This window comes from Ambystoma mexicanum, chromosome 2p, assembly GCF_040938575.1.
Source record: "Ambystoma mexicanum isolate Mex_15411 chromosome 2p, UKY_AmexF1_1, whole genome shotgun sequence".
In the NCBI taxonomy this organism is placed as follows: domain Eukaryota; kingdom Metazoa; phylum Chordata; class Amphibia; order Caudata; family Ambystomatidae; genus Ambystoma; species Ambystoma mexicanum.
Window position 1 is genome coordinate 935,381,769 of NC_090923.1, and position 72,089 is coordinate 935,453,857.

The 72,089-nt window shown below is 46.1% G+C and overlaps 1 protein-coding gene across 4 annotated transcripts; it reads right to left on the bottom strand.

The window, feature by feature from the left end:
* Positions 1–2,533: 2,533 nt before the first annotated feature.
* Positions 2,534–31,929, bottom strand: LOC138566933 (CLOCK-interacting pacemaker-like). Of its 4 annotated transcripts, none has more exons than XM_069644687.1 (6): positions 31,705–31,929; positions 28,230–28,331; positions 28,027–28,128; positions 14,194–14,418; positions 8,954–9,129; positions 2,534–7,495 (listed from the first exon to the last, which is right to left on the bottom strand). In XM_069644687.1, the coding sequence occupies exons 4-6, from the start codon at positions 14,399–14,401 to the stop codon at positions 6,497–6,499; spliced, it is 1,383 nt and encodes a 460-aa protein (XP_069500788.1). In that variant the 5' UTR covers positions 14,402–14,418; positions 28,027–28,128; positions 28,230–28,331; positions 31,705–31,929; the 3' UTR covers positions 2,534–6,496. The 4 variants fall into 4 exon arrangements, with proteins under 4 accessions (XP_069500788.1, XP_069500789.1, XP_069500790.1 ...); XM_069644688.1 differs by lacking the exon at positions 31,705–31,929 and adding an exon at positions 31,550–31,622; XM_069644689.1 differs by lacking the exons at positions 28,027–28,128; positions 28,230–28,331; positions 31,705–31,929 and adding an exon at positions 16,974–17,107.
* Between the last annotated feature and the right edge of the window lie 40,160 nt (positions 31,930–72,089).

The following is a 72,089-nucleotide window of genomic DNA, read 5'->3' on the forward strand; positions in this document are numbered from 1 at the left end:
TAGAGGTTTCTGATAAAGCGTGGGATGGGGCAAAAACAGCCACTGCAGTATGGAGTGTGCATAGTGGCTGGTCTCTCTGGTGGCACTGGGGCCCTCTCGAACAAGCAACAGGGCTCATTAGTGGGGTACAATTCTCAAACACAGATGCTACCGTGGATTAATTTTGCATCATAGCCACCCTGAGCTCAGCTACCTGTAAGTTCTGGAACAATGCAGAACATCAGATTCTGGAACTGGAAATAGACTTCGCCTGTGCAGAGTTGCAAGATTTTCTGCACAGTCCGCTAGTGCAGATGCGAGACATCCAAGCTGGCCACGGAAACATGGTGAAAACTCTATCCCAGAAGATCTTTGGCCATGGAGGTGGATGTGAAGTATAGCAGCTGGAAATGTAGAGGACTGCGGTGCATCTTCCAGGTTAAAGAACCAGCAGATACTGTGGGGGCCCTGATGAGCCAGGTTGTACCAGGACTGTGGGCAACCTGTAACTAGGACTGGGCAGCTCACCATTAAGAATGGGAGCTGAAACCTCCCGCAAATTAGCTTAGCATTCGGACTACATCTGCCATTGGAATTAAGCTATCCCCCACCATAAAATCCGGCATAGCTGCACACTTATCACACTCTCCAGACCACTTCTGTGCACCCATCCACTTGCCAGCTCAACATGGGTGACTTGCAGGGACTTGTCCATCCCTACCTATTTTCACATTGGATAAAATGCACAAACGCATTCTAGAACTCTGACAAATTTCCTACACCTGGACTTCGGTCCCCAAGGCCGTTCCAACCTACAGCGCGCTGAACCCATATCAATGCACATTTCATTACTACTATCCCAGGAGCAACCTCCGGCCTGTGAACGGGATTAGGCATAAATTGGTCAGCTGCAATGTTTTAATAAGCTAGCAAAAAGTCAGGTTTTATTAGCGGGAAATCATATATCCTAGGAGTGTTCCGTGCAAGGTATAGTTTTGTTTCAGAAAAATCTCAAATGGTGTTATTGTCTTCTGACAAGATTCATTTTGGGACTAGTACCAGAAGGCAGAATATATTCTGGCCAGCAGAAAGGAAAGGACACCAAGCCTAGAACCACAGCTTGAGCAGAATTGGACCGCTTAAATCCTTCATAGGTTTGATAAGACAGAATTATTGCATCATGCAGAGAAAATAGAAAGGAGCCAAGAAAGAATACCATGTATTAGAGGTACACCTGTATGCCGCCTTGTAGCACCATCCGATATAGGTTGTTTTCACATTGGGAATGCTAAAGAAACATTTTCAATAACCACCACCTTGATTGTGATACTGTCTTCAGTTCTTTTGGCTGGTTTGCCGATATGTTGCTATAGGAGTTGGAAAAACAGTAAAACTTTAAATATTGTCGCCAGCCCCCATGAAGTTAAGGATAATCATGTTTTATATTCTGCTGTGATGTCTGGTGATATCTTCTATAAAGCTGAGGATTTAGATGAAGAAATGAAAGGCTTGATTGATACGGAATCTTAGATTGTAATGTAGGGGACAATAACAAGGGTCTGTCTGCGTAGACCCGGTTCCCATGAAACCCTTATTATTTTAACAGGGCAAGTTGCCAGTTCTCAATGATAACATTGAGGTGAAATTTTCATTTTTTTGTTTTTGCAAGTTGCATTAAACTGCAAAAGTGGGAGAAAAAAAGCGAAACAAATAAAGATTAATAAAGTAGTTAAAATAAAAAACAAGTACAAATGGTTGATATCACACCCCTTACCGACATGATGTCAACAAAGCCCTTGCATCATTTTTACTTCCAGCAGACTTTATGGGATTCCTATACACCATTAGAATTTGTTTTTACATGTCTTGTTTCACAGAGGACTTTCCAGCACACGCAAAGGGTAAGACTGGGAAGAGTGCTATTCAGCACCAATTCCAGCCAAGGCCTTTCATGCTCATGTGGTTGCCTCAACTGGACAAATCTTTTAAGAACAATGGACGGCTCATAGAGCAAGAATGTCATCACGGTAAAATGGGTGCTTTGACGGGACTCACAAGACCAGAAGTCATATTGCAAGAGGTGCCATGTTTCTGCTAGAAGGCCAAATTATATTTTCCAGAACGTTTCAAGGTTTCGATTCAGTCAAGTGACCCTTGACTTATGCAGGTGAGGGGTATGGCGGGCGGGTTAGGTTAGAGTAGTCAGTGCTCCAGATAGAAGTAGGTTGCTGTGTTTGTCTTAACCCAAAAATGCATGTGTGAGCCTGGCTTTTCTGAGACCAGCCAGAAACAAAGATGAGGATTTTGTTGGAGAGGAACCAGGCAATGGGAGGGAGGTCCAACGTTACTCTAGTGCACTAACTGAATGCGTCGTTACACCAGAGCGGCCTCACCATATCAGGATTCCTCATACGACTACACAAGAGAGGACTACAATAACATCATTAACATGAGACACAATTGCAGTGAATAAGCGCAATGGCATTAAGCAACTTGTGGCATACCAATAGAAAGGATTTCTATTAATTGTAATAGAAAAAGGAGCCACACTAAATTGATTTTTATAGTTTACTGAAGCCATATATATGGTTTTGAAGGCACTAGAAGGCAAGACCACCACCAAATACAGGTAAATTTCAAGGCCAGGTTAATTTTGTGACATGCTAAAATACAATATGCACGGAAATAATTTCAATGCTATTCCACCTGTATCCTACAAAATGCTTTGTAACTGTATGAAAGAGTACACAATAAGTTAATAGAGTAAAGAGCAAATTATAAAGAGTTGAGCATGTAACACAATACTACAACCATAACAAACTGTAAAGTAAAAACTCTTTTCTAGCTAATCAAAATATCATGAAAACAGGAAGCATTTCTAAAACCATAATGAAAAGCACATTGACTGTTGCCCAGACAAACGTTACAAAGCAGGACGCTAAAGCATGTTAATAAACTTAACCATGGAGCAGCTCAGCAATAAATGTACATGTTGTGCAGCTTCTCAGACTCTTGCTGGGGAAGCACTGGAATGCAATCAGGAGGTGGGAAAGCGGATTGGGATATGACATATCAAGGTTGGCGAGGCACCTTGGGCGTTTCAGATCCAGAAGACCTTAAGTTATCATTTGTACTGCATTTCCATCATGGCACTCATAACTTTGCCTAGGTTTTTTGGTGGAGAAACCTCTCAGAGAAGTAATGAGTTCCATATTGGAAGTACTCAAGCCAAAGTTAAAAGTACTTAAACCATAAATATCAACTATGTATGCAAGAAGGAAATTCTGCAGAAACTAAAATATGATCTCTTAATGCACTTTAAAAAAAAAAGAATTATACAGCAAATGACAATTACTTCGATGAGCTGCATTCCCTGAATCTGCATGTCGGCAGCGAGGCAAGCACATTACTTCTTGGAGCAGGTGTGCCATTCGTGCATCAAAGTATGATGGGGCAGGTGGGAGTGTGGAAGGAGGGCCATTTATTTTTCCCGTCCAGGAAAATGACCCTCCATTCTCTGATTATCTTCGTGTTCATGTATTTTTTAGAAAGCCTACAAGAAAGAATAAGGGCCTTCCGACTGATGCGTCATTAAACATGATGCAAAGCCTCCCTTCAGAAGGGAACATGTACTTTGCCTTCAACCAGGGGAAGGTTTGCTACTACAAAGTCAGCGGCCTACATACAACATCAGGGGTCTGCAACATGTGGCTAGGTCACCCCATTATTAGGTGGCCAAAGCCTTCTTTGCTCGGAGTTGACACATTTTCATGTGGTAATTCAAAGGATCAGGGAAGCCCAGTCACTCCCCTGAGGTCTTAATCTTTGTAGTTTAGAGCAGTACAATAAGCACGATTAGAGGCCAAAGGTCCAGACACTGCAGTGCCCGGGGAAGAGCGTTTGGCACCCAAGAGGTGCAAATGGTCGGTGATGAAATGGGAGGGGCGCATAAGGCTGCATAATGTGTGACAAAATGACTCATGCAGATGAAGTTTCAATGTGTTGTATTTTCTTTCAACGTGAAAACACAAACGAGATCTGTTTAGGTTCAGATATGTTTGTTTACAGGATGCTACTGTAATTTTCTATTTCGTAGGGGGTAAATAAATCTAAGATAATTATTTTGCTCGAAATGTAGCTGCAACAATTAATATTTTATCCAATTAGTTGCTAATGCAATGTGTGTACTTCAAGGCATTGCTTTAATACAAATAATTATTTAAGCTTGTTAAACCCAAACCTTAACAAAACCTCATATGAACATCAGCTGGGAAGGTATATGGTAAAGTGCTAAAATCGCAGACTAGGCCCAAATCCTGGTTATCACCACTTAACCAAAGTGTTCTGATTCTGGGGAAATCAGCTGATGTTACGGAGTCTTATCTGCCAAATATGGGAGTTTCTAAAGTGATGCAGATTGCAGCTTTTGCCATTTAAAAAAAGAATCCTCTCTGTTTGCTTGACTTTAGGGTGTCTACATATCTATTAATAACCATTTACTACAGCGTGCTAACGCAATCTTAACTCCTCTGATGATTTTACCATACCTTGGACTTCGGTCCCCAGATGCTGTTCTTCCACTGCGCTTTGAGGCCATAACAATGTGAATAGGCGCTATACAAATGTCAATTACATTACACTACTGCCCAGCACGAATTTAGTTGACTTTCACATAGAAACTTCTTTTGATGTCATAACCAATTATGCTCTAGAGATTATATCAAAGACTGAAGACGCTCATTGCAGTGTTATTGTCTGTGATGTTCTCCTGATGTCAATACGTATGCAAATTACTGGGTCTGCATCCTTTGCCACAAAGGGCGTTGGATTTTCCTGGACAAGAGAAATCGAACAGGTCAGTCCCATCTATGTATAAAAATCCTAAAGTTTTTATTTTCTTGTGCTACGTGTCTGTTAAACTGCCTATTCCACTCATGTTACCATAAAAGTGGATATTGGAGAAAGAGGAGTGCAAATGCTGCTATATGGTAGTTGGCGACCCTATACTTGCTACGGGAGTTGTCATAGATAACATCTGAAAAGCAAAAGGCATCTGACCCCTGTCCTATACAATCCAAAATCACTAGCACTGTAGACACTGGTCAACAAACTGACTGAAATTATGCCAAATTCAATACTTTTATGTTTTGATTTTATATGCAGCGATAAACCTGTAGGGACAGCTGAGCACTAGCTGGGCAAATTTTGTAGAGAAACAATGATTGTACATTTGCAAAGAGGTTTGAAGGAAACCCCTATACGTTTACATCTTTTGGGCCTACATTTTGTTGCATTCTTATTTTGTGAAGTAACTTGTTCCTATTTATAGAGCCTAAAAACCAAGATTGGCCTTCCATCCATATTTTCAACATTTTTTAAATGGGTGGTAATTTTATAAAGGCATTTTAGACCTGAGCAAACAGAAACTGAAAACTGCACGAGTTTTCTAACCCACACACGTCCATTTGTCAGACGGGACCCCATGTAAAGGGACCATGTCCTGTCCAACAACGTAATGTATTGATTTGCAACTATACTTTTTGGGAAAAGCATGAACGTGTATTAAGGATTTTGGGCTCTGAAGTCCTGTCAATCACTGCAAGATATTCCAGTAGGAAAAAGGGCTGAATTTGTTTAAACAAGTGGCAATAAACCATATCCACTGTGATGGCATAGACAATGCTCTATAATTAGGGTCCAGTTGACTATAATTCTCACGGTTTGTACCAGGCTTACGATTGATTTGCTGTCCCAGATGAAGCGTGACCTGTCCTCATTCGTTCTCACCAACAAAGGATTCATACCAAGCGCAGTGTACCTTTAAAAAGACTGCAGCCATGTTGAGCGGTACAAGCGCTCTTCTGTAGAACTGCAATGCTCATTGGTGAATGAGATTGAAGGGGTTTCCAAGAAAACTCCAGCAACATCCTGGAGGATACCAACACTAACAGACATGCAGATTCTGTCAACTCAGATTAAAGAGTAACTGGGTGGACACAAGGTTATAGTCCCCTGTGGCAGAGTCATTTTTTTGGGCTACGGTTCTCGCCAACCTTCCTTCCAGAATGGAGGTTAAGGGGAGTTGAGGGGGTTCTTCCACAGCTGAAGAAAGTCTGTCAATGCCCATGGACCACATGTTGGGGCCAGAAGCTGCACATACCCGTCATCTCGTCATGGAAGATACTGCACACAAATCGCCAGCCAGGTGGGAGGGCAAAGAACATCTCGTGCCTAGTTATCTTAAACTAAAGAAAGTCTTCACATTTCAGCAGCATCGAGAGTAAAGTTTGGTCACGTCTGCGTTATTCCTACCCCCCACAGCAGACCCCCCCAGAGCCAGGGAAGTGTTACCTGGTAATTCTGCAACGGTACCTCCTAAAATGTTACCATATAATATAGCTCTACATAATAAACGATTTTTATTTTCATATGAAGAGAAAAAGCACCCAAGTAAACACAACCGTCATTGTACCATTTATGCCAGAGCTACACAGTAGCAAGTTAACATAAAGGCTTTCTAAATTTTGACGGACGTGTCTGGCGGAAGTCCTTGAGAAAAATCCGGGTCAAGAGCCAAGTCTACTGAAGACCCTGGACTGGATTTGGGGCTGGCATCTGGTGACGACATAGGTGAATTGTCAGTAGATCCAGCACTGTCAATGTTGGTAGCACTGCTACCGCTCATATCACAGTAGCAGCTGGACAGGTTCATGGCTTCCTGGAGTTTTGCCCACACATTAGAGTCATTGCTTTTCACAGCCTCGCAGAAGAGCCGCGTGTGCTCTTTCAACTCGCTAATGTCCCGTTGGGTGGCTTTGTTTCGCCCTATCAGTTCCTTGGTCTTCAGGGTAATCCCCAGAAGCCCAGACTTTTTCAAGACATCCACAGTATTATGGAACCTCCGCTGCTTCTTCAGGTTGGATGCCAGCTTTCTGGAGACCCTGGCTAATGTTTCCGCCTCAGAACGGTTGGACGGGGAGTAACTATTGATGGAGCGGAATGAGTGCGCATGATGAGAGGACGGTTCAGCTGAAGGGGTTGCGGAGCTTCCACAATCAGACGTAGGTGAGGTAGCCATTTGGGAGTACCTCTTGGACTGTGGCAAAGGACTTGGGCTTCTGGGCCCAGGCGACGGTGGCAGCTCAGCAAGTTTCTCCCTTGATTCATGTTGCTTATTTGTTGGTGCGACTATGTGCTTTGTTGCTGACTCCTTGTAAGTGGCCATGCGCATTCGCTTGCTCTTGCTAGGCCCTGAAACGTTATCACGTGGTGTAGCAGGCAATGGACTTTCCGTTTTCACATCTTTGCTTGGGTGTGGGGCAATCTTGGGCAATGCCTTCAGAATAGGGAGGTAAGCCCTTTTCCCAGATTTCTTTTTCACGGGCCAAAGGTTTGGGGCAGCAGAAGCCATGGGCGGCTGAATAATAATGACTCTGGTTTGGCTCGCGTTGGCATCCATAGTGTGCGGTCCCCTCCACGCCATCTGTGACTGAAGGAACTGGGCTCCATTCATAGGCTGCAAGAGAAATTAGTAAAAGAAGGGGTTTAGACTCAAGCTCCTCCATCCTCAATTACCAAAGAAGACGAGCACAGCAACCATAAACATTTTATAACTTGGAGAACCATTATCCTCCATTACGTACACACTGGGCACCAATGGCCCTCCCCTGGCACATATTCCCCAACAGGCTTGGTGGCTCCTTCCAACTTCCATCTGCCAACCTATTCTACTTTGGCGGTCCCTTCTCTTTCGACTACCCTCTTGGAGGGGCACAAAACCTCTGGCAAAACGATTATATTCTAAAAAGCCCAAATGACAGCCAATGGGCAGTTAAAAAATCATTATGATACTGGCTGCACAAGGACAGCACAGAATCACACCCTCTCAAACAAGGAGGTAAACCCGCTTCGATGCAATCCTTCCAATAAAGAGAGCGGGCTCTAAATCCCAGTGTTCAGTACCTGGATTTAGTAACACTCGAGGGTGCGGGCCGCAATTCTCTTTTAGGGAAAGGACAGAGAACCACTAAACTGCAGGCTTCATAGCTCAGCTGAATAGTTCTCCAAAGAGAAACATGGAGAGCTGGCCAAAATTAAATGGACGGGGGGCGGAGGGAACCAAAGCAGGATTGAGCAGTTAAATCTTGCATCTCATGTTTTGTGTGATTTTAAGCTGTGCGTGTGTTCTCACGAACACGTGTGGGAAGTTAAGCGAGAAAGAGGAACAATTAGTAAGTACGTTGTTTACAATTATACTCGCGGATTTAAGGACACATTTACGGTTATACTACAAAAAGAGAAAATCACTTAAAATCTTGAAAGAAATGCAAACAAAGGCAAGAGGGTCTAGCTGTTTGCAACAAGATACAAGGGCGGCCCATAAAAATCAACGCCAACATTTTTGTTGGTGATGCACGAAATACTACTATACAGTAACTTTGGTTTAAATAAGCCTATTCATGTGCAATGGACGAGATAAAATTATAGTAACATCAGTGCAGAAGAGACAACAGGCTCATGGTTGACACTATACAATTATGAACTGTTCAAAGGACATCTGCGGCTTCGATTAGAAACTAGCGGGAGCAAGTGCAGTGCAGATTAGCAGCAGCGTGTTGCTCTGCCTGATAGAGAAGCTGGATGCCCTTTTCAGGGTGCCACTGCCACGTCTGTTTACCAAGCCATTGTTCACATGGCCCAAAAGTTTATTTTTTATTTTTTTAAAGATAAAGTGCCCTCCAATTCCAGGAGCTTTTAACTTCGATTCCTGCTTCGGTAGCTTAGTAATCCTACTCGCTCTACCCCCCCTAGGTGCACATTGGCTGCCCGCACTCCCATCCCTTGATGCCCCAGTCCCCTATTGCCCGGTCTGGATCCCAGTTAAGCCAACTCCCTGAAAGCTTGCAGCCACTCTCAGACCACCACCACCACCACCAACGCAGACGAAATTCGAGGGTAAGGAGGTTACTGCTACCTGTTGCACGATTACATTTTTGAGAATGTACACTGGGGTCAGGCTGGTGAAGGCGCTGCTAGTGCCCTCTGGTGGCTTGGCTTGCCACGCCAGCTCGACAGACCTGCCAGACCTGTTGGTGGAACCGTCCTCGCTGTCCGTCTGCTCCAAATTGCTCAAGTCATCAGAACCGGTGTCTGCGCAAAAAGAAACAGGAGAGCAAACCATAAGCCATGGCCATTCCACAGAGAAAAAGGTCGCACCACACCCCATAACCCCATCCCAGGCAAACTGCATCAAATTCAGATAAAAATACACAGAAGAAAAGAATTTGTCAATAAAACATTTGGCTAGATAGGAGACAATTGAATTTACATAAGCAATAATCCTCCTCTTGCTGATGGGCTTCACAGGATGGCAACGGGGCAGATATTACAGTTAAAGGCCCGAACGAAGTGAGGGCATTCAAGAGGTCCCTGGCACAATTGCCAACCTGTCAAGCCACCTGTCTCGGGGGTTGTAGCTATTAGTCCACAGACTTAAGTGCTGGGTACAAACATTTTGTTGCAAGGTGAGGTGTGGACGAGACTGGCACACAGGCCATCGGAAACGGAGGTAGGGAGCAGAATGCACTGCGGCCAGGCTAGCAGCTTAAGCGGACAGGGGGTGCAGGGCAGTGGCACGCACAGCCGATCAGAGGGCTTGACTCTGATCCCTCCGAGCGATTGCCTGTGCCACATTGGGAACCAATATAAACAGCAGCTTGATGCAGTGGGTTGACAACGCAGGGGTAACTGAGCACAGGATGGGCAAACAGCAGAAAGGCGGAGCAGGGACACATTGAAAAGCTATGCTCGCAGTCAGATAGGTGCATGCTTACAGCTGACAGGGTCATAACTGCACCTTTCAATTCACTAGCAGGTGCGCGGTCAGCCTGAAGAACTGGCCAGAGCATTTCTCGGGTCTATGCAGTACAATATATACACTCAGCACGAGTGCCAACACACCTTGCACTACCATACACCTTTGGATTACTATAATTTTCCTACCCACGAGATGTGTTTGTGCCTGGAGAAAGGAATACAATTACTCAGCATAAATGCTCCGGAACGCTCGTTCTAGGCAGTCCTTACTTCACAATATGTGGGAAGCCCTTCTCCTAGATGAACTGACCACTGCAAGTGCCAAAGAATCAAAACATGGCGCCAGACTACAGACCTGGCCTAAACCTAGTTATCTCTTTCCCAGCCCTTTTGGGAAGCTTGTGGAAACGGCAACAACCACTGTTAGCTGAGCCCAAGACGTACCTCAACATCGCTAAGTCCAACATTGGCTTCTGAGTGCACGTTCAGAGGCCTGCAGTTAAAGGATGTTTGAGAAGTAGGCCGAGTTGTTGACTTGCAAACAAGTGGGCAAGTTATACCACCACAGCTTCTTTTCCTGGTTTTGGTAGATCAAAATATCACTGAACCTGAAAAGGTTATTCTTGTGCGGCATTTAACTAGAGCACATCACAGACTGAACTCTTTTGGTTGTTAAACAATGGCTATATTTTCCAAACGATGGCGCTTGTTTAATCAACATAGGAAGGATGAAGGGCTAAATCTGCCCTGAACAATTGTAGCTGCTTCCCACCACAACCCAACCCAACCCACATAGCTATTTTAGCTCATGTGATCCAGTCACAGCATTGGGTCCCTACAAATGCCAAATTGCAGAGGGTCCTGCTCCATCCACCTTCAAGAGTGCTTCTCTCAAAAAACAAAAAATAATAATTCTAAAAAGATGCATCCCCTAGTTTACAGAAAAATAGCTTAGGAGCCAAGCTGGACAACGCGCTTAAATCTCAATTCAGGTGGTATTTTCAGAGTCACTCAAAATACCCTTTTGAATTAAATAAAAAAGTATGCATATAGGTTCCTTTGTATCAGAGTGGACTAGAGGAAATAAATAAAAAAAACAAGCTAATTTGCAAGGACAAGTCATTAGACTGGCCACTCCAATGCTCAAATGGTAAAATCTGAGTTATTTGTCCCAGGTTTGGTTTTCACACAAATGTTCCTGGCTGCTAACTAAAAGGTTATATTCACAAATGAGAGATCTACATAGACTGCTTAAAAGGAGTGGGGAAAAGGTCCTTTCTGAGAATACAACAGTCCTCGCTATCCTAAATTCAGGCGGCCATGAACCTGAAACGAATAGCAGCCATACAATAATTTTGCATCGTTAAGGCCGCTGGTAATTGTGAAGAACTAGGGGTTTTAACAGTGTGTCAGGGTATGCAGACAGAAATGTCCCAAACCAGGGAAAGATTTCATGCCTCATTGTATCTTCACCTTTACACAGAGGTCGAATGAAGTTAGCTTCAATGGCAAATAGTTTCTGTCAGTTGTGAGAGTACATTTTACAGCACCTCCTAGCTCTGTGCCCCACTAAGTACATTATCAATAGAAAGATATCATGAGCAAGAAACACATCTCTTTACATCGGCTACAAGATAGCAGGCAGAAGAAGGGTTCAACGGCTTGCTCGTGTAAAGCAGAACTGTGATAGTTTGCATAGGACTGAGGAACGAACGCATTCAGGGCAGGAAATGGTCTTCACCTTCAAGACCCCTATGTGAAAGAGGTCATCAGCTCGGGACTATGGTGGTGATCTCCCAAGTGGCTGAACTATAACGTCTTCCACTACGTAAATCTTTGATTGTATTGTTTATATGCTTAATAAATATGCAAATACCACCAAAAAAAATAAATAAAGAAAAGACATAGGTGGTCAGGGTTATGCAGAAGTAGATATTCCCCATTTCTAAGAAAGGCTTCCAAAATTGTTTAAATGGTCTCCCAAAAAAGATATATCAAGTTGGGGTTTTATGGAACACAGCCGCGGGAACTTCATGGGCAAACGAAGCCCCAATAAACAGAACGCTTGGGAACCATTACGCTAGGTGAAGCGGTGTGTACGGAAATTACCAACGCCAAGGGATTGCTCGCTTTCTATAAGAAGCAGAATCACCTGATAGGACACAGCATGAAGGACTCCTTCAGAACTACCCAGTTAAGTGTTCATTTGAGAGATATAAGTGCAACCTGCAATCCCGGGCAACCATCAAGGTTGGGCAGACTTGGCCCGTTTTACCCCTTCAACTTTAAGTTAATTAATTCTGTTGGACTGGAAGACAACAACCATGATTACAACACAGATGCAAAGAGGTCTGACATGAAACTCTACACGCTCAGAGACATACCAAGAAAGTGGATTATTTATTCAGGGTTTTGTAAAATGACTAAAAGGCTACTAATTCCATCGCTGCAAAACAAGCTCACAGGAGGGCGTACCTGGAAGTTTTTACAGGGTCCGCCATACAGTGGCATGCAAGACAGAAGAACATGGAAACAAACAATATACAATGTTTGTGGATTAATGCAGGTTCACACAAACACAGCCTACAGTAGTCTGTATGTGCAGAGGAGACCTTCAGGAGGGAGAGAGAGTAAAGCAAAGTCCTAGATTTTTTTTTCAACGTAACCTCACATAAACGGAGACCCTTTTACCTACGGCCAACTAGTGCTTCTTGAGGATTGCAGGTACGAGGGACACGTAGGAAGGGATTCGCTTTGCTTATTCCATCAGTCCAAGCAGAGGAAAGAAGCCCAGACGATGCAAGTTATGGAACTTTATCAGAGGCCTACTGAAAGAATAATCTGGCTTGCATTTGAGGCTAGGAAACACTCGTGTACAGGCACGTTATAAATGCCATACATCACTATGAGTGCATACTGTGGATTTGGGGACCAAGGAATTATTTTACAAATAGTCTCTTGGAGAGGATGAAGATCGCCTTTCGCTGCCATCCATGGGCTTAAATGTGTGTTTTATATAGACCTAGGTAGCACAGCTTGAGAGCAACAGAGCATTGAACAAGAGGCCAAGGAAGAGAAGGGTAATTTACAATAGGCCCAACGCTGTGGTAGATCTGGGGATGGTTACAAGTTACATCTTAAAACGGTGCCCAAAAACCTTTAGCAGTACCTGCAAGTCAAATTGGAAACCCAATTCCCTATGATAAATCCCATGTGTGAGGGGTGAAAATAGCAGTTAAGCTTCTGAGCTTCTAAATTACTGGGCCATGTGTAACATTTCATGCAGAAGGAAGAAACCATCAGCAGGTCCGTCCATTTACAAGATAATACCAAAATGTGTAAACTGCTTATAGCTAGCTCAGCATTAAAATCGCAGATACAAAGCAATTTGTTTTGGGTGCTCCTTTAGGAGCCTTCTGATTACACTTGCCCTGAGTTCGGAGGACAGCTGGGAGCAGGATAGCAACAAACAAGCTGCTGGACCATTGAGCCCCATCAACAATGCAAAGCCCATACAGATGTGACTTGCTGAAGACCGATTTAACCCTCTCCTGAATGTCACTGCATGTATCTGTGGAACTTGGCCGAGTTTGTTGAGTGAAATGCAAGTAGACCCCTAGTGTTGCCCGGGATGATGTGCGAGTATCGATACTCTTGCACCTTGAATGCCTCCCAAATTCCCCCTTGAAGCCTAGCTTCCACATCATGCATGGGAGCCGAGAACTATCCAGGCTTTTTGACAAAGAAGAAGCGCAGAGGCCCGGCTAAAGGGTCCGGGGCTGTGTGCTGCGTGCAATGCGGTACACATTTCCTACGGAATGTAATAGTAGATAGCTCCATTGCATCAATGTTTGGGTTCTTTATATTCCAACCGTTTTATCACTGCAGCCTTCTACTGCTGAAACGACTTCCAGAATTTAGTGTCGCCCGTCCCACAAAGATGAATTCAAGGATGAGCATATACAAGTTTGCAAATCAATGGCATAATCCCCCAATAAAAACACGAACGCCAAAATGCAAAGATAACCCTTTAAATGCAAGCGAGGATACAGAAACCCCACCCGGCCCCCCCAGCCGGAATGCAGCCGTTTCATTTGGACCTTGAGCATCCAGCATCTTTTCAGGGAAGTTACGATCGACCACCAATCAGGCAGCTGCAAAAAGCATGTATGCCCCCGCGTAGCAGGAAGCATGGGGAGTGAAGCTTTCTAGAACTGTATGAAGCAGCAATGGTTGTTTGTTTGGGAGCCAAAACCCGAATATTTGAGCAAATGAATCACAATCCCTAATTATAAAGTCAACCCGAGGTGGCAGACACCACGGTGAAATGTCACGATAGGGTAAAGCACGCTTCTACGATATAATTGGTGGAGAGAAGAAACCAAGACTTGTACTCACCAGAGAATCCAGAATCCTTTTCATTGTCAACAGTAGCCTTGCCCGGGCGCTTCTTCATCTCGTCAGGGCTAGTATCCATCGTTTCTGCTGTCCCCGGAGAACCCTTCTTGCTGGTGGGATCCTTTACGTGAGATATAGGGACCGGCGCTTCAATGCTCTCGCTGGTGGGCTGTGAAACAACTCCCGGTGAGGGCGCTTCTGGCGCCATTGAGAAGGCTTTTTAACCTATGAATTAAGAGAGGGGAAAAAAGGTCCAGTTAGCGTGAACAACAAAAGGAAGGAGAAATCAAGTACAGACTCACAGTAACGGGGCCACGCAACTCCCCCATATCCCGGGAAATCCGGAGAGGAAGCCTGGCTTTTCAGAACACGGTCAGGGAGGCAGGGCCTGCAGGGGGTGTTCCTGGGTGTGGCTCAGCAAGCAGACTGGGTACTACTAGACTTTCCATTAATGGATTACCACGCAACCAAATTCCCTTAATCTATGTAGGGCTGTCGTCACTGGACTATTCCCTTTTCTCAACGCTTGGAAGAGCTATGGGTGTGAGCACCTTTCCCTCTTGACCACCATCTCTGCGTGCGGATAGGTTAAAATGCACTGCGCTGCACTCCATTGCTTCCCTGGCCTGCTCCATTTTTACCAAACACTTCACTGAATTAAGTCAGCGGGTTAGAGGTAAAAAGCTTGGTGCCACTTTCTACCAAAGCAGGAACTCTTCTGGCCAAAAGCAGATTGTGCGGAAGCTGAAATGGCGATAAAGAGGGCCCGCCTCCCCCTGTATATTTTCTCTTACTATGATGTATTTGACCTAGGTCAATCAGGTGGGCAGGAGGGGCAGACCGCTTGCGGTCTTTTCATGCATTTGGCTGCCTCTGCCCAATCTCTCTCACCTTGGCTGGCTAAAACTAGACAATACATATTCTATGGCCTAAACCCCAGTGTCCTCTGCCATGTTATCCCATGATGCCTTGTGCCACCTACTGTGGTCGGCCATTCCCTTTTCTGAGGTACAGAAGGAGGATGGAATCCTTTTACCTTGCCCAGTATTGCTCGCACAGTTTTCAGAAGCCTGCGTGGAGTTGCCTTTTACAATATGAAGAGTTACGCCCTGTACTGCTGCCAAATCCAGTTCTTACAGGAAGTTGACTCACAATTCCTTAGACAGGTTGCTCCTTACATAATAAACCACTATGACTGGCGCAAACAATTGCATCTTACATAACAGAAAACAGCCTTGGGGAAGGACAGGACGTGCTCATGTGCTTGTACCAAGCAGTACACTCCCTGGCTCTCCCACAGTAGGCGTCTTATGCAAGCAAAATCTACCGCCAAGGCATGCCAATGTGGCAACTTTCCAGCATTGTGCTTCACGGCAAGCCCAGTTGCACGCTCGAACATCAAGCAGAGGGAAACCTCCTCGTCTGTTCCCATCAGTCAGTCAGCCTCCATGAACCCTGCCATGCATCTGGCTGAACAGGTGGAGCACAACCGCCAACCTCCTCTCCTTCCACAGGCAGACGTATAGGCCCACTCACTTCACCTCCGACATTTACAAATGTTGCGAGGGAATGTGAGTAGTTCATTTTTTGTAACTAATCCGTCCCTTGCGTATGGACATCCAAGAACGTTCCTTTCGCCCAGACACACACATACGCCAAGCCTATCAAATTCCACATGGTTCTGGGATTTGTAGTAAGGCATTTAAATGAAAGATAAAACCAAATCCCAGAATTCCAAGCACAAAAATAAAAATGGGACGGGGAGGCCCTCTATTGCAAGTAACTGTGACACGTTATGCACGGATGGACACACCCTTGGGTTCTGCCTCACAGGCACTGCTGAACTCCTCCATGAAGCACGTGCTCTCCTGCATGTATGAAACACTTGTCTTCACTTAGGATGCTTCAGACAGTAACCCAAGCTGTCATTACCCCTATATTGAACAGTCGTAACTGCATAATAGAGGGAGTATACTGCACTTTATTAAACAGTAAATTCTTCACCCTCACACGAGACATCGAATGCCTCATGCCGACTAGAAGAGTAAATCAAAGCGGTCCTCTTAACTTTCTGCTCACCTCCCCCTCGGGCCCCGCCGCGACAGCTGCCAACCCCTATCCCACTCTTCGAAAGGCATCTTTCCCCCGGCTCCAGCTGAGCGCCGGTTGCCAGCGCGAAGGGGCGATGCATTTCTAAATGAACGGAAGCATAGCTTAGCTGTGCCAAGCAGGCTCTAGATGGCGTGTTAAGATGCTCGCTTTTAGCGTTGGGGTCCTTCTAACGTCTGCTGTTTATCGGGCTACTACATCTGCAGCCAGCCACCAAGCCTGCAGAAGGCGAAAAAAAGAACCACACAAAAAGAGGAAAACATAAAATGCGCAGTACTCAAGGCCCCGGCTCCGTCGAGAAGGCACTGCGTACTTGCATGTGCGCTCATGGCCGCGTACCATTGCCCCACTGGCTACACTCCTGGCGAGCTCTCCTTAAGCCACGCTTCGCTTATCGCTAATCCCCGCCGCCGCCGCACAGGAATACGTGCGCAGTCAGCAGCAGCTGCAGGTGACGCGGGAATGCTGAACCCACACTGCACGCGGCCATGTGCTCGAGCCGCAGCACACTCACAGCCATGTGCGGGCGAAGGAAGGCGCAACGGCCGCCTCCGGCTCTCCCGCCTCCCTCCCGCGCGCAGGCGAGCTGCCGCTGCGCGCCCCGAGCACGGCCCGCGCAGGAGACCGCGGCAGCCAAGGCCCACATCCCCATTGCCCCCGGGACCACTTACTTCCGGTCCGCTCACACAATAGGCGTTTTATGCGGGCTCGATACAGAAGGTTCCGGGAAGAGATGATTTAGGCGGACGGACTGGCTCTCCTGCACAAATACCCATGCACAAGCCACATGGAGGGGGGGAAGGGAAAGGGAGGGGGGGAGGGGGGACGGGAAAGGGAGGGGGGGAGGGGGGGTAGGGAAAGGGAGGGGGGGAGGGAGGGGGAAGGGAAAGGGAGGGGGGGAGGGGAAGGGAAAGGGAGGGGGGGAGGGAAAGGGAAGGGGGGGAAAGGGAAGGGGGAAGGGAAAGGGAGGGGGGAAGGGGGGACTAGCAAGCCTGCTCATTTACAGCAGTCGACGTGAATGAAACCGCCTAGATGCATGCATGCTCTTTGCAGAATCAACAGGCCATTGAGTACTTAACTATTTCTGAAGCAGACTGAAACAAAGCACTCTTGATTAAGTGACCATGCTGCTAGTTCTTTTTTTTATTATTATTATTTTCTTTTGACACGAGCCGGACCACAGTCAAACCAAACAATTTTGTAGTAACGCACACTGATGAAAGAAAAAACAGTAAGATACTTGGAGGAATTATTTACACAATAGGTTACGTATTTTCCTGCCTTTTTGGGCCTGCATTAGCCATAGATTTCCTACATAGAAAATAAGTGCCACCTGTGTTCGAAATCCACACACGCTCCTTTCATCTGATGTTTGTTTCCTCCCGATATAATAGAATAGAGTACAACTCTTAAGGCAATATTTTTGTGGAAAAACGTCTTGGTCATATTCAGCGCCCCCTTTTGCTATACAGAGCAAAAGCAAACGATGCCTGGTAGAACTTTAATATCTGAATACAAATATTTGAACTTGCGCGTCCTGCCCTTCGTTGCGGCAAGCTGTTACAATCCCTCTATCTGGGTCCACTGAACAAAGTGCGAACACATACACACCCGGCCCATCCGATCATTGCCTTTCTATGTCCCTCTATGCAACACCTGTGCCAACAGACATGTCCGATCTTGGTGCATAGACCTCTCATGGCACTACATGGAAGAATTAATACCCCGGGCAGCCCACTGCAGGGCATCCAGAAGGAAGCCCAGAGGCAACTTACTATGCCACACAAGCTCGATAGTTACTGCACATCTGGCGAGAGGCCCATCTCACTCGCGCATGAGGAAATGACATAAGAACAATTTACTGGGAGCGCAGAGGACCAGCCCTTCCTTCCACGTGGGAGCAACAAGCCTGGGAGGGATCCTGGACAAAAAAAAACGCAAGCACTTTTGCAAGAGGACACTAGGCGGTTAGGGCATTAACTGAAGTTTGTCAAATGAAGCCGTGCACACAAGAAGACTTAAAACCGCCACAAACAGAACAAGCAACACGTTGGTGGCTGAAGCTTGATTTCCAGGTGGCGGCAGCTGCCTACTTTGACACAGATAGATCGTCAACTCATAAAACCAACACCACCTAACACATACTGATATTTTTTAGCAGGTGAAAATCTCCTACAACGTCAAACCTCCAGTTTACTGATATCTGCAAAAACTGCGCACTATCCGGGAGTTCAGGGGCAACGTGCTTCCCTTAGTAAAAAAAGACGATGCCGAGCAGCATGTGTTCGATACCCTGTCCTGGAGTACGGCATGAAGTGCATTCTAAAAAAAGATTTAATTTATGATCAGGGATAACAGACGAAAAGAGTTTGTGTCGAAACATCTCAATGTGGTTATGGGTGAAGCCCTCTAGAAAAGGGTTTCAAATGTTGCTGTCCAACACGGTCTCAGGCAATGACGCACACGCCAGCATCATAGCCAGAAATAAAAAGAGACTGTTGGCTGTATCTGTACAATCATCCATGAGAGGAATACTCAAGATGGACTAGACAAGTGGCAGCATTTGTCCCCACAGCAACCCTAGCGTGCACCAATCCCTCTATTCTGTCAGATGGGGTTGAGGAGGTCCAGAAAAGCCACCAGCCCTGCAGCTTGCGAATGGATGGATAAAGCTCCCGCCAAAAGGTTCTGGACTTGATCTTAACCACAAACAGCAGAATTACCTCTTTCAAAAAATCTATATACCTATGACTCGTAAGCAGAGAAAGGTGTTCTCAACATTGTGATGCCTGCATGTCTAGGAAAAGCAGGTCTCTGCATCGGACGCCGGTTGGAAATCGAAAGCTCCAGCCTACGGTAAGCCGAGGCAACACCTCAATATTTATGGCAGGCGCTTAGAGCCAGACAGTACCATTAGGGCATGAGGCTGGGTGGGCTTAATCAAGGTCTTGTAAGGTTTACCACATCTATTTAATGCCTGGGTTACTCCTCGTTTGGAATCCTTAATAGCAAAAATCATTTTAAATCAATAGCGACCGGGAGAACAAGCGTCTCAAAGTTCAATTAATTCAAGGTTTGGCATAAATTCATGGATCGTAGAAGGGAGTTACACGATAGTCTAGATTCCAAGAAAGTCTTCACTTAAATATAATGATCATGGCTGCAATGGGCTCAACGCCGACCACCTAAATCGGTTTGTAAGCAAGAGGAGTGTTTTTTTGCATTTAAGGGCCAGCAGTTTAATGTCTTTAATCAACATGCATGGTGGCAGGAATCATATTGGTTCAAAATTGAGCTTTCGGTGCCCATTTAGTGTTTGTTACTGCAAGAAGTGATTTTATGCATTCTATTTTTCTGTCCGATTTTTAACTATCAAAGGTTGAGGTTTTTAATTCCAATTTTAAGGAAATTAAACTGCAGATCAGTTAAGGAAGCAATTAAATACGTATATATACTCACTGCCAACAAGAAAGGTTGCAGTGGCTGTATATAGGCTTTTTGAAGCAACAATGCAGCTGATCGATGAAAATTTGTTATAACATGCCAGGCTACAATAGGCCAAATGTTCTTGGCTTGTGAATTCGTATATTGTTTCAAATAAAAAAAATAAAAAACGGATGGAAATTTATTCGAAAATCGGCTGGACGAAAATGACTACCGTCGAAAATGTGGAATACATCCCCCATTCAGTGTCATTATAGTGAACAAAGGCCCCAGGGGTGTTGCCTGCACCCTTGTTCACTATAATGCCATCGGTGGTGTCCCCCGCTCCCTATTGAATAAAGTTTGAAATGAAAAAAGAAAAAAAAAAAGAAGAACCCTGCAGCGCCGGCTTCGCCGGTGTCACAGAGGGATGCAGGAGACGGCGGCACACAAGGAGGTGTGTTGCCAAGAGGTAAAGTAAGGGGGTGTGGGCAGTGGGTTGTCACAAATGTTCAGGGGAGTGAAAACCTAGTCATTTTCGGTCAAATGACCTTCCGTTTTTTCTCACACGGACCTTGCTAATTCCGTAAATTCAGGGTAATCCTTTAAAAATCTAATGTATTTATACAGCCTTTACTATTGCATTTCTGTATATCTTGTTGCTGTGTGTTCTCAATGTTTTTATGTCTTTCATGGAGTGTTTATATGCTTCGAAATAAAGATTGTTTATGCATGGAGAGCTTAGCTGGGGTGAGATTCGGACACTGTGCAGGAGCCTAGACGATGCCACGCTCTTACTCAGACGGTGCATTGACAGGAACGTGGCCCTTGACACGCCACCTACCTCCACTGGAAGGCCTTGGGCTTGAAGGAATAGCAAATTGGTTACCGACCAGATGGCATGCAGCAAAGACACAAACGTGCAGCCATCGCTATGACAACAGGTTGATGAAAAGGAAATAAAAACGTTTCTGGGTCTGCCATCAATATTTGAGGACAGGCACGTGATAGTTTTAGAAGGACCGTTGTAGAGTGGCCTTTCTGCATTAAACCAGTGGGGGGAGAGGGCAGAAAGAGGGGTGCATAAATGGGAACATACACCTGTATCTATGCAAGTCTCCATGCTGCAAAATTGTGCTTACAAAATGTGCTTGAGGGACGGATGCCAACTAACGCCTTCAGGCAGCAGGCTGGATGAATTACAGCGTGCAATGCGCACTCCCCCCACCCATCCACCTGCTCCAGAATTAGCACACATCCACTGGTGGTCACGTGGCTGTCCATTTCCCAGTCTACACAAGACACATCCTCCAAGGTTGTCAGCTTTACTCTCGCAGTCTTTGTACTACTGAGCCCAAGGTCTCATTTCAAATCATTTTCTGTCACCCGGCCACCCCATCTCCTCGTAGTCTATAAAGAGCATCCACCACCAACCAAATAAATAATCTAAACGCACTCTGTGGCCTCGGAACGAACCGGGATTCCCAAACTCAAGATGCATTGGTCTACTTGAGAAAGAACAAGGGTCCAGTCAAGCCAGGCCCCCTTTACAAGATACACTAGAGAATTCAGAAATGCAGAAAAAGCATCCAGAAACGCTGTGGTGGGAGATACAGTCACGCTGTTTTAGGGGTCTGACCGGGTGCTGTGCTCAGTATACACGAGCGTGGTGGGGTTCAACCCTAAAAGAATGCAAGTTTGTCAGGTGACGGTGTACATACAATATTCCAGGATCACAATAACTTCGAGCAATTTGGCTGCTACTTCTTGCTTAACAGGGCTCTACCGTAGCTGGATGAAGTGCAAATGAAGGCATGGGACGTTAAATCTGCTAGCCACTTGTGACGCGCACCCATCGCCATCTTAGATATCGCATTTATAACCGTGATTTTAACTATCTGAAACTGTACAGTGTCATTAACAAGTCACCAATACATGCCTTGGGAATTTGCCACACCTGGGCATTCATCGAGGGCAGGCTGGTGAATCATTCATTTACCTTTTACTGTGCATTCATTTGGAGCTTTTGTCCTGTTACATAACTATATTTGGAACCCTCTAGAACGCAGACAAAGATATAACATGTCAATAACTGTACTGAACTTGATGGGAAGATATTCAGGACAACTAACCCAGGGGTCATCAACATGCAAGGGCAGCAACTGCAGCCCTGTTTGATCCTGCTCTGAGGCGGCAAGATGCTTTTATAAAACTTGGATAAAGTGTATCTTAACAAGTTTTGCTTAAAGAGGATAATTATGTATCTCCCTTTACAATATGGCACATTGGCCAACTCGTCCTGTCTTAGTAGTGTGCCTTTATCTGCTATCCCTGCTAATACAAAGTAAGGTTCAGAATCGCAGAACGAAACATCCATTTTTGTAGTGAGAAAATGTAACAGCTCTATATAGTGTGACAGACCCGCATTGTAGATCATGACTTGGACCTTTTAGCAGAGACTGCGTGGCTTTCTCAAGAAAGACCAGCAGTTCTGAAGGAGATCGACCTCTTGGTGTTTCTGCTTTTTGCAGAAACAGATCCCGCAAGGCAGGAGGCGGTGTTGGCATATTGCTTTCTAAGGTTGTAATCAAATCCGCTGCTTTCCAAAATGTAATCTAGTCACTGCAGAATTTAATTGTTCTCCTATCATTTCTCTTGTACGTCATCCCCAAAATATAATTTTCACTTATCAGATATTTACTCTCTGCAGGATATTTTAGGGTTTAAGCAGCGTTCAGTTGACCCCACTGGTGGAGCAGGGCATCTCCTAGATTTTTATATGGTCGGAAAGGACGTGTTTTATTACTGGTGTCATGGTCCTACCATGCAGTACTGATCATGAATTTCAGTTCAAGGCCAAAATTACATCTTGAAGGAAAACCTCAAAATTGTCGGTAACTCAAATCTTTTGTCCCTCACATTTTTGAAGAGCAGTATAATTGGATTCTCCCTTCAAGGTAACAAACATATCAGATTCCTGGCAGTCTTCTGCTGTCACAATATGATGGTTACTGCCCTTGACAAGATTATGGGTGAAGTCTTTCTAACAGGTTAAAGAGCCCTAGTTAGCATTTTTTAAATAATTGTTTTCTTCTTTAAAAACAGTCAGATGTCTGGAGAGGTGATGGAGGACGACAAAGACCGAAGCTGATAAACTAACTGCTCTGTGAATAGCATCAGATCTGCTTTTATATGGCAATGATAGAAGCAAAGACACGTGAATTCTCTGAGGTTTTCAGAAGCTTCCTTATATGCATACACTTTTAAAATATATCAAAAATTAGGTAGTGACGCTCAAAGAAAACTATTTTCCTATAGCTCATTCCCAAATATTTGTGTAACCCCTCAAAAGATTTTTGAAATAAGAAAAAAAGACAGAGCCAAGGTTTCAGGACCTTCTTTTATAAGTAACTAGCATTGCTACTAGACGATTTTATGGGTTCATATTGCTTTTGGTCCCCTTAACTGCTGAGCTTTAATCAAGTCTATGCAAAAAGGATGAGCATACTCGTCCCTATTGTCACAAGTGTTGTTAGATGCCAGAGAACATTATTTTCCTCTGTGGTCCAGTAGTCTGGTAGCTTTTTATTTGATTGTAATTTAACCTCAGCAGAAGCCCTATCCACTGTTGGAAAGGACTCAGGGATTATGCCCACCTGTCTGCAAGAAGGCATAGTGTCTCCGTCACTAAAACAAGGGAACACTGGATCCTCCAATGCCTGAAAACTAAACACCCATTTCGAACCTCCTTTCCATTGGAAAACTGGAGATGGGTAGGTTACCACCAGCTGTCAAATTATCTAGAAAGAAAAGGCTTCCATCCAACAGAGTCAGGTTTGTCACCGCTCAAGAAGTACAGTAACTGGTAACTTTGTGTGGGAAAAGTAGCCCGTAGGCCGGCATCTTTAATTCTGTTGGCTTTATCTGCTGTTATGGACAGCAGAGACGAGGTCCTTACCCACTTAGGGATGTAACGGTATAACGTTAAAGATACCGTGAACCACTTAATTGAACAATAATAACCGTCACATTGTTTATACCGTTATACCGTTCATACCGTAAAGTGTGCTTTTCAATCTGATTTGGAAAGGCTGCAGTAAGCAAGTTCTGCGCAGTCTTGGTCTTGCACTGTTGGATGTGCCATCTTGCAAGCAGTATCAGTTGGAGCAGTTTTTAATGCCATTCCATAAACCACACGTGCCTGACACAAAAATCAATATTTAGCAATAGGAAGAATAGATATAGTGCCAAGAAGGAAAAGGGTTTACTTTGGGTTGGCGGCTTTGGGTTTTATATATTTATAATGGATAATGTTCTCTAAACATATGGCAATGGGGGGTTTCCCTGGTTCTATCATTGAATTTACATATAATAAGTCATACTGCGAAATTCACTCATCTCTGTGGGTATTCCCTGCTGCCATACCAAAGGGTAACATGTCCGTGATTACTGAACACCTTTTGGCCTGCAAGTAAACTAAAGGCTGTAACGTAAAGAGAGTGCGTCTGTGTGTGTGTGTGTGTGTATATGCGCACAAGCGTATACTACCATCAGCCTCCATTGATCGGTGGCATGTAGGTTATCAAGATGGCAACATGTTCATCTTCACCAGTAGCCAGTGGGGGAGCATAAAGCCTAAATGACCACTTAAGAAAAGCTATTCAGTTTGCTTTGCCAGTTGCAGCAGGGCTCCCCCCCCTCCTCCTCCTCTCCACACGTGTTTGTGTTTGGTGGAAGCAAGGCATTTCAGTGGAAAGTATGTTGAAAAGCCCAATTCTGGCCCTGGGTGCCTGGTTTTGTTTGTGATGCTAAATCTGTCAATTTATGACCTTTTAGAAAATATTTGTTAAGATTATTTAACTCCACCTGCTATACCGCGATAACCATGATATACCGTCATTTGGCAAGAAGGTTATCGTACCGTCATAAAACCAATACCGTGACACTGAAACATACTAAGATAATACAAGGTTGTGCAGTAACATGCATTGGCCCTTTCCGAGGGCGAAGTGTCAAAGGGCCTGCTACGTAACTTCCTCTCATTCGCACATGCAATGTCTTGCGGAGTGCCACAGGTCGCGTCTCTCCCTATTGTTCAGGTGTTGGGGGGGGTTCAGTCTACGGTGTCTCTTGCTTGCTCTGCATGACTCCAGTAAAGCAAGGCTGTGGGAGTGCCTTGGGGAAGTGCATCACTGGATGCAGGTCAAGTGGCTCGACCTTAATACTGATAAGACTGTGGTCCTGCTCCTGGGCTGCCAGCTCAGCGGGAGGAGGAGACTCTTCCCTTATATATTGACCTACAGTTCTTGGCCTGCCTCAGATCCAAGTCCCATCGATCAGAAATTATTCTGACAGCCAATTATCTGCTGCTCACATTACATTTGTCACCCAATCAGTACAATACCATCAGTGAACATTAGAAGGGTGTGTGTGCCTCTGTTAAGATTTAGTCACTTTTCTGTCCAGGTTGTGGCAATGTCCAGGCTTATTTGTTTTATTATGTAATGTTTTTCACAAAGCGCAGACAAGACACGGATGCATAAGAGTGCTGTGCAGGAGATATATATCATACAATGCAAAGAGTTCAAGCACATCTAATCATAAAAACAATTACAAAAGCAGATTTCCACTGTCAAGTTTTTACCACTTTCCTAACTTCAAGTATTCTGGAATCTTGCGTAAATTATGTGGCAAGGAGTTCCAGAGATACACTGCTGCACCTGCACCTGAAAGAGATCTTTTCAAGGTGGAAGTGCGTTCAAATCTCGAAACTTGTAAACAAAAATGAGTGCCAGCTGGGAATGCCTCAAAGCAATCTAGAAATGTCAATTTCTCAGCCAAATATACGGGATCTCAAGAGGATCGCGCTGTAAACAATGCATAGCAATGTTAAGTTAATCCTGGCTTCCAATGGCAGCCAGTGCAGGGACGGCACAATGGGGGTAATATGATCACATTGTTGTGCCCCAAAAAGCAATGGTGCAGGCACATGAAAAACTGCTTTCAGTGGGACCATGGTATATTCAAAACCAGGAATTGAACTAAGATGGAAATGTTTGGGTGAAACAAATGGTTTCATCGATCTCTAAGCATATAGGTGGAAGTTAGCAGATTTGACCAACAGATTAATGTGGATGTATAAAGGTCACCCGAGTCAAGAAAAGAGTAAACTCCAACAATTTTGCTATTTGAGCAAACTCAGAAGGTGACCTGGGATTTTAGCATTCAAAAACTTGATAAGTTAGAGGAATTAGAAAGTAAAAGCAACTCTGTTTTTGACTGGTTTCATTTCAAGACACGCAAGGACATCCCCCCCAAGTCTCAATATCCGGCAAACAATCACAGAGCTGTAAAAAACCTCTCTTAGTGGAAATTCTGGGATAAAGTTGAGTGCTATCCGCATATTAATGCATATCAACTCCGACCTTTTCACTTAGACTACTCTGGGGTTCCGTATATAGGCTAAAAAGCAAATGGTGGAAGGATTGACCCTTGCAGGACTCCAAATGGCACTGGGAATGGATCAGACTGGGAGCTCTCCATAACAGCCCTCTGTTTCATCTTCAAGGATGACCGAAATCAACCAGTCCAAAACCAGGCAGCCGATTCCCACATGGCACTATAGAATTTCTAAAAGAATCTTGTGCTCCGTTTTGGCAAATGCCGTTGGAATAATACCAGCAGGCACACGCCACCGTCGTTCAGGATTCTATAAACATCATCATGTATATGTAGCTCAGTGCTACAGCTGCATCGAAATCCTAACTGGAAAGAGGCTAAGAGGTGTTGGTCAATAATCGAATCCAATGTCGTGTAATTTATGCTATGTGTTTTTTTCATGTTATTTTTATTTTTGTTTTCTTCTCTGTGTTAGCCCCTTGCTTTTTCTTTTGTACTGGTACAAGCCTAAGCTTGATAAAATGTTTCTACTATGAAAAGAAAAAGGTTGCCTGGATCTCACAGAAAAGGCACTTTTAATGCACTCTCTGCATAATGGTAACTATTCTCCAGCTATTGCTCACACGGCGAGATCCTAGACTCGAGAGCTACTTTCAGCCCATGCTTACCTAGTCTTCATTTCAAATCCTTTCCTTAAATACAGCAACAGCATGGGCTGGAGAGTGCGACGACCGGCTAGGCCGAGGTCCATGTGACATTCATTGTATTGGGCCTGAGCCAGGACATGAGAACTCCAGGGCTGGGCAAGGCACAGTACAATGCACACATGGGCTGCGGATGGAGCCATAGACCTGGAGTGGGAATTCTGACCGGTGACCATGGCACAAGAGGACAAAGAGCTGTGCTTCCATGGAGGCAGTTGGGCCACTTCAGCACAACTGCGTACAGGTAGACCAAAAACTCTGCCAGCTACTCCTAAATAAGCAGCAGTAGTCAACCGTTACAACAGGAAGCCAGAAACATGTGTGCATGATGGGCGGGATGGATGCCCATGCATTTTGACTTACAACTTAACTGGTGTGTTTGGCAGGCAATTAACTTTCATCTGCAAGTGACAACTCTCTTTTCCCCAGTTCCTATGTCTCATCAAGAGAGATAGCAAGGTTCTGTGCTTTTGAGGATGTAAGATGTGGGTTACAAGCATGCATGGGATGCTTATGAGCAGCAGTGCCATTCAAGTCTTTCTTGCACCGAAGAATCCAATTACATTTTAGGAAATGCTGCACATGTTCTCCATGGCATGGGAACAGCTAGAGATTGTACCGGCACGTTACTCAGATCTTAAACCTGAAAACAGGATTGCACTTCATCCGTGTGCGATTACAGTGGGACATCAGGAGCGGCAATGAGTGCCGGCCATTTTATACAAACCGAACAGAAGATCGAGGATCTCTCTGCCACTCTTTCAGGACACAGGGAAACATCCAGCAGCTATTGCCAAAGCTTTAATAGCTGCTCTTGATGTGTAAATATCCAGAGAAAAAACAAAGAGGGTCTGGGTTACAGGCAGGGCCTGGCCAGGAAAATTGATGGGTTACAGCACTAAACAAACATACTGACATCATTATTATGCAAACACCAAGTTGCACAACAAGCACAAAGAATTCCACTCGGTTAGGACAATTGCATTAGAGGTCATTTTTGGAATTATGACATTTCCGGTAGTGGAGACACCTCATATGTCCATGGCACCCAAATCACCAGCATAGAGTGGGCACCGCAGTCGCCTGAACTCATAATAAAAGGTATGCCCTTAGACTGCAGTCTGTGGGAATAAACCGCTAGCCCATCAAGGGCATGGCCCTTGTTACATCGGACACAGGCCCATTTCATGTGGCTCACCTGTATGTTGTAGATGCTGAGATCCAGGCTGTAGCTCTCCACCTTCCTAGTGTCTCTAGGACTTTCTGGCACTCTGCCACTGGGGAGAAACAGAGTAGCAATCTGAAGAAAAAACAACAAGACTTAATGGACGTTCTCCGAGAAAGCACATCCTATCACAGACAACCTAGTAAGGACATTAAAACGACAGCTCACAAACTCACGTGTAGGGTCAATGTGGTGAAGGTTGAAGCACTGATCCTCCGCTGGATCGCGTCTCTATTGCGCTTGATCCGTCTCCCGCCAAAGGGAAACGATGCAACTACCTGGAACGACAAGACCGAGCATTGAAGAAGGACAACCAAACAGGTGTGCCTAACCCCATGGCAATTACAAACCAAGCACCAGCACATAGGCGCTCATCCATTTACCATTACTGCCCAGAGTTACTCCTCAAGGTGTGATGCATTGGCATGAGATCAGCAGTCACATCTGAGAAGACTATGCATTCACCATCCGGATTATTCAAGCAATCTGCGTGAAGGGCGCACCACACAAAGCCCATCGACATAGAAACATGCCAGACCAACAAGTGTCCTGGCCCTACATCCCACTGGTTATTTCTGCTAAAGTCTCCTGGTAAAAAGCAAATTGGGCCTCTGGGTGTTCCACACACCTCGGTGCTTCCCTTCCGCCACAGAGGAAACTGGCATGCCTGGGGCAGCAATGCAAGCACACGAGAAGAAAGCATAGAGACACACCCCTGAGGATGGTCGGACAGACAAACCGAGATCTGGAAATTCACACACTGGAATGAATGACAGGAACAGAACTCCACTTACACACATGCAACCCAAGGGGACCCCAAGCCCTCAGCACACTGACTTCTGGACGCTTCAGAGCCAGAGATGCCCATTATGTAACCCCATTATGTAACGGATGCACAGGGATTATAAGCAGTCCAATGGTCAAAACCACCAGATTCACTGTGCAGTAACTCAAAGTGGCCCCATTTTGGCCCCAAAAATGGAACCAGTCTAATAAGTGGGGCAACACTTCAACCATTGCCCTATGGGCCAACCCAGATTTTCTCAAGCTGGACATTTTGCTCCCGCCCCGTTCCCCAAGGCCCTGTGTCGCAGCCATTAGTGTTTTGGTGGGTTAGGCCACGTGGGGAAGCATGAGGAAGGTGCACTGTATATGCATATACACATACACATTTTTGGATGCCCCTTCCTCATATGTAGGTTTTAAAAAATGTGGGATTAGAAGGGCAAAAACGGGGGTCACATGGGTATGCCTGTGTAAGTGAGATATGGGGAGAAGGGGTTGTGGGGGGATAGGGGGTTGCGGCTGATATGATCTCCCTGTGACGTGGGGAAAAGTGATTCTCTCTGGTATTTGTACAAAAGTTTGGCCGAGTCGAGCCAGGAAGGAAATCAGGGATATAGTAGACTGTGGGTTGGGGGGGGTCGGGAGGGGATAAGGGAGCACAAAGTGTGAGGGAAGGCTAGACCCAAAGACGGGCCGTGTGGGGCAACACTACCAGCTATATGACCCCCCAAATCGGATTTCCCCCAAGGCACGCTACAAATCAGCAAACAGATTGTGAGTGTCAATACACATGGTGCACAATAGAGGTCCCTATCACCCCAGCATTTTGATACATGTGCAATTGCATTTGTTGTGTCACACTCTCTGTGGTGAAAACAGAGTAGATTATCAATTTGAAGACGTCTTCTCATAAGAATGACTGAATAATATGCCTTAAGTCCTCAATAAAGCATGGATTTCCTTTAAAAGAGTGAAGGGACTGCTATCGGCATTGACCCTTTTTTGGGTGTTCAACGTTTTTATACATTAATAGGTTTACTCCATTTTTCAACTGCTAGTGAATTATATACTATTTAACACCTTCTTAAATAACCAGATTGTGTCCCCTTCCATGCAGGGTACAACGACTTGACCACGCCCGTTAGGCCATCCCTTCCACTGCACATCTTTTCCAGGACCCTTAGCTACTTGCCATAATTAGGCCGGCACTTTGGTCCCATCAACACATATTATATTGGGGTCTCAATAGGGGTCTCACTTGAGCCTTTCTTCCACTTAATAGCCCCACATATTATTGACGTTCAAATAAACACACCCACCAGCCACCGTCACCCCAGAAGCCGTGCCATGCAAGGGTCCTGGCGGCCGCTCTAAGTGACAAAGCAGCAGCTCGTATAGAGCACGTCCTCCAAGAGACCATTATATGATGCCGAAATCCTGGGATGAAAACTTCTTTCACATGATTGGACCATTCTTGGAACCAACTAGTCTTCCAAAAGCTCCATGTGCAACTCTCAAGGGGGCAACAGCAAGGCGAGGAAGAGGGGTCTCAATGCTACAGCGCGAGCGGCCGCAGGTAGTGTATTTAGGTCAGCAGTAGGCCTGCCGGGGAAAACTACTGATAAGTCTCTCAGAAACTATAATACAGCCGAGTACAACTAACCAGTCTCCCTGCAAACGGCCTGTCCCTCACTAGCCAGGCTGAAGAGAGCCGAGTCCTTCCACGGTGTTCCAAGGTATGTCCCACCTGGCGCCACTGCCGCCTGTAGGGTGTTACTGGTGATGCTTCAGGGATAACTATAGGGGCATTTACATTAATATACTATGAATGTGGCGTGCGTTCGATTTTGCAAAGTACCTGTATTAGATAATGTTTAATGAAGGAATACAACTAGTTTGCCCAAGATGATTAAGGCTGGGTGGAGGGGACCAATGTCTTCAAGCATTCACGAACAACAAACAGCAGCAACACAAGAAGAAAACAACAATCTGCAGAAACACAATAAGAAAACAATCAAGAGGCTACAATGCAGAATTATGAAAACGGACCTCTTCGTCAGTGCACACAGTACATAGATTGCTGATAATGGCTCCAATATACACTGTAATAAGAGGGCCCTTCACACTCAAGTTCATCATTTAGGGTTGGTACTCCTGTTGGAAAGATGCCATGGGGGTAGGATGCAGGATCATACAAACTTCAGCATCTAAGCGAACACCAAACAGTTCTCCCAAATGACACGTGTGGACATTTCCACAAGCCCCACAGCGGCTCTGGAGCACCAAGACCATTCGAGAGCAGTCCACTCCTAACACGTGTGATGTCGTTTCGTGCACTGAACCCGACACGGCCCTTTGCATTTCTGCAAAGCAGTGCATGCAGTTCATGTTACCGCCCTCCCCCCCCAGCAGCAGACACTGTCTCCCCACAGTGCATACACAGGTACGCGCATAGTTCTTGCTTGGAGCCCGGCCCATTCGCCCCCAAACACAGAGTAGCCCATTATTGCACTGCGCCTTGTAATATCATGCCCTCTCTGCACAGCACCGAGCACAGTTTTAATGGCTCAGGCTGTATGTAGTAAACATCCATGCCCACCTCGTCCCTGGTACAATAATGAGACCAGGGTACCGTCCTCTCCAGCACAGCAGCCGAGACAATCCTTATCCAACATACACAGCACCAAGTAACCGGCCGTCCTTTACTTACCGCACACCGCCTGGTAGAATCTTCCCCCGCCCTCCTCACCACCAGATAACACATACTCCGTTGCCACTGCCTACAGAACAGGCTCGAGCCCCAAATACATACAGCATGTCCACAATGCACACATACGTGCATAGCAGGAGGTATACGCCTCTCACCCAGTTTTCCGTCTTCGCTTGGAGGTTCTCCAGCTCCGCATCTATGTCTCCCTAGGGGTGCTGAGTGTGGGCGTACTGGCAGGGCGTTCTTTTGTTCTCGCGATGCGCTCCACTTCGTACATCTGCTACTGTAGGCGCCTACTTAGTCTCTGGTCCTTTTTTGCTCGAACGCTCAATCGTGCATCTGCAAGCTGCCCTGATTGACAGCTGCCCCAAGGTAACCGCCTCCAACCAGCACTGACAGCAGCAGCAACACGGAGGAGGCGGGTGCACAGCGAACCCACTGGCATCTGCACAAGACCCTCCCAGAGCCAATGGCTAGCCACGTGCCTCCAACAGGGGCCGTGGTCTGCCGCGTGAAAGGGCGCGGCATCATCAAGGGCCTCGTGATGAAGCAGGTTGGGCCTCCGATGCTAGTTGGTCGCAGGGGCGGAGAAAGGGGTGTGGAGTTGTCTGCTGTCCGCTTTGATATTCTCACGCAGAGGGCGTGGCTTTCTCCTCGTGCCTGGGCTGGACCGTATGCCAGGCTGTGTTCAATCGGAGAGGGCGTGGTTTAGTCCTCGTGTGTGGGCGGTATTAGTCTCCTGGTGCACGCAGGAGGCGCGGCTTGGGAGTGTGGAGTGGCCACGTGCGGTGGAATGTGAACACGGGGCGGCGCGAGCTAGAGCGTGATCCTTGCCAGCAGCGTGACTGCGGAACTGGGGGAAGGAAATGTACTGCAGGAAAATAGTGTCTGTGAAATAATGGACCTCGGTGAAGACTGAATTTTGCTGCAGTTAGCACAAGTATATGGAAACAAGGAGGTAATACATTAAAGAAATGTCTATCAGATTGGTGCCAATGCAGTTAAAATCAAGACAAAACGCCTTAAACTGGAAATACCCTTCTTTGGCACGCGGGCCTCATCATTAGTGACAGTCTCGATCGGCAGGGCAGTTTTTTCTGCACATTTCTTATGAGCGCAGACTTTAAACATTCTCCACAGATTTTAGAAATTGCTTGCAGATTTTGAAGTGTTTGGCCCAGTGATTTAAATAATGGGCTGGGCCTTTGTACCTGCACTTCTTATTTTTGTGCATTTGAGTACCTGCACTTCTCAACGCCTGGATCAGAGTACCAGTACTTATTTTTGTGCATTTGAGTACCTGCACTTCTCAACGCCTGGATCAGAGTACCAGTACTTATTTTTGTGCATTTGATTACCTGCACTTGTCAACGCCTGAAAGAGAGTACTGGCACTCAACTATGTGACGAGGTGAAAATGAAATCTTTTCATTTCGCTTTATCACGACTTAAAGGACTAAGCTTCTGCACCCTTTGCTGGAGAAACAGGTGCCCTCTCCTATCTACATCAGTGGCGTCACTGGGATGGGGCGATGGGGGGGCAGGCCACTCCTCTAAAATCCTGTGCCCCCCCTTAGGCCCTATCTACAGTGGTGTACCGAGCGGGGGTCCAGGACGGGCACGTTGCCCCCCACAGGCTCCTTTGAGAGCCAGACCAGGATATTTGTTAGTGGGACGCCTCTCCCATAGGCAACCCAATGAGGGTGCCCAACGTGAAAGGTGTCCCGCTATCAGGATAATGTGTGCCGAGCAATTCCTGCTCAGCACGCTCATTGTCCTGGCAGCAGAACACCTTACCCTTTCCAAACGGTAGAGGTGCCCTCCTGCCAGGACAATGTCCCGATATCAGAGGGGCTCTCCCTTTGCTCTGTGCCAACAGCATTGCAATCTGAGCCATTAGGCACTGATGGGAGTGGGACGTGGGAGGGGAGACTATTAGCAGTGATCAGAAGTGAGGCTGCATAATGCTGCATGCTTTATGAAATTACTATGGCTTTAAAATCCAAGGGGGATTTGTTAGGCTCACATTAATCTACATGATACTATTTGCATGCAGGATGGGGAGAATAAAACTAAAGCCATATGCTTATTGCTCAACATATTTCTATGACAATGTATATAGTATATAGTTAGTCTACTATGAAACGATAGTTTATTATGTAATGTGGTTTGCTTCCAAGATATTGCTATAAATAAAGTATTATTTAAGCCCATGAAATGCAAAGCAAAACCTTAATAAATATCTACATCAACTAAACCTGGGAAGATGTGCTCAGTTGCTTAAACTGTCCACATCCCAGTTTCACCATTTAACCAAAGTGTTTGATCCTGGGCAAATCATTTAATCGCACTGTGTCTTATCTGCAGCTCTGTAATTGATTCACTCTATAGCTTATGTTAATATATCATGCTGCTATAAAGAAAAGCTTTATGACTATAGAGTTGCTCCATATTTAATAATGCAATTTAGGTTTTTTGCACCACAAAGATATATTCTGCATGGATTACTTATGGCAACGAATTCTAAAGTCACTTCCGTTGTGCCTCCAAGTATCAAAGACTGATGATGCTCCTTGCGATGCCTTTTTCTGTGAAGTCATTTCTGTTGGTGCAATCCATGTGCAAATTAGGAGGTTTGCATGTATTTTGCTGTAGAGCGCCAGTACAGAGCTCTAATAGATGAGTTTCCTGCATTGATTCTAGAGTTTTTATGTTTGTTGTTTTAAAATGCCATCTGACACTAATGTTACCAGAAAAGTAGATTTGGGCTGGGGAGGGGGGTTTGGGGGCACGAATGAGACTGTATGGAATTGCGTGCACTGTATTTGTGGGGGGAAAAGTAGTAGGACTTTTTTTCGAGTCTCGCGAGGCGCCCCTCTTGTAATGCTGAATACTTCCCTGCTCCCTACCTGGGCTACTCTCTGCAGTGCTGCCTCCTACCTGGGCTACTCTCTGGTGTCTGCCCGCATGGCACACCCAGACAGGGCCGCAATGCTGCTGCCTGGGCCGGCTACGGGCTAGGCAAATGCAGTGAAGAACGCACCATAGAGGTGCACACAGGACAGCGGCACAGGGGTGAGGGTCAGCAGTCGGGTTCCAGGGATTGCCATTGCTACTGCAGGTGTGCACAAGCATGCACAGCTAGGCGAAAAGGCAAGCCCTGTCCTGCCTGAGGGAGAGAGGACACAGTGAAAAAATACCCAATTTGAATGTCAACAATCGGGACGGCCCGGCCTCCGATTGTTAAAATTCAAATTGAGGTCTTGGCAGGTAGCTCGCTCATGACAAGGGTTTTCCGGCCGAGCCCCCAGCTACGCTGAGGGAAGAAGGGGGCTCTGTGATCTAATCTGCTGTCCTACTTTCCCCAGCCGTCACTTGCGCTTTTGCACGTCTTTCGCTGAGCCTGTTTTCTTTCTTCGGGCCTGAAAGGGGGATACACTGTCCTCGAGACATCAGAGTGGCTCCATCTCTGCAGAAAATGGAGAAAAGGTGGGCACCACTGTAGGTTGTATTAGCCTTAAATGAAAAATAGTTCCTTTTGTGGTTTTGTTGGATACTTGCTTTTATATGGAGCTTACCGCGTTGAGAAAAAGCCCAATGACACTCGGGCTTTATAACAAATACAATTGTTAGAAAAACAGAGTGGAAACCACCCCGTAGTACCCAGCGATCTCTATTGCTTCCAGCCAGGAAGCTAAATTCATTCCTTCAAATTGGGTAAAATTCTATTAATGTTGTTGATAAGTATCTTTGGCTTGATACTGTGACACAGTATGGTTATTTATGATATCCAGTTCAAAAAAGCAATTTTAGCCACTTCTTTTCTTAAATCTTTACTATTGTGGTTGTGTTTGAGTCACGCAATTGTTTGGCAGATTCACAATTCCTCTCCATACAAACACAGCTATTGCCAATCCATTTTTGTGCCTAGCACCATCTTCAGGGCTACATTTAAACATAATTAATATCGCACACACAAATGTATAAATTATAGATGTACATACCCATAGGCAGATTAGTCCCATCGTGTGATTAGGAAAAAGAAAAGTTACAATGTATTCATTAGTGAGCCTAGCAACATAAAAAACGCTTCATTTCAATGTGCTTATTGTCCTTGTGTGATCGTACATGCACATCTTTACCTTAGCTTTCCTTGCACAATAGTGAACGTCTCATGAATATTAAAATGTCAGTGGAGTGTCCCTGTCAGGAGAGAGGGAAAATGAGCTTTCTTACAACTCACTTGTAACGTAACTCGATTCAATCAAGTTGCCGTGTCACGGCAGAGCGTTTTACCTTCACTGTGCTCTGACTCCTCGCAAACCGGGTCGCTTCTGCGCGTACCCGTGCAAGGCTTCGTTGCGGCCATGGGGCTCACGGCACCGCCTGCCGTCCAGGATTGGACAGGTCGGACGTGCCTCCGGTCCCACCCCTCTGCGTGAGCGGAGGGGCGGGACACTAGAACTCCATGGCAACCATCGTGTTAGCGTAATGCTAATTGTGTGTTTCTGTTTCATGTGCGTTTACTGCTCAATGCTGCCTTCATTCCATCTTTGTGCGCAGGTAAATAGTATGTGCTGGAATATCCGGACACTATGTGAAGGAGCTTCCACGGAGAATGCGCCGTCCACGTCTGGACGAACAGGGCGTGCCTCCATTTCCCCATTCCACAGGAGTGGTGGGGAAACCATGGAAACCCTCTATGTGTTTGCTATAAGTTGCTGACAGTCATCTCCATGCTGGCTTGCATGTGCCACCCATCCATAACAAGAGGTCAAAGTAGAATACATACCAGTCGCAGCTGGAACTCTCTGTCCTCCCTTATAGTGATCATTATAGAGTCAAGTTAAATCTTTAAGTAACCATATTACAGTGATCGCACCTGTCAGAATTGCTCACTGATATTCAACCAAATGGTGCACAAAACCCATCACCACTAGAAGGCAAAGAAATCACATCCATCAAAAACTTTTTTTTCAATGACTGCATCCACTGTGTAAATTGCATTAAAGAAAACAAGCAAAGTTAATCTCTTTGTTCAACCCCCTGGGGGTCAGAGTTCCCAATTTGTCAATCCAAAACGATTCCCTCTGATCAAGTCTTTGTTGGAGATTCATGTGTGGCTCTCTTTTTTGCACTACTTCCAGAATTTTGAATTTTATCGAGGCCAGATTATGCTTCTTAGAGTCCCAGTGCCGTGCCACTGCTGAAGTTTTGTTGTGTGTTCGTATGCATGAGCGATGCTCATTCGATCTCGTTTTGTCAGCTTGTGTCGATTGTCCCACATAGTATAGCCCACATGGACATTTTATAGAATATATTATATTCATTGAGTTGCATGTTCCAAAGTTTCTTAGTTTTATCTTTTCTCCAGTGTGTGGGTGATTCACTATGTTCCCTTTCAGAATATATCCACAATTAGAACAGTTCAGACACAGGAATGTTCTGGTTTTGTTGGTGTCCTTTTACTTCTTCAAGTTCCTTGTTTTAACCAACTTGTCTTTCAAATTCTGACTCCTTTTGTAAGCAAAGGTCGGGAGTTCTTTAAACAAAGGCTCTACTCTTTTGTCCAAAGCTAGTATGTTCCAGTTTTTTTTTTTTAATATCTTTAATCCGTTTACTCTGTTTTGAATATTTGGACACAAACACAATTGAGGGTGCTTCCTTACCCTTCTGTTTCGGTTCACAGAGTTCTTCCCTTCTTTTGTTCTTGAGTCTTCCTTCTGCTTCAGCAATTTCTGATCTACCATATCCTCGATTGAGGAATTTAGTTCCCATCATGTTGATGGCTTCTTCATAGTCCTCTGGGTCGCTGACTATTCTTTTCACTCTCAGCATTTGACTATAGGGGAGATTTTTTATTAAACTTGGCTGGTGAAAACTCAGCTTGTGTAAGATGTTGTTCCTGTCTTTCGGTTTTTGGTACATATTAGTTCTGTAGCCTGTAAGCTCTTTAGTAACCTTGACATCCAGGAAATGTATTGTTTCCGTGGAGAATTCAAATGTAAACTGTATGCGTTGGTCAATGTTGTTGAGATATTCCAAAAATGTCTTTAATTCATCTTCTGTATCATGCCAGATCCCAAAGATGTCGTCTATATATCGGATCCATAGGCCGATCTTTCTTTTCCATCCTTCATCTTTCAACACATGGTCTACTACAAATGTATGCATAAATGCATTGGCGTTTGACGGTGCCATAGTGGCACCCATGGACGTACCTGCTATCTGTAAGAAAAAATGTTCCTTGTATTGAAAGTATGAGTTTTCACTGATAAATTCCATTAGGGTCATGACAAATTCTTTCTGAGCTGGGATATCTGCTTCTTGTGATAACAGCCATTCCACTGCAGCTCTTCCCTGGTCATGTGGAATTGAAGTGTAAAGGCTTTTAACGTCTATTGTGAACAATATATCAGATTCAGTATGAGTTGTCTCCTTCAAATATTTAAAAAAATGGGTGGTATCCTTAACATACGTGCTGGTTTTCTGTATTAATGGTTGTAAAAAGTGATCTATGTAAACTCATAAGGGCTGTAAGATGCTGTTCGTGCCTGCGACACTGGGTCTGCCAGGCGGATTCGTGAGGACTGACAGGGACACTCCACTGACGTTTTAAATCTTCACGAGGCGTTCACGATTGTGCAAGGAAAGCCAAGGTAAAGATGTGCATGTACGATTACACAAGGACAATAAGCACATTGAAATGAAGCGTTTTTGATGTTGCTAGGGTCACTAATGAATACATTGTAACTTTTCATTTTCCTAATCACACGATGGGGCTAATCTGCCTATGGGTATGTACATCTATAATTTATACATTTGTGCGTGCGATATTAATTATGTTTAAATGTAGCCCAGAAGATGGTGCTAGGCACCGAAATGCAGTGTCCATCTCTGCAGAAGACACTGCTTTAAAGGATCATATCTTGTTGCTGGTTGACCATTGCAATAGCGCGCACACTGGCAAACACTGTGCTCTTCTAATTCACATGCCTGCTCGGATATTCTCATTGCTCTTTCTACATTGGCACTGTAAAATATCCACACAAAGACACTGCTGAGAAAGGCACCCACAGCTTCAATTGTGACCTGCACAGACCTTCCAGAAAAGCACCTGCACCCAGATGCTAATGCCAAAAAAGGCATTGCGAACCATTGGTATTAATGGCACACTTGTGAAAGGCCACCTACAGCAGATGGGATCGGGACACAATATGATCAATGTGTCATTTCAAAGTGCATAAAATGGCAGATGTCCATTACCAGCCAATGGCAACTGGCGAACAGATTGCCCTTGAAGGCTGGAACCAGGAGTGAACTTAACTGGTGCTGTGCGTGTGTGCTGGGCGATATATAGAGTTATGGCGATACACCAATATATATTTTTAATATCGATATAGGATGAGACAATATTGTTAACATCAATATATATACATATACACAACAGAATTTCTTGCTGTATAATAGCACAATTTGTACCTCCCCCGGGCCACTTTGGACTACTTTGCCCGCGTCAATTTGGGAAAAGCATGCAAATTGCCCTTTTATAGGTGGCCCCCCTACTTTTGTCTTTGGCCCCCCCGTTGCCCCCCCTAAATTTGATTCCTGGAGACGCCACTGCTCTCCACCACCTGAGTGTCCACAATGTCTCCTTCAGGGCCCACCCTGAAGAATAAAAGGAGAGACAAACATGAATCTGCTGTGCTCTCAGCACACTAGGTACAGAACACTGTTACGCTAAGTGGGCTTCACGTTACCATTGGTATCCTTTGATGGAGCAGGGATTGATTTGGAAAGCCTGGGGAATTGCGTTTTTAAGATGTTTCTTTCTTATAAGCAGTGCCTATTCAAATATGTAAATATTTAAGTAATTGGAGTTGTGATGGACCGTTTTGGCTGAAAATTTGCACGCAGCTCCAGTTACCTACCAAATTTCTTATTAGGCAATGAAAGCGAGCAATAATAAAACTACACATCTAAAGCTTAGATTACAGCTATGATATCTGCTAGTTTGATACGCATAAAAGAAAGTCTCATATCATATAGATATTCAAACTTTCTTAACACAATACATAACAAAAAACTGCAAGTTTGCGTGAATGGATCTCAGATACACTGCTTTACCAAAGTGTGTGCTCTTTGGTATAACATTTTATCTCACTGGGCATTGCCTACAAACAACAGAGTGTGTCAAAAAGATGTCGCGACGAAACGGCCGGCACCAAAAGCTTGCTGCCGGAATGTCCGGCTTTGTAGCCTGGTGAGTACCTGCATTTCTTTTTCGCCATTTAAAGCACTGGTTTGGACAGTTTCATCAGATTTTCCCTGCGTTACTATGGAATTTCCGAGTCTACAGATACATTGAACATATCTCTGCAGATTCTCACTAAGTTTTCTGAAGACTTGGACTGCATCTACTCATGAGTTTGGCAGTAATTCTGTGAAAATCCATGGAATTACCAGAAAACATTTAATACCATATTCACCACTCCCTCTGGTGGAATTATGCATTTTGTGGAGTCCATGTGACTCTGGGGATTTAAAAAAACAATTACTTCGTGCATTAATTCCCCTATTGTAATTGTGTCTTTTTTTAGGTAAATTGCTTGATTTGCTTCCAGCTATCCATTTCACTTTGAAACCTCCAGATCCAGTGGTGTAGTAATGTGCGGTAACAGGATTATTGCCACATTGCTGCCATTTATTTCAGCACCTCCATGCTCGTAATGAAGCCCAATGTTGTCTATAGCCGTATGAGCTCAAATGGAATTACTTCTGAGATAGAATGTTTCAGTGTACCCACAACACCATGTATTTCTTTGGAAGTTGAAGTCATACAATTCCATACCTAAAAATGTGTCATTCATCATTTAAGTACTTTCATGGTAAGAATTTTCAGTGTAAATGACTTCTGCACAGAAGAAAAAAGGAAGTGAATAGTTAGGGCATCCATAAAGTGAATGCGCAAAACATTTACATTTACTCTTGCTTTTTACGTCATGCCATATTTTCATTAATTTGTATGACGTAGAGGGGACACAGAAGGACTGCCGTTTCTGCCACCCACATCCTTGTCCCCATATAAATGTGCAAGCATTTACGGCAGCATTGCATTTTCATGCTGGTGTAAATGCTTTGCATTACTATGGACCTCACCGGCTTTTCAGATCAGATAAAAGGCTGATTCCATAGGAATCCATTGTAAACGCTGCTTGCCATGTTCAAATGGCAGGAGGCATTTACGCAATTTGCATTAAGAAGTGCAAAAACAAACGCTAACTGCGTTTACACCGTTGTTATGGACCATACAGTGTAGACCAATACAAATAACACCAGAATGTTGAGGAATACGTCTGCGCCTGCCTCCACAACTGGAGCTCATATCTCAAAAACTGCAATCAGTGGAAGTTGTTGACTTCCTGCCTACCCGTTTTTGGGTGTTTTAAGGCTGTTTCTGGTCTTGGAAGCATGTAAATAAAAGTGCTTTACTGAAGCACTAAATGTACTCATCGCAGCATTAAAATGATAACCAGAGTATGGACATATTGCGCACCCCTAATAAATTCTACAAGTGGAAGCAAAAGTTATCACGATTTGCACTAAGAAGTTGTACACACCTTAACATTGTTGGTTAAAACATGTAATTCTGTTGTAAGGTTCATAATGAGCATAGAATAATGCTCTGCATCTCATTCGGGAGATTAGTACAAACAAAGCTTTCTGAATGTAATGTTGTTTATTGAAATTACAACTGTTACAGGCAATCCTTAGATGCAAATGTGTTTTCATCTACTGTTCCCATCTGATAAATTCATCGATAATGGTGTCCATGTCTAAACATTGCAGTAAATCAGTATAACTGTTTTAAATCAAGCAATGCTGACAACCCCAAATCTGGTCAATTGAGGTGAGTGTGGTAGAATATAATGCATGCCCCTTCAAGCCACGGCCTGACAGCTGAGACAGCGATGAGGAGCTAGCCAGCACTAATGTGCTGTGTGATGAACCTTTTGATGGCCTCACTTCTTCCCCAGAGACCTCCAGCCTATATGGCCAGGAGACAGCAGCCACTACCTGGTCTTGACCCTGGGGGCGGCTATATGAGGGAGGAGCATCTGGGGGGAGGTACACCCTGGGGATAGAGTGGGGTGTTGATAGAGGAAACCACATACCCCCTTTTCCTTTCTGGGATGTTACCTCCATCCCCTATGCATTAATGGCATACTGTCACCCTCCTCCCCAAACCTCTATTTAGACCTACTTTTGTTACTCCGCAAGCTCCCATGAGGGATAGTATTGTACAACAGGCATGAGGAAGAAGCAGGGAGTAGTGAGGATCACTTTCAACGAAGTTCAGTATCCACTTCCTCAAAGCCATTTAGATAATGGTCCCCTGACACAAGAAAGAATCACAGAGTAATGAAGATTACAAGACCCGGAAGACCAACCCAGTGGTCTAGTTGTTGGAATTTGAATAATCAAGCCGGGAAGTTTAAATACGGCCTGGCTACACCTGAAAGTGAGAAGGAGCAGTAGAAGGAGAGAGGAGACCTGCAAACGCTGAATCGCAGCATGACCTGCAATAACGCTGAGTACCACTGCGTTACTGAGAGCTTGCGTCCCTGCGACCTCTAACAACTCAGCCAAACTCTTTGAAATCTGCAAGGCGCTGGCCAATCCTGCTGCAGTCTCTACCTCTCCTGTCCCCTCCCAGGCCCTCTGCATGGCCATGGCTTCTCATTTCATCTCTAAAACCCACGACATCCTGTCCACCCTCTCGTCCTCTCCTCCTCCTCCCTCTACACTCTCCTCCAACTCCCACCCCCCTGTGGCCACCGCTCCTCCCTCTTTCTCTTCGTTTCCTCTGTTCATCCCTGATGAGGTTTCTAGACAAGGGCGATCTATGAAAGTCTCGTCAAAACAGGTTCTTCCATGTTCTTCCAAAACCATCAAGGACCACATTGACACCCTTGCTCCTGCCCTGGCTGACTTCTGCAACAACTCCTTCGTCACTGGAGCCTTCCCTTCCCCCCTGAAGCACTCTCTTGTGCACCCTCTTCTCACAAAACCCTCAGCTGGCCCCTCCTGCCCGGCTAACTATCGGCCGATCTCCATCACTCCTTTCCTGGGAAAATCCATGGAAAACTGGCCATCTCCCAGCTTAATCTTCACACTGAATCTGTTGCTTATCTCCATGACCATCAATCTGGCTTCAGAGCAGCCAGAAGCACTGAAACCGCCCCCCTGACCATCCTTGAAGACCTGCTCTCTAACCTTGATTCTAATCCCCCCTCTGTCCTCATTTTACTCTATCTCTCTTCTGCCTTCGACACAGTCAACCATGCCATCCTACTCAATTGTCTCAGTGATAACCTGGGTATCACTGATCAGGCCCTGGCCTGGCTGACCTCATTCCTCTCTGATCAACTCTGCCAGGTCCAACTTGGGTCCTTCCTTTCCTCTAGCTCACTCTCTACGTGTGGTGTTTCCCAGGGGTCTAACCTCTCTCCCTGGCTGTTCAACCAATACCTGGCACCTCTCGCTCACCGCATTGCTGCTCTCTGCACCAACTTTCAATGCTATGTGGGTTACACTCAGCTCGTTTTCAGGCTCTCCTCTGCCACCTCTTCTCTTTCTCTCATCTCTGACTGTCTGTCTGCTATCCAGGAGTGGTGTGCCGTCAACAATTTCTGCCTATTGCCAGTAAAACGTAGATTCTCCTCATCGGCACACCTGCACCCTCCTTTCTTGTCACTCTCTCACCGGCGTACCTATAAGGCTAATAACCTCGGGGTCATCTTTGACTCCACACTCTCCTTTTCTCCTCACATCTCTGACGTCTATAAGAAGCCAAACTACCAACTGCACTACCTCAGAGCTATTCTTCCTTTCCTCTTCTTCCCCCAGAAGCTCACTGTCTCTAGAGCTCTGGTTCTTTCTAAGCTGGACTACTGCAACAGCCTCTTTCTAAATATGCCTGCTTGTACTCTCCACCCTCTGCATCTCATCCAGAACAGGACTGCAAGACTTGTCCTTGGCCTCAAGCCCAGAGATCGTATCTCTCCAGCACTGAAATCTCTGCATGGGCTCCCAGTGGCTGCAAGGATTAAGTTCAAGACCCTCTGCATTGTCCACAAGGCCTTCTGGGGCCTGGGTCCTCAATACCTCCAACTCTCTTTTCGTAAATACCTTCCTACTCAAGCTCTTTGCTCCTCCACCTCCAACTCCCTCAGGATCAGTCGCTTCTCCAAACAACGAGTTGGTGGTAGATCTCTTTCTTCGGCTGGGGCCTCCCCCCTGGAACAGCATCCCTGCCTCTCTGAAACTTGAGGAGAACCATTTCCGGAAGCACCGCAAGATTTTCCTCTTTGCTTCTGCCGCCTCTCTTCGTCTCTTCTGCTGATTTCCTGTCTGAAAGTGCACTGGTACACTGGCTACCCTCTGATTTAGGGCCCAAGTCCCTGCACACCCAGTTGTACAACCGTACTACCTCCCGGCAACCCTTGCACTGCTGAGAGGGAGAGAGCAGCAGGAACCACGCACCACGGAAAGAGAGACAGCAAGGGCACAGCGCTTAACTGGGCGCACATTGTTAAGATGGATTTCAAAACTCTGCCCTTGTGAGCAGAAGTTTAGGCGCCCACCCTAGTTTAGTGGAACAGGGGAACCTTCTGGACAAACCAGGCTAATCTACGGTAGCTTGGTAGGCGGTCAAGACTAAGTCTCGGGAGGGGTCACAGTGATCGTAAGCCCACAATGAGCACACACAGTAAAACTCCACAGATTACTCTTAGACAGATGTTTATCAAAAATACATTTATTATAGGCCTTTATAATCAAAACACAATTAAACCACAGTATCAAGAAAACAGTTATCACGCACGGTTATTCACTGTGTAACATATATACAAAATGTGTTTAGCGTAATGCTGATGAAAAGGGAGAAAATAACCACAACCTGAAACAGAAAGGGGTAAGTTCAACACAGATATCACATTAGGCAATTCTTCATAGTCAATCCCTAACTTATGTAGTCCAGCCCTAAGTAGTGAGTAGCCTTGTGCTCAAAGTACAGCAGTGCATTAACAACGCTTGGCCGTGCGTAAAGAGAAAAGTGGGTTCTCTTCAGAGAGTGGTAGCTGCTCAGGCAGGGGGTTGAGGTGATGAAGAATTTAGTCCTACTCTTTGAGGAGGGTCTACCCTTGCAGATAGAGTGACCTTCGGAGTTCGGGAGTAGCTGGGAGTGCAGGCTAGCCCAGCCAAGGTGAGTATCTTTTAAGGGATTCTCGTGCGTAAATACAGATGGATGTGCCAGGGGGCCACCGGTAAGTGATGAAAGTACTCACCGACCCTCAACACAGTCCGGACCAAACTTGCCAGTCTAGTCCACTTCACTAGTAGGTTTCACCACCGCAGTTACAGGACGCTCCAAGTCTCAGTGGCTGCAGGACGGGACGATTGTCCGTGGCGGAACAGTAGCCTTTTCTCAGCTCTTGAAAAAAGGAGGATAGTTCTGGTGCAGTATGTCTCAGGACACCGTGGAGCAGGTCTGCAGGCACTTACAGCAACAGTCACCACCTCAGGGCGATACAGGGACTGCAAATGCTCACGGTGTGGCGCACTCTCATAAATCGTGACACAGAGGAGGTAGGACAACAAGCTTTGACGGGAGAGGGCCAAAGACCACAGGTACTCGATTCCCAAAGTCTCGAGTCTGGAGTCTTAACTCAGGATTGCTGCATTCCGGTGCGGTACTGCAGGTTTTAGCTGGCAGTTCACTGCCTGGCGCACAAACACTTCCGAAGGGGTTCTTTGAGAGGGTAAGTAGGAGGTGCAGAGAGCAGTTGTTCTCACTACTCCAAAGGGGCGAAGCGCCCTTGCAGGCCTTCTTGGTACGATGGAAAAGCAGGGGTCCTACAGGACAACAGCGGGGTCAGGGTGCCATACCTTCCTAGCATGTCTCTGGTGGTTCCTCGAGTCTGCTCTTTTGTTAAGGATACTTGGCTCCTTCTGTAGTTCGGTGTGAACCTCAGTTGATCGAACTGAAATGGATGCAGAGCCTCTTGTCTTATCCAACATTCGTTTTGTGTCCAAATCTCAGATTGCCAATGTAAGATCTGCTCTCTTGCATGCACGGCAGGCATGGGCCAATCATGGCCCACAGTGATTCCAGTCATTCAGGCCTACCAGCCATACCCACACCAGTAGTGTGGATTGGGACCAGACAGGCCCAAGCCTCTTCCTGGGCACTAGCACGCGTGACATGCAGGAGCCCACGAAAGATGCGGTTTTCGCGGTCGTAAGGAATACCCGGGTCTCTCGACCTGAGTGAAGGCAAAGGGACAAATTGGCCAAAGGACAGAACAAAAGACTTTGTGGCATGGCCATTTTTGGCAATGGCCACAGTCTTGGACCAAATGTGGTAAACACGGTATGGTCCATAGAAACAAAGTAAAAATACTTGAAAAGTAAACTGCTGCCACCATTCTGTCCTAGGCATACTTGTTCAAACACCAAAAAATCCTTACAGGGTGGCTATGGCCATAAAACAAAAGGACCCTATGCGCAGTACTGGGCACATAGATACAAAGTTACCAAGAAATGGCAACATAGTCGAAGACTAAGGGGAAACATCGTTTCTCAGTACTGACAGCCTGAAGGACGTGTCAGTTTTCCCATAACAAATGAGCAAAAGCCCACAGGAGTGCAGCTGAAGGCTGTGCTCCACTGGAAACAGTCAGGTTAGGTAAGCCCAACAAAAGCAAAAAGTTTGGGGGGGTTCACAAATGGAGGGAAAAAAGTACCTAAAAGAAATCTTTCCTAACACACATGAAGCCAGTACGCTGAAGCTGGTGGGATCGAGGGAGCACTGGAGGCAACCGTAAAGCCCAGGGGGAATAAGAAGGTTACCGGGTTGCCAGCACATGTGTACCGCCCCATAGGAATAACACAAACTGAAGGGAACCGAAGAGAGCGCAGCCCAGAAGTTAACAGCGAACCCTGAGAGCACAAGTGGGTTAGGGATGGCCTAATGAAGTTAGTAGCTTCTTGAAAACACAACAAGAGGCCAAAAACAAAACCGCTAAAGAAATAAAAGGATTTTTAAAACAAGTCACACGTGTCATGATTCCTGCCCCTCATGTCCCCAGCCCTCCAAGATGTCAGGCTGGAGCCAGGCCACGATCACCTACATGGCCCTCAAGGGCCTCTCCATCCCTCCAAAGACCCACTTGGAGTCAGACTTGGCGCTTGTGGCACCAGACTCATTCACTCCCATAGGATAATATTGGGGATTGGACTTGTGCATTGATGGGATAAGATGGATGCCCCCACATATTTCGGTTCCCAGAACTGCATGTGCAGTCTAGTCTTTTGGGTGTGGTTCAGCCCAGAGACACCTGGGATACCCAGAGACTATTTAAGCCACGCCCAGGCTGAGAAACATGCTTTGTGTTTTCTGCACCTGCAGCGTGACACTCACTGTGTTCGGATCGGTCTCCAGTAGGCCTGCATCTTTCTTCTGCGCTCAGCTCCTGCAAGATCAAGAACACTGTTAGGAACAGCCTTAGCTTGCGGCGCTTCTGCCCATCATTCATCGTTCCTTCTGTTCTGCAGGCATCTTCGGCGGTGTCATTCCCATCCCAGCTCGCCACTTCCTAAGGAAAAGGGAAAAGAACAGAAAAAAGGCATTAGTAAGCATTCAGCAAATCTTTGCTTATTTTTAAAGACTGTACAAGCTTCAAACGCTTACCTGAATCCCAGCCGCTCTGGGGGAACTCTGTCTCCGGAACTTCTCATCCATCTGAAAGAGGGAAAAGACACTCCAGGTTAGCGTGGAAACATCTAGAGGCGCCGTATACCGCGCTTACTCACCGCATTTCTTCTTCATAACCGGCATCCACGCTGAAAACGACACAGAAAAAGAACTCAGTTCAATACAAATACGAAAGGGTCGCATCGCGCATCGCACTCTCACTCACCTTCAGCGCTACTCATCTCAGCAGCACGTCGCCATCCCCGGATGCCAGCCATCATCTAAGGAAGCAAAGGAACGAAGTTAGAGAACTGTTCAAAAGACTCATTATACTTACCTTTCGGACTCTTGGCAGTGAAGTAACTAGGCAGCAATGAGCCCGCATCAATCAACGCGCCCCTGCGCTGAAAGCAGGACAGAGAGCACACTTTCCAAGAAAACAAGGTGAGCTGTGGATCAAAGGGAAGGGTTGGACCCCGGGGAAGAAGGGGTTCAAGCACACAGAGACAATAGGGGGGTAAACTCTACCAATCCTGTGTTTCAGGCCCAGTCTCCAGTCGAGTAGACTCCAGGGACGGGTTTGAGGTTGTAAGAGGTCAGAACAGGCTGAGTGACGTCCCCGTGGATACCAGGTGAGCGTTACACAAGTGGGTTATTGAACTCCAGCCTTAAAGAGAAAGTATTTGTGTGGTAAAGTCCTGGCAAGGAAGTATACCAGGCGAAGTTAAGTATCTGGGTAACAAAGTCCTGGTGGGAAGGTGTACCAGATGAAGGTAAAATTAAGTGTTTGTGTCACAAGTCCTGGCAGGAGAGTATGTCAGATGAAGATCAATAGAGAGATAAGTTATAAAGAACCTCAAGGAAGGCAATGTTCTTCGGATTGTGAACTATAAAAAATCTCAAGGAGGGAAATGCGTTTGGTATTATGAAATGTTGTGAAAGTATATAAACGAAAGGAGTGCTTCGAGTCGACATAGAGTGTGATGAAGGGGTCATTTTAAGGGGTTAAAACATTCATATCCTTGCGGAAATGAAACTAAACCCATGGCTATAATTTGGCTACATGGTTCAAAACTTTGAATTACTTGAAGGTTTATGACCAGCACAACCGATACCTTTGACGCACCGTTTGTCCCATAAAGGTATTCGATGTTGGCTGGGTTAGCCAGCGCTACCCAGCAATTTTCACCTTTGGAAAACTGATCTGCCGCTAAGGGCACATCCTACCGCAATAGTGGGAACCAATTCTTCATCGCCTCAGGGACCTTCGTGACTTTCTACGGTCTTCCCCAAAAGAACCTCTTTTTGCTTCACCCGCGCGATTGTGCGCTTCCACGCACTACTGCAACGCAAGGCTACCCACTGCTCAGGATTGCACTATAATGTTATAAAACAAATAGTCTAATGCTCTGCATTGCTTGCTTTGTGCACTTGCACGGCCGATTGGCCCAAGGCATAGTGTCGTAGAATGTGAGCACGAACTGTCACATTTCTTGCAAAACAGTGTTGAGGGCTGCCGGAGGTACGAATGATATTGATATTTTATTTCTATTGCACTCGTACACACGTGTTTCAGAGCATGACAAGGCAAGGGAGGGGAACACAGATGAATGTTGTTTCCTTTTCAGAGTACACAGCATCAGTAATGAGATCACATATAGGGTCAAAAACAGTACTAGTGATCGATAACACAGTATACATGATCTGGGTCCATTGGTGGATGCCAGCCTACAATTAGTTTATTTAACAGGCGTATTTTGTAATCCACGTGGCACGGCTGGGCCCATCTATCCGTATAGTGAAGGTCAGGTAGTGGCCTGGTGCTTTTGGGAATGGAAGCAATTAATCAAGTCACACTCCCGCGTCTTGTCCGGTATGTTTCATAATTGTGGCATTCTTTCTCAAAAACTAAACATAGCCGCTTGTGGATCCCATCACTGAAAACAATTGGCGCTTGTTATTCGGCCTTGATCGAAAGTCAGCAAACGCTGCCCAACAAGACAAGAATGTGTGGAAAACACGCTAAAATGATAAAATTCACTATGTTGAGAGTAAGGCAATGGAAAATATAGTTTCATTTTTTGGGATCTGTGGTGCCGAGCTGTTCTTGAATTGAACGCAGAGAGAATGGATCTGCCTAACATTATGTAAGTTAAAATATACATAATATTTTTAAGATTATACACAGGATGTGTGCTGTATGCATATTTAATAATTCAGCGCGTGCGAATGTGCGATTGAAAGAATATAATGGACACCATATGGTGTTAGGTTGCATTATATTTATACTGCGCGATAAAACAAACCGAGTGCATAACTCGCCATTTCTTTAAAAGCCGAGTACTAGTAATATTTTTTATTTGTGTATATTTTAAAGAGGAGTAATTTAAGATCATTATTTTTATGTCAGTATTGATTGGGCTAGTGATATCCAAACCACTTTGCCCCATAGAATTACAGGGTGTGCTGTCAGCGTTGCATTATTGTGTGGCAAAAAGTGGGTGTGGGGTCGAATCGACGGGGGCTGGACATTTTCCTAGGGAACTTGCTTCACTTTACGATCAATAATATTCACAGTTCCGTTATAATGCCATCGGTCTGTGGTTCTCCATATCCATCTGGTTCTACATCCCATTGGGAGCTATACCTGCTTCACAGCGCTAACCTTTCATGCACGTCGTGGTCTCAGATACTCCACCCTGTTGTCATTAGTTTGTTAATTATGGGTGGTTTGTGTGTATGATTAGGTTTAGTCTGGTGTAAAATTAAACGATAAATGGTTAGATTTGATTAAAGAACGGCTAATAAAATATATTTTTATTCTGTTATCTACACAGATATGCACATGCCATAGTTTCCAGCTGCCGTCAGACGGCTTCTTCAATCAACAATGGCAGATAAGCATACACAGTGTGTTCTGAATAACTGTAATGTGGGACGATAGACAAGGACCAATATGCCCTTTGGCGGTACCATTTCCCATGCAGCAAGATGCTGATGCAATAACACTGCCATACAGACTACTTCCAATTGAACTACTGGGATTAATCGGTCGTTGATCGCACTCAGCGTAACGGGAGAAACTTAATACGAAAAAAAAACAAAGCTTGCGATCTTTGCAGGCTATTACTTGTATGGTGAAAACAGTTTTGGGAGAGTTGTTTGATAAATCAAAGCACATGCTACATTGCAGACTAATGATGTTTTATTTACTAATATTGTTTTCTGACACAATTTGGGACGCGCTGTGAGAGGAGGTTTGTGTTTATCTTCCTGGTTATGCGTTAAGTGATGTTATGGCGTGGGTGATGACTGTGCGCGTTTGGCCACGCTGACCACGAACGTCATGAAAATAGCTGGACCATATTGTTTGGAATAGTGATGTCAGCTTCAGGGGTGGGTGATCTGGATTCTTGCCGCGAGCGCCCTCGAAGTTAATGCGATGCCTCAACGGATAAGATTAGCTCAAGATGGCCGCGCCATGCACGTTGTTTTCACATGTGAAAAAGTGAGGAAAACAAAGGTAAAACGCATAGGATTTCTTTTAATGACAATAAAAATAACCTTAATTAAACATGCCCGAACAATCGGGACAATAACATTTTAGAGTGCACTTTCCCTTGAGAAAGTGAAGAAAAAGCCTGGGAAACTGAACTTTTCCCCAAGAAAAGCAAAGATACTAAGCGGCTAGAGAAAGACTCTTGGAACCTGATTATTCTTATTGAACTCGTGAAATTGGAACAAGGAATCTGGGGAATGAAGTTATTCTCTGAAACATTGAACATTGTTCATTGGAAGTGTTTTTGTTGGATTTGAACTTTTGTGTTAAACCTGATTATTTGGGCACATTTGAAAAGCAAGAGACAATTATTTAGAGTGTGAGGATCAGAATAGGATTTCAGACACAGGACAAACTTTTTGTTGGTCATCTTGACACTGGACAGACCTATTAGTTTTGGTTGAGGTAGGGAAATTCCTCATAGATTGCGGATAGTGAGGTGTTTCCCCACCACCATTTGTTTCAATGAAAGTTTGTAGCAACAAATATGACTCCTGTGTGTCTGTGTCTCATTCCTGGCTCCTCACAGCTGTAATTTGATATGAAGCACAGGCCTGCTTGATGGGAATGGAAACTTGTTTCACACATGGAACCATTCCTGAGTTTTGATCAATACCTGCATGGATCAGATCCATAAATCATATTTAAACCCAGCGACCATGATTTGTAAGGGCCAGAGAGCTAGGAGAAGGGAATGCAAATAGAAATTGCCGGCCTGGCTGAAAACGTGGTAGAACTGCTGGGGCCTATTTCAAAATGATGTTTTGCAGCCCCCTTACCTTCAGCTTGGAAAAACAGTCCAAACTACCCGTGGATGTATATATTTATAATAGAGTCAAAAAATGCAGCAAGGCGGTTAATAGCTGCACAGTGTCATGCACAGGCAGCCAGCAGGGATCTGAAACACTAAATGTCCACTAAAAAGCTGTTAATCAGTCTTTGACAGCAGGGTGCTTATGCAAAGGAACCAGGAGTAAAAAAGCAATGTGGTGAGGCACCAGCAAAGGTAGCCTGCAGCATGTTCGCTGCAAAGCACACGTTTAATTTAAGAATTAAAGGAACATGTTGCTGTGTCGTAAGACTGCCACATGGGTCAGCTTCTTGGAGGTTCAACTGAAAAGAGTGAAAGGTCCAGACGTAGTCCCTGGCGAACTGAAAAATAATCACTGAGTGTCAGTGTAGCATTCGGGAGCCGGGGTGAACACCACAATGATTGGTTGCCAGTTTCTCATCGCTCCTTGGAGGGCCTCAGAGAGGCCATGCACTTCAGAAGGTTTGTGGTTCTGCTGCACCGGCTGGAAAGTGGGAGATCTCTTCCTGGGTCCTTGCTGCCACTGTGGGGTATTGATTATTTTTCTGTTTGATACCTTTTTTGTTTCTCAGGGTTTGTGTCTTTGCTTATTTACACAATCCCTGTCCAACAATCCCTCTGTAATAGCATTCCCTTATCCCCGCCCTTTTCACTCCTCATTCCAAAATCCCTCTATCCTCAAACCTTCTACCGTCTACCCACTCTCCATCTTTTCCCATTTGTCAATCCCTCTTCCCTGCCACCCTCTCTTTATCCTTCAAGTGCTTAATTTTGCTTCCTCCGTCTCGAACTCCCCCAATGTCCCTCCCTCTCATCCCTTCTTCTCTCTCTCCACACATTACACCCCAATTCCTACATCATTATTTCTTCTTGACTCACCCCTTCCGACCCCACTTACCCATGCTCTTTCTCTCCTGTTCCTTGGCTATCCTCCCTCCTCTACTCTCCACATTTCTATCACTAGCCCACTCTTTCCCCATTTCTATCGACGCCTTCCTCCATCTATTTTCTTTCTTCCGCGCCATCTCTCCATATTTTCCTCTCTGCCAGTTTCTTAGGCAGGTGGACCCTCTGGTTAAACACAGTGTCCCACGGCATGTGCATTAACATGCTGAGCTCCCTTATTGAAATGTGTCCTGCATGCTGCAACAAGACTCATTAAAGGACTCTGCAAATTCAACCACATCACCCCAACCCTCATCGAACTGTACTGGCTCCCACTGCAAGCCCGTATTATCTTCAAATCCTGTTGCATCATCTACAAGGCTGTCATCCTAACGTCCCAAAGCTACCTCACTGAGAAACTCAACATCTGCGAAGGCCTGTGATCCACCAGGAGTAAGGAAATGTTCAGACTTGAATTACGACAATGCAGGAAGGAAAACCAGATGACAGGCCTTCTCTGTCTATGCTCCAAGACCCTGCGACCTCCTCCCTGTCAACATCAGACTTGCCCCATCACTTCTACAGTTCAGGAAAGAGCTCAAGACATTCCTCTTCAAGGAATGGCTCCTCCTTAACGCCTAGATCCACACGCCCTGCACTCCCCACCCTACCTGAGACTCAGTGATCTGCTCCCCACTGTCTTCCTTGCATGCTGGCAATTTCTCACCCTCCCCTGGTAGCTCCCGCTACTTTTTCCCCCTCCTTCCATCATCTGTTGCTAGTGTCCCCCAGTTTAAAGCAGCCAGGGACATGTGACCCTGTAGTGTTTGGGGGCTGACTCCCTGCTTAAGAGAGGGAGATTGAGACAGCAGCAAAATCATTGGGGTCAGGTGAAAGAGTCCAAGAGAAAGAGAAGATTGACAGGTGAGACGGATGGGAAAAAGGATTACAAAAAGAATGTCAGGGGAAAAAGAATGGAAATAAAATGAGATTGAAAAAAGTAAAAGCAAGAAAAATAAAAGAGAAAAAATCAGTAACAGCAAAAGGAGAACAACAAGCATGGTGTGTCCAATTGCTTTGGCTTGTCCCCACCCTCCTGCTTCCCCCGGCCCCATGAAGGCTGAGGTGATAAGGCAGCCTTCCCACTTTGTAGTTAGCAGCACTTGCTAAGTTTGCAAGATGCATGCTAACACCTCACAAAGCTTGAGCACAGCAGGAGAGGAGCCAGAAGTCCTACCTTACCAAGTTCACGTGTAGACAGTCAGCGTGCATGCATTTTGAGAGTACCTTCACTCAATACGGATTTTGAGTTATGTTCGTTTTTGGTTGCACTTGCAAAGATCCTGCATGCAAATGCTTACAAAATGTCCATGGGGCAACATTACACTCCTCCCCCCTTTGTTCAAGGAGAATGGGGCTCACTGCCCCTTTTGCCCCTCTGTACTCGGCACCTATGTGCTGGGGCGTAGTAGGAGCAGGCTTGTTTCGTGCTGTCTCGAGCCTAGTGATTGCCTTGCTCCTGGAGTCAAGTTTCCTCCCCACCTGAGATAAGCAAGTGTGCGAGCAGTGATTGTGTTATAGGTAATAGAGGCAGTAGAGCTTTCTGACTGGGACCGGAAGCCAATGCAGCTCCCTTGGGGTTTGAGGAATGTGGTTGAATTTCTTCTTTCCTATGAGTCATGCCACAAAATGTTGGCTGACCCTAACTGGGGCCATATGTGTGTCTGGAATTGCAGCGATGAGGAGGGGGGTGTTTCCAGAGGAGGATTAGATGGTACCAGGAGGTTTGATATGCTGTTGCAAGGAGAGAGTGCTGTCTAAAGTGAACCTGAGTAATTTGGCAGCCAGGCCAGGTGAGTTGTGAAACCATCAAAGTGCAAGTCGTTTAGCAACCCTTGAGTATTATCCATATCCTACATAGATGAGTGGCCAAGTGGAAGAAATTCCATCTTTTTGGAATTCAGTTTCAAGTATGTGCTTATCATCCACGCTTGGCCACAGGCGAGGCAATGTCTTATGTTTGTCCTGGGTACCACTGAATTTGAGGTATATTTGGGTATCGTCTTTTGGAGTGAGATGTCAGGGCCATTGAGGAGGGATCCCAATGGCTCCATGTATAGGTTAAAGATCACTGGGGAAGATTATGGAGCCATGTGGGACACTGCTGTAAGAGAAGAGAGAACTGAAATCCCAGACACAATGCATATCGAAGGAGGATGGTACCAAGTATTTACTGGTCCATATTGCCAAATACTGAGCTGCCTGCAGGCTCGACATGCAGCCATTCCGAAATCAGCATGTGTGACATTCCGGATGACCTGCCATTCAAGCATGGCAAGTGGCCTTTACAATGGATTCCCCCAAAATCTGCCTTCTTTTACCTGATGATACCATCTGTGTAGTCAACTCTGCCCTGCTCATATTTCTTATTATGCTTCATTTCAATACCACTGTGTCATTTCAAAGTATTGTTAGGGGTGGACCCCCAGGTCCGGCTTAGCCGCTTTGGGGGGCCCGCTGGAGCGAGTCTGTGGAAGGCCTAACACCTTCCCTTAGTCCTGATCAAGAATTCCAGGTCCACCCAAGAGGCAAGGATAACTGCGGTTTATTACAAAAGACACGCCACAGAACAATACGTTGTATAATTGTGTATCAGTGAGCTACAACTATGTGTCAGCAGCATACAATGTGTAACCCTTAGCCATGCCAGTTCCCTGCGTCGTACTGCGCTGTAGCTGTAACAAACTTGTTGCAGTTATTGTCTGGACGGTGAACAAGGTGGCTCTTCCCAGGCAGCCGACTTGGCAGTTCTTTCCCATAATCTGATCTTGTGTCTGGAGACTGTGTTTGTAAGCCCAATGCAGTCGATTTTATTCAGTGTCTTGTCAGAGAGCTTGTGTCCTGTACGGACGGTGTTACTACAGTTCAAGCGAAGGAATGCCACTTGCAACATTATGACCTTGGCTGTGTCTTGCTGCTGTTGCTGCAAGTCTGCTGTGAATGGTCCTGCGAGGCGCTTGCTCCCCGCCTCGGGCTGACCGCGGCCTGTTCAAGTTAGTGAGCCATAGTCCGGCTTTCTGTTATATACATATTCTGATTTGTTTATACGTTATTGCAGTATGGTTGTCAGGTTCCGTGAGTGCTCCTGTCACCCCCTAGGGTTAGCATCATTAAGCATGTACATGAACTCTTCTTGCTTCTTGCGTTACTGCTGTAGCAGGCCTAATGACAAAATAATAAACATGCAGACACTATGTACATGTCACAGTCTTCTAGCTATGAACTGCGTATCTGTGTTCTTCATGTAATTGGATGTGTGTGTGTGTCGGCAATGTGCGGATTGCACGTATACTTCATGTCTAATGCAGCTAAGTCGCTGTGAAGTCTCTAACAACAGGTGACATGGCTTCTCAGTGCTTAGTCGATTCCGTCCATGTAGTCATTTCCAGCTCTGTCTTGAGTCTCTTCATTCACTCTGGGCAAAATCCGCACCACTACGGGGTTTTATGGTTGGCTAGGAGAATGTCTTTCGTGATAGTTTTCCATCGTAGGAGCAGTAGGAATGGGTGTGAGTTCATAATATCGGCTCCCATATTGTCGACCACATCGCCATTGCCTTCTTCTCTGTCCACTAGACGCCATACTTTCGTTATTCCAGCTAGATGTCCATAATAATTAACATGATCTTCAAATGACCAAGTCATGTAGATGCATCCCCCCTCAGGCTTACAATATACCCATGTTCCGATAGACATTTTTGCATTCTAGGGGTTTTCCACCTTCAGTCCGGATAAGAAGATGTCTGATGTTCTAATTCGCTCTCTGAGCCTCTCTCTTTCCTTTACTATGTCGTCCTTGTACTCTCCATCTTCCAACTCCATGAGTAGTTTCATTCCCACCACCTCGGCTGCTGTGCTTTTATATTTAGCTGCACACATCTTTATTCCAAACAGTGATGTTACTCCTAGTATCAGTGCTTCAGCCAGTATCTTCATACTATCTGCCAGCCAGGAGGGCATCCATGACCAGAGGTATGCGAACCAGCTCTTGTGTTTTCCTGCACCCTGTACTTCCGCTTCCATCTTTGCGTGCAGGTGAGCTAGCTGGGCTACTGCGTTTTACAGTGTCCCGTTGTCTTCACCATTGAAAGGAATGCACGTGCAACAGGAACTTCCTATTTTAGCGCAAACTCCTCCTTCCATAGCCGTCAGGAGGCCCAAAACGTATCTATTCTGTAGTGCCACCAACCTTATTGCTTGAAGCTCTTCTTATATGGCATTGAATCCCTTCACTGTCGAGTTGATAGTGACCATGAGCTCCCATCTGGTAATCTGCAGCCATTTCGCCTTGGCATATGCCTGCAACCCGGGAACAAATGAAGCAAAGAACATCTGTGCTCTGCTAAATAATCCATGGGAAGCCGGTACTTCATCCAGGGCTTCTTCAGATCTACCCCACAGATAATTTCCTTCTCTTCTCGCTTTAATGGTCATCGCTCCCGACGAGATGACCCGTCGTCCCATGGCATCCAGCTTCTTCTGCCGTCCCCGTCGATTTCTTCTTGGCCGCTGCGGAGACCACCAGATCCGGGTTGTGCTCTGAGGCACACAGGGGCGGAGTCTGGGACCCAGTACTTCTTTTCGTACGGATCCCTCTTAGCAGGAGCCGTGGACGGGTTCTTCAGTAGCACCAGTCGTTCGTCCCAGATGCCGTCCAGTAATGGGACTGAAAGGACAGTCTTCCTCTTGGCCTCTCGCCGTTGGTAGAAGAAACCCTCCTTCTTCTGCTCCTCGGCGCAGAGCTCGAAGAGCTCTGATGCCCTGGCGATCATGGCGTGGAAGGAGCCAATTTAGTCGTGGGGGGAGGCCCGGGCAGGGGGTGATGGGAGGTCCATCGTCTCGTCACCACCGTCGTCGTCCATGTCCGTCATCGCCGTCTCTGTTCCCGTCTCGTCCCTCGGTGGAGGGGATGGAGGTGAAGGCTGGAAGGGAGGAGGAGGATTGGTTCGTCTCTGCTTGTTCGGTGGACTCCCCGATGGTCCTGGCGCCGCTGGGTCGTCTGCTGGGGGTAAGGGCAACCTTGTCCTTATCTCTGTACACAGGGACAGTATAGCCATCAAGATTGCTCCTGAATTGTCCTGTGGTAAGGGCAACGGCTGCAACGGGACCGACGGCTGGGGCGTGTGTTCCTCCACGGCCTGGTCTTCCTCATCAGTCCCTCCGTTGCTTTCCTCGTCAGCCTCGTCCTGATCCTTCCCGTGGGCCCTGACCTCCTCGACCTTCTTGGCCAGGATTCTTTAGAAGCTAGCCAGCTCATCCTCAGAGGTGGTATCCGTGTCTGTTACGCTCTTTCTCCACCTGGGGTTTTACGGGGGTCTTATCGATAGGCTGAAAAGAGGATTCCCTCCGGGGTGGCAGGGAAACTCTATCCCCGGAAGTCGTCTCCACTGGGCAAACCTCCGTAGGCTTCACCAGGGCCGCCATGACTCCTTAAATAGCGGCTTTCGCCAGGTGAATCAGGGCCTTCACCACCTTGGGTGTGCCTGAGGCCTTCACCTTAGGGGGAGGGTCGACGCCTCGCTCCCCCCAGCGGTCTCTGTCGGGATCGACCGGGGCTTCTCCTGAAGCATACCCGGGTTCTCCGACTTCCTCTTCACCGAGCCAGAGCGTTGGCTCCTGGTTGATGGTGCCGGTGAGATCGCACCCTGCTTGGCAGCCAAGGAGCCCGACCCATCAGCGCTCCCAGTGCCCGCGGGCTCGCAGTGCTTTGCCTTTTGTTGGGCCCCCGTCGCTGGAGCACCCTCAAAGGTCTTGGAAGACCGCTCAGACTTCTTCTTCTTCTCACCTGCTGCTGGACTCTTCCACTCCAGCCAGTTGGTGAGTCGGGTACGACAATCCCTCATTGTCCGGTCGGACATGTTCTGACAGAAAGCACAGTCCTGCTGTCGTGTTTCCCTTGTCCTGGGCCATGACCGCGCGGTGTAGGCCTCAAAGATCTTCCGGAATCCTTCAAGAAGTGGAAACCCGACGAAAATTCACCCTTGACGGGCGTAGAAAAATTCCGAAATGGTTCCCCGTTGATTGGAAGTAGAATCGGAGGAGCTTGAGGCTCGATTGACCGAAAATATAAGAGTAAACTCTTCAAAAAAACGTAAAATGCAGTAAAAGCTCAAGAGCTATAGCACGAGGACTCCCAACACTTGAACGTGCGGTAAAAATCTGAAGATGGTTGCCAGAGGAGGGGCTTCGGTAGAGGGCAGTCAGTGGCTGGGGGCAGTATGACCCAGAGACCAGTGAATGGTTATTAGTAGAAAGACAGTTCAGAAATGAAACTGAAACTGATTTTTTTCTTTACCAAGGATTCCCAGCCTGACGACAGGGAATATTCATGAGCATGTGAATCCATGCTAGACCCCATGCTGGAGAAACACTACTTCACTTGTCCAATCTTCTCTGAGTTTGACTACTGCTGCCCCGGTTCTCCGCATTCAATCTATTTGATCAATCGTCAATGACCCATCAATATACAGTACCCCCCCCTCAAGTGCATCTTCCTCTACCTTGCGCGTCTAAGTGAAGAACTCAATGTTCTTCATGCAATGGTGGGACCATTCCCCTGGCTGTTGTTGCTCTGCTATGAATTGTGCAGGATTAATGATTTTACATCTCACTATTTTCTGGATAATAGTATTTCGTATCCCGTTGCTCTTTGTGTTGTTAGGGTGCTCTTTGGTTTGTGCAATATTGCGAAAAGGGCATGCTCTACATAAAGTGTTGTTGCACATCCCATGGTGATGGACGAGGCTTTTTCTATTGCAAACGCGGCAGCAGCTAGATGTTGTTCGCCTGGAAAATGCCCCATTATTACTGGGTCTTATTGTGCACTGTAATAGGCTATTGGCTTGTGGCCTGGGCTTGTTTTCTGAGTCAGAACCATCTTAATCACTACATCATTGCCGTGGTAGAACAGGAAGAATTCCTTTTTATAATCCAGGGCCCTGACACTGGTGCCATACTTATAGCTTCCTTAAATTCACTGAAAGCATCAGTCATTTCTCTCATCCAGCCTAATAGTTTTGTATCTATCTGTGCTTCCTTGAAGGCTGTTAAGAGTGGGCAGGTGTAGGAGCTGTAGTCAAATACCCATGCTCGACAATAGTTACATAATCCAAGAAACTGCTGCAGTTCTCTTATTGTTTTAGGTTGAGGAGTGTTTTTGATTGCCTGTGCTCTTTTGGGTGCAATGTGCCTCCTATCTTTAGACATTGGGCCTCATTACAACCCAGACGTTAAGGGTTTAACGGCGCCGTTGGCGCCGTTAACCCTTAACGCCTGATTACCATTTTAACGCCTGCTTTTAGCAGGCGTTAAAATGCAAGGCGCTAACCCGCCTTGGTGCTAATTACGGCACCGTAATTTACGGTGCCGTAATTAGCGCCTTCCCCACTCCCATTATGCCCTATGGGGCAAAAATGGGGAAGGGTAAATGGGGAATGGGGATTTACTGCCCCACTCACCTTGGAATGGGGCGGTAAATCCGCCATCCACCATGGTGTAAACAGAGTTTACACCATGGTGGTAAAGTAAGGAACTTACCGCCTGGGTTGTAATGAGGCCCATTATTTGCCCGATATATAGTACTTCCTTCTGGCAATACTGTAGTTTTGCTTTGTTTACCTTGTACCCTGTTTTTGCTAGTACCATAAGTACATGTACCAAGTTCTCCCTACACTCTCTCTCAGTTTCTCTACAGATCAGGATGTCATCTACATATTGAAGGACAGTACTGGCTGTATGAATGTTTGCCAAATCCATCTGTATTACTCTGTTAAAGATGGAAGGTTATTCACAGTAACTTTGTGGTAGCCGGGTGTGTTTCCACTTTCGGTTACGGTACATGAAACTGGTTAGATCTTGAATCTGGGTGGAATGGTATTTGAAAAGAAAACACATTTTTGAGGTCGGTTACTGTAAAGCAGACGGCTTCGGTGAGTATCCCGCACAGAATTGTGGCCGGGTTCGCTGCCACCGGATACTTGGCCTCTACAATTTCATTACGTGGGCAGAGGTCTTCGTTAAAATACCATTACCCCCGTCCGCCATGCGCACGGGGTACACTGCAGCGTTGCACGGAGACTCTGATGGTACTAAAATTCCTCTTTCAACAAGCGCATTGATTGATTCATAGATGCCCTCATCTGCTCCTTTTGGTAACGGATACGGTTTGGCTCTAGGTAGGGTAGCACCCTTTTCAGCTTAATTTGTACTCCTCCTATGCTCTGTATGTAGCCCAAGTCATAGGGACTTGTGGTTCATATGTCGTTGGGCATCCTCGCTAGATCCTTTTCCATGAATGGGGGTGGAGCCTCCAGCACCATTGCCATCCTCTATGGCACTTCACGATATGTGATGCGCAGCCAGAACCTGACACTCATTTCTAGTATTGTTTCTGTCCCTCTTATGTCTTCTGTGAATAATTCCTCATCTGTTACCTGGGTTAATCTACATCCTTCTGCTGCTGCGATTTTTGCCCTCCATGCTCTCCTTTGGTCGTCTACTGCGTGCACTGCAATCCAATTCTGTCACACTATGATACCTTCAATGTCTACAGCTAGTACCGCTCCCTTCTCTTCATTTGCTGGTGTTTCTGATCTAAAAAGGTACTCACCTGGCCGCCTCCATACCTTCCCTGCAATTCCCGTAGCCATGCAATGGCCATGGCTGCGCCATATTGAAAGAACTCAGGGTCTACTGGTTCTCCTCTCTGTACCCTTTTGCCGCAGTAGGCCTGAACAAGCTTAAGCTGCTTCACTGTAAGCATGTGTATCCCTGGTGTCGAGCATATTATGCCCTTGTCCGTGAATGAAATGGACATATTCAATCTGCTCATATGTCTTGGCCTAGTATGTTAACAGGCGCGTGTTTAGAGTAGAGTAAGAGTAAGGACTGATCATGTTTCCCGATGGATAAGGAGATGTTATCAGTAAATGGAAGCACCTTTCGAGCCCCAGAGAATCCTTGTGTGTTCATGGCATCGCCTGACATTGCAAAAGTCCCTTCCCGTATGCATGATCTGGTTGCCCCAGTGTCTACAAGAAAGGAGAATGTTTTGTCACCTATCGTCACCCTTATGCAAGGTTCCTCTGCAGGATTAGGTGTGACCGACGGGATGGGACACAAAAAGTTTATCTGTGGGCTGTCCTATTGGGGAAATAGGATAGTCCGCCTCCTCTGTAGGGGTTATTCCCTATTATGGTGACCCCTCCCACCTTTTGAACTGGTACCGTTGTCGTCATGTCCATGGGTTTTTGGGAATGAGCCTTTGCCTGGATTAACTGCTGTGTCAGTGCAGCTCCTGGGGGAACCATCATCTGGCACGGCGCTGCTGTTGGGGGACACGTTTTGATGTTGTGCCAGTGGTTGTTGTTGTATGTTCTGTGGTTGTGCATGTTGTAGCGTCTCTGGTATGTAGTAACTGCTGTGTCCTTCCTGGTGCCCTGGCTCTCCCCATCCTTGGTGAATTCCCCTGTGCCTACACCCTCGGGAGATGTGCCCTAATTGCCTGCACATCAAACACTGTGGAGGCTCCCTTGTCTTCCAGGGAAATCCCCCTTCACTTCCTCCCAATCCATTTTGTATTTGCTGTATGCATCCTCGGAACCCCCCTCCGTACTAGTATGCTGTGGGTCCAAAACCCCTGCCCCTCTGAGGGCCTCCCCTCCCTCTGAATCCTTGTGGATATCCTCCCCTAACCATGTACCCTCCTCCCATGGGTGGTGCATACATCAGTGTTGTGAGGTGGACTTGTTGCAACTGATGCTGAGATTGCGAGGTCACGGTCTGCGGGTGTGGACTGGGGCTAGTTATTAATGCCCCTTCTAATGCGTATTTGGACAATTTCTTTTGCACTCATTTTGCTTCATCTTCCTTTCTTTCTTCCGCCTTTAGTTTTTTTGCCACGATGTACAGTAATGCACTATAGTGTGCTGTATTTCTGCCCATGCCTTCGCTTCCATCTCCACCAACTTCCTTAAGTTTTTCTGTACCGGCTCTGGTAGTCCTTCTACTAAAATATGATAGAATATTGCTATCGTTTTGTCCCACGGCTCTTGAGTTTTGAGGTGCCAGAGCTGCTGAATCTCCTGAATGTACTCAACGGAATTCTCATCGACACACATTTTGCGTGACGTTATTGCCCCTATGTCTGATATGTCCAGAAATGTTGTCCTCAATAGTTGCCATAATGCTGCCCAGCAGTTCGCGGATGGTGTTCCGTTGTGTGCTGTATTCTGAATGGTCACCCCTGGGAACCCCCCCTTCCAAATGTCATCAGCAGCATCACCTAGAATAGATACCTGTAATCCCTCGACATCCCCTACTGCTAGCCGAGGCCCTGCTTAACTTTTTCATCTCATATATCCATTTTCCCGCCCCTCCCCTCAAGGAGGGTAACCTGCATTTTATGTTTTCCTTGTCCGTTTGCTTCCACGGCACATACCATGGGTGCGTCCCTCTTCTCTCTAATAATGGCATTAGTGAGTATGCAGCCCTCTCTTCCGGTGTTCACCTGTATTGTCTTATCTGAATGGGCCCTGTTCGTCTTCCTCCTCATTCCTAATGTCTATGGGTTCTATTATACCCACCTGTGGTGGGGCTGTAGATGATCCTTCCCCTCCCCCTCAAGAGCATGAGTTTCCCAGTGACTGTGCTATGGCTGCCTGATCTCTCTTGTGCCCGGAAAGGTCCCTATGCCTATAGCTGTCGGGTGTTTGTGAAGTCCCTTCTCCTGCCTGGCCTTGTGCCGAACTATCATGTGACTTGCTCTGCTGCCCATATGTTTTACACTCCAAGGAAGTTCCCCCATTTCTCCTTGTGAGGTAGTGCTTAATAGGCCCTCCCCTTTCTTCTTTGTTGTGATCATCATCTGTACTACACTCGTCATCTTTGTAGCTACAGAAGCTAGTCGAGAAGTTCAACTTCTGCGCTACTACAGCTTGATCATGAGGGACATTGAGGTTGATCTCTGTTAATTTACATATATCTTCCTCTTCCCTCACTCCGAGATGTGCTGCACCATGCCCGCTCTGTTGCCCTTCGCACTCACCTGTGTTTTTCCCTTCCCGCTGCTGTTCTTCTCCTCCTCCACTTTCCTTCATTAATTCTGCCTTATTCTAGTTGCTTACCTTTTTCCGCTTCTCGTGCTTTGTCATCCTTCCTACTTTGCTCCCTAGCCCATCTTTCCCTCCGTGATTGCCCCAATCGTCTCTCCTCGTACTTACATGACTCCTGCAGTAATATCTTCTTCCTCCACAATGCCATTACAATCTCCTTCTATTCCTCCAATAACCTTTCTAATTCTTTTTCTGGTTTCTCCGTCCCGATGTTCCTTTCTCGCATCTTCTCCTCCCTGCATGCCATCTCCCTGCATGCCATCTCGACCTTCCTGTAACGGTATCAAATAATCTTTCCCACTCTGTCCTTGCTGCTGGGGCTTTGTTACTATACCCTGCCGCACTTCCCTGGGCACGCTGCTTTGGGATTTCTCTTCCTTACTCTCCTCTCCCATCATAGTACCTCCGGTACACCCGTGTTCTACCTCCAAACTCTCTATTGCTTGCATGGCACTTTCCGCCTCCCACTTTGTTGCCAATTTTAGCTTTAGCAGTATTTGTGCAGCTATCCATTTGTTAGACGTTACACCCGCGGGCTCATTTTTTGCGCATTGCAGCCCTTCCTCGGTGTAGCCTGCGCTGTGAGTAGTTTTTCCTACTTCCTGTAACTGTTCTGTTTGAGCATAGGGGGTGATTTGTATGTAGGGTTTGAGTAACATTCAGCTGCTTTTAGCTCCCTCAAGGGGGATAGTATAGGCCCTGTTCCTCCTCTGCATCGTCGGATGCTATACTCGGCGGTGCGAGAGGTGGAACGGATGGATCCGACCCCCCTTTGTGTGTTTCCCGTAAACTCATCATCCATGGCCTATCCTCCTGAAACATATGCCACAACTCAAATATTTCCATACGTTTGGCTAGATTTTACCCCTTGTATGTACTCTGCAAATGTGTCACGAGCGATTGCAGCACGTCCTTGGAGAAACTACCATTAGGCGGCCCTGGCTTCGTCAATATACCTTCCGTACTTTTAGACCATTGGACGCTATACTTAACGATCCTCTCCTTATACACTGGAAGGGTTTTACATAGGTGCTGAATTGGGGTAACTGTCCAACTATACATGGTCCCCTTCCCACCATATGAGTACATTGCAAACATTTACCTGACCTCATTGCAAGGGTTTTGATGTCCGCTGTTAGGGGGTAGAAAAAGGGTTACAGTGCAGTCCTGCAGTCGCCTGGGTCCGACGGCTAAGGAGACAGCGTCTGGCCGGGCGGGCGCCACGTCCGATCTTGGTGGGACCTCCAATTTATTAGGGGTGGACCCCCAGGTCCGGCCGAGCTGCTTTGGGGGGCCCTCTGGTAGCGAGTCCGTGGAAGGCCCAACTCCTTCCCTTAGTCCTGATCAAGAACTCCAGGTCCACACAAGAGGCAAGGATAACTGCGGTTTATTACAAAAGCCACGCCACAGGGATCACATACATGGATGGGCACCCATGGAGCTCTCGCCGGACCCTGGCTCGCAGGCCAGTTTTGTAGTGAGATGACGTTGTAGTTCGCGCCATCACTGAGAACCATCTCAAAAACCTATCTGAAGTTGGGATAGGCTGTTGAGTGGTAGGTCCCTTATAGGCACATATAGGAAAGGTATGTTATTGGTCCTACCAATGTCAGGTAGTGTACTTTAGCCATTCCCCCGAAATTGTTACTGCTAGAAGGTTACACCGTCTGGACCCCATGATTGGTTGGCACCTCTCACTATCTACCCTGAAGGTCCCTTGCCCTGATTGGATGGGTCCCAAACCCCCCAGCCTGGGACCTGTGTTGTTCTCAGGCTGTGGACACCTGTGAACAATACGTTGTATAATTGTGTATCAGTGAGGTGCAACTATGTGTCAGCAGCATTCAATATGTAACCCTTAGCCATGCTGAATCCGCTCCAGTTCCCAGCGCCGCACTGCGCTATAGCTGTAAAAGACTTGTTGCAGTTATTGTCTGGATGGTGAACCAAGTGGCTCTTCCCAGGCAGCCGGCTTGGCAGTTCTTCCCTGTAGTCTGATCACGTGTCTGCAGACTGTGTTTGTAAGCCCAAGGTATCCGATTCTATTGTAACGCTCACCTTAGCTCTGCGGGGGCACCAGAAACCCTCTTCCGTGTGGTGTCTGTGTCAGGACCCTCCGGTGGAACTGAACCCCTGGGCGTGATCCTAAAAGGGATACACAATACTGCGTTAATGAGAGTGGTGGATAGGGCTCCTCCCTCCACCCTGTACCCCTCCCTACCCCTCCCCTTTCGTGGTCGCCGCTCACCTGATGTATTGGGAAGAGAAGCTCTCCATCCTGCTATTTCTTGAGCAGGGGCGCAATAGGTGTAGAGTCAGTTACGTCACTGACTGTGGTGGTCCATATCCAGGCCTGCTGCGGCGTGGATCAGTGTCCTTTCACCTTGGGGCGTAGATAATTGTCTGTAAAGGGTGGTTTTAAAGTTCAGTTTGGCTGTGCGCACTGTGCTGTATGCACTTGTGTCCTTTTGCCGTGTAAGAGTTCTGAGCAGTTTTGATAGGTGTCACACAGCGTCCTGGCTGTGCCCTGTTCCTTCTATGCTCGGCACTCTGTAGAGTGTCTTGATGGAGAGCGCTGCCCCTTTGGTGCGTGGTGCTCTGTTGTGGATCCTCTAATAGCTGCCGGCGTTGAAGGTGCTATGCAGGTGCTTTCTGAAGCGCCGCTTTTCCCCAAGCACAATGCTGCTTTCACCTTCTTCAATTGCTGCCTTAATGGTATGCACAATGTTAATACTGTTCATAACGCTGCTACCTTGCACGGTAATTCCACTTACTAACTGTTGTCTTGTTTCTTTTCTCTTTCCAGCAGAAGCGGCGACGGAGGAGTCGAAAAGCCAAGATGCCAAGAAGCGTTGTTGCCAAGAATTCACACAAGGATAACCAGGTGAGTGCTGCCGAGGATCGGAGATCAGGTCCGTAGAGCGGAGCTCTGTCTTACAGCTGTTTCTTTCTTCTTTCTTGTCCGGAGAGAAGGAGCAAGGCCGGTAAGCGTCACGCTGCAGTGGCAGAATGACGTGAAGCAGGGAACCCTTGCCTGGGTGTGGCTTAAATAGCCAACCACACCCAGCCACACCCAATGACTAAGCATGCCCAGCCCCGCCCAATGACTAAGCATGTCCAGCCCCACCCAAAAGGCAGAGCCAGCCACACCCAAAGGCAGTCCTGCAGCATTTTAAGCATTTTAAGTGCTGCTTGGTTTATTCTGCCTCCATGTTGGAGGAATAAGAAGTGGCAGGACATAGTCACTTCATGAATAAGAAACGTGGCGCCAGGCACGCCAAGCTTGGGCCCAACTCTTTGTTCTTTCTCAACCTGTTCCAAAAACCCCAGTGGTGCCTGGGAAACCCCAGCTGTGTGCATATGTGCCTGCTACTACACTAGGGCAGGTGCAAGGGGCAAGGCCAGTATTGGTAGGGCCAGTGATCGTGACAGCTATTCAGTATTGTGTCAGAGAGCTTGTGTCCTGTGCGGACGGTGTTACTACAGTTCAAGCAAAGGAATGCCACTTGCAACATTATGACCTTGGCTGTGTCTTGCTGCTGTCGCCGCAAGTCTGCTGAGCATGGTCCTGCGAGGCGCTTGCTCCCCATCTTGGGCTGCCCGCAACCTGTTCAAGTTAGTGAGCAATAGTCCGGCTTTCTGTTACATACATATTCTGATTTGTTTATACGTTAGTGCAGTATAGTTGTCAGGTTCCGTGAGTGCTCCTGTCACCCCATAAGGTTAGTACATGTGAGCATCAGCAAGCATGTACATGAACTCTTCTTGCTTCTTGTGTTACTGCGTTGCTGTAGCAGGCCTAATGACAAAATAATAAACATGCAGATGCTATGTACATGTCACAGTCCTCTAGCTATGAACTGCTTATCCGTATTCTTCGTGTAATTGTGCGTGTGTGTAGGCAATGTGCAGATTGCACATATACTTCAAGTCTAATGCAGCTAAGTCGTTGTGAGTTCTCTAACGACAGGTGACATGGCTTCTCAGTGCTTAGTCGATTCGGTCCATGTATTCATTTCCAGCTCTGTCTTGAGTCTCTTCATTCACTCTGGGCAGAATCTGCACCACTGCAGGGTTGTAGGATCGGCTAGGAGAATGTTTTTCGTGATAGTTTTCCATCGTGGCAGCAGAAGGAATGGGTGTGAGTTCATATGCCCATATTGTCTCAATCGTGTCTTCTTGTTGGAGGGTCTGCTGGGACTGGGAGCACATTCTACTACCTCCTCTTCAGTATTGTTGTCACAGTATATGGGAAAAAATCAACTTACCTTGAAAATTCACATATGGCTCCTGCATGTAGCGCTTAAGAGTGCAAAACCACATGAGTACCCCAACTGCCACCATCAACAACGTAGATGGTCATTTATATAGCGCCTTTTACTATTACTATAGTCTAAGCGTGCTTGTTGTGGAAAAGCCCTCTGGGACTACAATGCAGAGTATGGGACATTTTCATAGAAGTTTAGAATGCATGTGGGCATATGGCCAAGATTAGGGATTGGATTGGCTGGCTTGGCTCTGGTAAGCAATTCAAGAGGTCAGACATGTGTGTGTGTGCTTAGGGGGGACACAAGTGTGTGCAAGTGCCAGAGACTTGTTATGTGTCCAGCTAAACCAAAATGTTTTCGTTGTCGCTGTATTCCAATGGCAGAGGTGTTGAGGCAAGACTGGATTGGGTTGGCTTAAAAACGTTAATTGTCCAGCTACACCGAATTTTGTCATAAGTCGTAGCTGCATTCTAATGTGTGTGGATGGATAGCAGTACTTGCGGCAGATGTCCACCGAAGTGGTTCGTTTAGATGTACCTCGAGCACAGATGGAGCTTATCTTTTATGTCGCTGTGTCGACAGATCTGGTATGGGGACAAAAAGTCAACTACCCTCGTAAATGTTTAGTAGGCACGATGGAGAAGCTACCCTCAAGACTTCTAAGTGCAATGGAGTTGCCGTCCTAGTACATCATTTAGGCGTGACAGGCAGGCTACTATTGGATTGGAGCAGCGCTTTGGTAAAGGTTTATAACATGTTTTTTGTTTATGGCACTGTAGTCATAGCCCTCTCGTTTCCCCAGAAACCATGGAAAAGGGATATCTGTGGAGGCTCATGCTGCATAGTATGATTTTACAGATGGTTTGTCCATCATGTATGTATGAGTAGGGTTCAAAATTGCTGGGAGCCAGGAGCTATTTAGCTTCTGCTTCTAGCCCTAGAGATCCTGGTTACCGTGACACCAACAACTATCAGGAGCTACTTTTAGCTCCCCAAGCCAACTGGTGACATACAAACATATATATGTGACATTAACTTTGTGTCTTTGGAAATTTTTATGAAGAAACTTTAGGGCACATATAGAACACATTTCAAGCACAATAGCTCGTACATAATGGAAAAAAAGTTGACTTTTGTCTCTCGTGGCAAAGTTACATTTGCGGCGTGCTAAACTCTAGCTCCTGGCACCGCAAAGTTAGCTCCTGCCTACTTGATGTTGACTGAGTCCCAGGAGCTAGTTTTAGCTCCTGCTTATCAAATCTCAATTTTGAGCCCTATATATGCATGGCTCCTTAGCATCACTCATGACTCCAATGTCCTGAGAAGTCAGACCCTCCAGCTTATGACGATTTTGTGAACTTGCAAAATGCAGCAAAACAGACGTTTTTTTTAAACTGGAAAAACAAGAATATTTTGTCAAAACACCTGCTAACATGGCAATTTTTGCTAAAACTCTGTTTTAAAAAGAAAAGACATTAATGCCCATGTTCTCAAATCTTTGTTTGGCGCAAACAAATATTAAATAGTCACTATATGAGGGGAAAAGGAGAGAGAGGGGGGGCGATAGGCAAGAATGCAGAGGGAGAACAGTAGGCCAGAGGGGGAGGTGGTGGGTAAGCGAGCAGAGAGGCAGAGGTAGGCCAGTGAGCCAGAAAGCAGAGAGGGAGAAGGAGAAGCAAGCAAGAAAGCAGAGAGGGACCGAAGGTTCAGAAAGCAAAAGGAGTGGTGGGCTAAAGAGGGAGCGGTGGGCCAGAAAGCAGAGAGGGAGAGGTTGGCCGGAAAGTGGCAGTGAGCTGCAGATTGGGAGAAATTATTGGGGAAGAGTCCAATAGAACAGGAGAAAGGATACATGATGCAGAAGGAGCAAGAAAGAATGAAGAACAGCAGACCGCTGTAGGAACTTGGGAGCGTAAGGTGTGACTTGGGAGCATGCCTTGTAGTGTGGCAGGGAATTGGGAGTGCAAGTTTTGCATGGCACTGCGAAAGAGCCCATGAGCATGCACATTAATGGCAGAGTAGGAGATTTGGGAGTGTAAGTTGTGATGGGCAATTGGTCAGTTTGAGGAGTGTTGGTGGGTGGTGTGTGTGTGTGCTATGGGGATTGGAGAACCTATAAGAGGAATATTTTTACCTTTACAACTGATAATAATAAATAAAGTTAATACTATTCACTACTAAAACATGTTGTTAAAGGGATGTTATGGTTAAGTTGCACTACTAAAAAACCTATGAAATTCATCAGAAAAACATTGTTAAAGGGACGTTATGGTTACAGGTAAAACCGAACAACCCCAGAAGTTCGCCAGTTATGGTAAGGTAAGAAACCATAACTTGCGCTACCACTGTGCACTGCAAGGACTAACACACATGACCTCAAAGATGACATCACAAATGTCATTGATGTAGTGAATTTCATATGTTTTTAGTAGGTTACAGTAACGGTAAAATAGTGTTAGCATAGTGTTGGCAGTAAAGGTGATATATTTGTAGCACCGCACCTTCACCATTAAGTCCCCTTAAAAATGTTTTCTGAGTCATAGCTTTACTGAAATTCTCAGGAACTTATGGAAAGCCCAGATTTCCCTGTGTATTTATCCATTTGTGCTACCCCTTCCCTTTCCTAATAGAGTCGATGTAGCTAACAAAGAAAAGGTGTGCATGTTAAGTATTGGTCAGAGTGTGCGTGGTGTTTCTATTTCTGTTAACATAGCATGGTGATTCTGTGCCGCAAAGTAGTAGGCGAGGTAGCTGCAGGTAAGCAGCGTAGAGATTTCCTATGCAGACAACACGTGGCCGGTGTATGTGCAATCACAATGCAGGTATACGTAAAACTGCAGTACTGGCTACATGGGCACAACTGCGGAAGCACTTTCAATTGCTTGTGGGAGCTGACGTCTATCCGCTGCACAACTATGTCCATGCCTAGAGCATCTTTTATGTGCAGATAAGGACGCCCCTGTCGCCAGCCTTACAGATTGCTATGGTAGGCTACGGCATTTCAAGTACTCTGCACGACTACGTGGGTTGCTCTGCAAATGTACCCATTTGTCCCTACACCATGCTTACCTTGATGAGGCCCACTTCAAAACAAGTAACAGCAACCTTGACTGCACACTGGTCATGCTCAATGCCACAATAGTTTGATTGATACGCTGCTTGCCTTTCCTTGACCCGTGAAACAGACATACCGTGTCCGCACTGAGCACTCTGCCAGAAAGTTTGAAGGGGTCGCCTGCGGGTCGTACAGTCTAAATAACGTTTAACTGCACTTGTAACAGTTTCTAGTAAGTCAGCAAAATGGCAGAACTGTTGCGGCTTGTTCACCAACATAGTGGAGCATGTTTGTAACATGAGTAAGTAAACGGCATATTTTTCAGAGAGCAAACAATATTACTGTTGCGTAAAACAGTACTGTGGTTGCATGGGCCGCGCTTAAGAATTACCTTCCTCTTGCATGTATTGCAGCTGCGTTTCTCCTGGTTGCAAGCATTCTTCTATTTCATAAATCAGTCATATCCGTACATCCTATTCCTACAGGTAATGGCGTACCATAAAGTATCCGTACCGCTTGTAACGAGAACAGCAAATCAAGCATAAGGGACAAGTTGGCACAGTACTACCATGCCAAAAATGCAGTAGGGTAATGTCATGTACAGAATTCTGTACATACACTGCGACCCACAACAGGGACACTCCTGTGCAGCACTGCAGCTTCACAACACCCTTCTACACCATATGCTGCGCTAAGGACCCTTAACTGCCAAAGTGCATTGTGCTGTGCTAGTAGTGCAATGCAATACTGTACAGAGGGAAGTTCCCATGAAGTGCTTGGGGGGACTCCGTCCGGGAACAAGTCAATACGTGGCATCTATTGAAGTGAGGGCCACTCAACATTTTCCTCTCTCTACCCGTCCCCTATGTATCCCTGAAGGTGCTGGCCCTTCCATACCGGCTTTTACCTTTCAGTCCTTTGGTGGCGTGTGTTACAAAAGCAAAAGAAATAGAAAAGCACTGCAAAAGAAAAAAGTGTAAGTAAACAAAAGCCTTTCAGAGTTCAACAATAGAAGTGCCAATGAATGGAGGCAGGGCAC

Coding starts and splice junctions, on each gene's coding strand:
- LOC138566933 (XM_069644687.1), bottom strand. CDS start 14,401: ATGGCGCCAGAAGCGCCCTCACCGGGAGTTGTTTCACAGCCCACCAGC. Junction 9,130..14,193: donor AAAGGATTCTGGATTCTCTG/GTGAGTACAAGT, acceptor CTTTTTGCGCAG/ACACCGGTTCTGATGACTTG. Junction 7,496..8,953: donor AAAATGTAATCGTGCAACAG/GTAGCAGTAACC, acceptor TTTCTCTTGCAG/CCTATGAATGGAGCCCAGTT.